At 32.5% G+C, this 72089-nt stretch overlaps 6 protein-coding genes across 8 annotated transcripts in view; 4 read left to right on the top strand and 2 right to left on the bottom strand.

Annotated features, from left to right (window-relative positions):
* LOC134692122 (PE-PGRS family protein PE_PGRS4-like) overlaps positions 1-4086 on the top strand; it is a 7227-nt gene extending 3141 nt beyond the window's left edge. The window contains exon 4 of the mRNA XM_063552542.1: positions 857-4086. Coding sequence (XP_063408612.1) covers positions 857-3576 — 2720 coding nt within the window. The 3' untranslated portion in view covers positions 3577-4086. The remainder of the gene's footprint in view (positions 1-856) is intronic.
* Positions 4087-9261: 5175 nt separating this feature from the next.
* LOC134693417 (N-alpha-acetyltransferase 38, NatC auxiliary subunit-like) lies at positions 9262-21212 on the bottom strand. The gene is made up of 4 exons (XM_063554230.1): positions 21168-21212; positions 13356-13467; positions 10756-10827; positions 9262-9648 (listed from the first exon to the last, which is right to left on the bottom strand). Exons 1-4 carry the CDS (start codon positions 21183-21185, stop codon positions 9536-9538), a joined length of 315 nt encoding a protein of 104 aa, XP_063410300.1. The 5' UTR covers positions 21186-21212; the 3' UTR covers positions 9262-9535.
* Positions 21213-21380: 168 nt separating this feature from the next.
* LOC134692121 (cytochrome b5 domain-containing protein 1-like) lies at positions 21381-26074 on the top strand. The gene is made up of 4 exons (XM_063552541.1): positions 21381-21561; positions 23936-24012; positions 24629-24847; positions 25497-26074. Exons 1-4 carry the CDS (start codon positions 21441-21443, stop codon positions 25725-25727), a joined length of 648 nt encoding a protein of 215 aa, XP_063408611.1. The 5' UTR covers positions 21381-21440; the 3' UTR covers positions 25728-26074.
* Positions 26075-35217: 9143 nt separating this feature from the next.
* LOC134692118 (uncharacterized protein C01G6.5-like) lies at positions 35218-62375 on the bottom strand. 3 transcript variants are annotated; one of them, XM_063552539.1, is made up of 9 exons: positions 62017-62375; positions 59716-59844; positions 59600-59657; positions 58375-58491; positions 56617-57245; positions 45172-45371; positions 43315-43671; positions 37753-37889; positions 35218-36651 (listed from the first exon to the last, which is right to left on the bottom strand). In XM_063552539.1, the coding sequence occupies exons 1-9, from the start codon at positions 62097-62099 to the stop codon at positions 36544-36546; spliced, it is 1818 nt and encodes a 605-aa protein (XP_063408609.1). In that variant the 5' UTR covers positions 62100-62375; the 3' UTR covers positions 35218-36543. The 3 variants fall into 3 exon arrangements, with proteins under 3 accessions (XP_063408609.1, XP_063408608.1, XP_063408610.1); XM_063552538.1 differs by lacking the exon at positions 59600-59657 and having other exon boundaries at positions 59658-59844; XM_063552540.1 differs by lacking the exons at positions 59600-59657; positions 59716-59844; positions 62017-62375 and adding an exon at positions 59246-59509.
* A 1005-nt stretch (positions 62376-63380) lies between these two features.
* LOC134692470 (uncharacterized) lies at positions 63381-65675 on the top strand. The gene has a single exon (XM_063552922.1). It carries the CDS (start codon positions 63381-63383, stop codon positions 65673-65675), a length of 2295 nt encoding a protein of 764 aa, XP_063408992.1.
* A 3732-nt stretch (positions 65676-69407) lies between these two features.
* LOC134692117 (ubiquitin-conjugating enzyme E2 J2-like) overlaps positions 69408-72089 on the top strand; it is an 18913-nt gene continuing 16231 nt past the window's right edge. Inside the window, exons 1-2 of the mRNA XM_063552537.1 lie at positions 69408-69600; positions 71253-71375. Of these exons, the coding sequence (XP_063408607.1) occupies positions 71254-71375 (122 nt within the window). The 5' untranslated portion in view covers positions 69408-69600; position 71253. The remainder of the gene's footprint in view (positions 69601-71252; positions 71376-72089) is intronic.

Genomic DNA, 72089 nt, shown 5'->3' with positions numbered 1-72089 from the left:
AAAAAACTACTGACGTGGAAATGAGTAGCTATATATATAATATAGATCGCTGTACAGTTTTCAACAATGAACAAAACTAAAACCGGGTGCAAGTTATAGCCATAAAATGCTCCAACATGGCATACTGTAAAAGAAATCAAACGAGAAAGCAAACAACTTAATTTATATATGCAAATAATCAGCTAGAAGGGTTTCACAGCACAAAGAAGATGCGTTAGGTACTGAAAGTTAAAAATATACGAAACTTCCCCGGTTTTAGTCTATAATTGAAATGTTCAAGATTGATCACCAAATTGGAACATCCTGAAACAGCATAACTGAGTGTCAACATTCTGTAAAGTAATATGATGTTGTACAATTTGAATTCAAATGGCGTTTTCTTTACGACTATCAGTATCAAAATGTTTGCCACTGGACGTAAAGCAACCCAAAATAAGCTTCACAACTACAAATACTGTTCTGCAGTTTCGATACTTCAAGGAGATAATGAAAATAGTTATTTTTTTTATGGTTTAATGTTGGGCTAGTAAGGAATCGACCATGGAATAATCATTTTCTGATTTCGTCGTTATATATAATATATGAAAAAATGAGCAATAGGTAAAAACGACCTCTATTAAAGTTTATGTTATTAATCAACCGATAACTGCCCAAGGCACTTATCTATCTTTTCACTGAATTTTCCCCTTTTAACCAAGGCTTAATATAACCTTTTCATATAATGGTATGTAAGGGGGAGAGGGGGGAATCTGAAACTAGTTTAACACATTTGTACTTATGTTACGTTATATATATATATTACCATCAACACAAAAAGACCTGTTTATAAACTTTGTTTGTCTTATTGTTCTTGTAGAAATGATTACCATAGTAACACCACCAGTAAACCCAAATCCTGCACCGGCAACTCAAAACAAGGAAAACGAGAAAAAAGACCTACTTGAATCTTTAGCAAAAGAAGTTGGAGCCGATAGCGCAAAAGAACTATTAGAAATATTGAGGCAAAAAGTAGATGAGAAAAACAACCCAGCGCCCTCACCTGCGTCAACAGCTGCTCCAACTAAAACAGCCGACCAAAAAATTGACGAATTGAAAAAAAATAATCCAGAGACAGCAAAAAAAATCGAAACGGCCGCAAAAAATCCCAGCATTTTGGATAAAGTTAAAAACTTATTTGGGGGTAAGTCGGAAGGGGAGAAAAAAAGTGGTGGATTCTTATCGAGTATGTTAGGAGGCGGAAGTGGAATGATGAGCATGCTCCCAATGTTACTGCCTATGTTGACAAAGGGCAAAGGAGGAGGAGGAGGAGGAATGGGAGGAATGTTGTCTTCATTAATGGGTGGAGGAGGAGGATCATCGAATCCTATGATGTCTATGATGTCAAGTATGATGGGAGGCGGCGGCGGAGGTGGAGCAGGGGGATTGATGTCCCTCCTTGGAGGCGGAGCACCAAAGAAATCAAGTAATCCGCTGGCAGCACTAATGGGTGGCGGAGGAGGTGGTGGTGGTTCATCCAATCCATTGGCAGCATTTATGGGAGGCGGTGGTGGCGGCGGAGGAGGCTCAAATCCATTGGCAGCATTGATGGGTAGTGGTGGTGGCGGCGGTAGTTCAAATCCATTGGCAGCAATGATGGGAGGTGGAGGAGGTGGTGGACAAAGACAAGGAGGAGGGGGTAACCCAATAAACGATTTAATGTCAAATCCTGCTATCTCGTCAATGTTGAAAAGTATGACCGGTGGAGGTCCTAGACCACCACCAACAGGAGGCGCTGGTGGACAAAATCTAGCTTCACTTCTTGGAGTTGACCCTAATGCCGGTGCACCAAGAGCTGAACTGGCAGAAAATACTTCTGGGACGAAAGCAAGACCTATAAATAACAATGCTTTTCCGCAAATGATTGGAAACACACAGAGACAGAATACAATGGGAGGATCCAACAATAGAAGGGGCGGATCAAGTAATGGAATGGGCGGATCCAACAATGCTATGGGCGGGTTTCAAGGTATGCAAGGAACACAAAACGGAAATGGACAATTTCAAGGAATGAACAGCCAAATGGGAGGATTTAATTCCCAACAGGGAAGATTCGGCGGGCAACAAAATATGGGACAGAATCAGTTTAATCGACCTCAAACATCAGGTCAAATGAATGGCGGCATGACAGGATCGTTTGGAAGCCAACAACAAGGTCAGAACAGATTTCAAAACCAAAATAACATGAATAATCAATTTAATCAAGGTATGAATTCTGGGCAGACAGGTCAAAATGGGTTTCAACAAACACAATCTCAGCAAAACCAGCAATCTACAGTGGTTGACATGAATAAAATTCATAGTATGATGAACGGTCCAAACGGAAATGCAGTTAAGAATGCAATGCAAGAAATGATGGCAGGTAGAAAAACAGCGGCAGAAGTTATGAGCTTGGTAAATTCTCATCCAAACGGTGGGTCGCATACAAATGGACAAACTGGATTGAATAATGGAAATGGTAATCCAGCTGGAAACAATGGATTCAATAATGGAATGTCAAATTCCAATGGACAAGGAGGATTCAATAATGGAAATCCATCCGGAAGCAACGGTTTCAATAGCGGAATGTCGAATTCCAATGGACAAGGAGGATTCAATAATGGGAATAGAAATCCTTCAGGAAACAACGGATTTAACAACGGACAGTCTAATTCCAATGGACAAGGAGGGTTCAATAATGGAAATCCGTCTGGAAACAATGGATTTAATAATAGAATGCCAAATTCCAATGGAGGACAAAACGGATTTAATAATGTAATAACTAATCAAGCTGGAAATGGTGGAAGCAACACTGGGATGGGAAATAATGGCGGACAAGGCGGATTCAGTAATGGTATGCCGGGTCAGAATGGAAATCAAAACAATCAACAATCTTTTAACCAAGGCGGAAATGGTCAAATGCCTCACAACGGTAACACAAATCATAATGGTGGAGGACACAGTGGTCAAGGTCCTAACCCAAATATAAACCCTCCACCAGATAATACACCTAACACCGGAAGTAGTAGTTTTATGGGGATGCCAGATTTCAGTCAAATGGCAGGTGGTCAGTCATCAAAACCCTCAAATTCTATGTCATCGTTTGATATGACAAGTTTTATGGGTGGTGCAGGAAAGGGTGGCTCCAGTGGAGCTAGTGGCGCTAGTGGACAGCCGGATTTAAGCAGTTTAATCAATGGTTTGAAAGAAAATCCAGAATCACCAGACATTTCAAAGTTATTGGACGGTGTTGACATGGATAAAATGGGAGGGATGCTTGGTATGCCTGGTATGAGTGGGGATGACTTAAAAGGGTCTTTAGGAGGACTATTGAATGGACCACAAGGCTCAAGCCTTCTAAGCGCAGCATCTGCATTGATGTCAGGAAGCAAAGTCGAAGATTCAAATCCACTAGCCGGTCTTCTAAACGGCCCAAATGGAGACAAGATTAAAAGCATGGCAGGTGATTTAATGAGTGGAAAGGGAGGTGGATTAGCCTCACTAATGGGTGGCGGGGGCGGCGGAGGTGGATTAGGCGGAATGATGGCAATGTTTGGATAAACCGTCTTTGTAGAAAGTGTGGAAGGATAGGGCATGACAAATTGTAGAAGAATGGGACATAACAAATTGTAAAAATGGAAATTTTCAAATTGACGAAATATAGAAAATTATTTATAAAAGTGTATGGTTTTAAGATACATTGTAAATTATCATTAATTTGGGAATTTTTGCTATAACTTTCGAGTAGCTTATCAATTTAAGTAAATGTAAGTTATTTGTTAGTATTTATGCAGTTAAATTATACATCGCACATTATTGTAATTATATAATGTAATGTGTTGTGCTGGACACGACTAGAAAGAGTAGGTGCACATCAGGAGTTAAAATCATTAAAGTAGGCCATAACTTTATGAAGAATACAATAAACTGTATGTACGTGTATGTGTGCATTGCTGGTCAATGTATTACAGATGTACAACAACAAATATAAAGGTTTTTTTTCAGTTTTGAGCAAACCAATGTGAAAATGAGATTTATATACATTGTTATTCAGGATGAATTATAAACTGCTATTTCTGATGGTAATATTTTGAATTAAAAAAAATATAAGTTATACTTATACCTATACTGTTGTCAAGTTATTAAAGATGGTATATTTTGGAATTTCAAAATGTTACTTAGTATATCGAGTCACTCATAGTGCACATCGGAGATAATAAAATTGAGAATGAAATCGGGAAGGTGTCAAAGAGACAACAACCCGACCATAGAACATAAAATAGCAGAAGGTCACCAACAGTCTTCAATGCAGCGAGAAATTCCCGCCCCCGGAGGCGTTCTCTAGCTGTCCCCTAAACAAATATATACTAGTTCAGTGATAATGAACGCCATATACTAAACTCCAAATTGTTTATTTTTAACAACAGTTATTTGCATGATACGGGTTATATTCTTCTATTATTTTTAATGAAGTCATAATCTTTCAATCAATCTACTTGGAGCCTGGAGCTGGCATGTCATGAACTGTTAGTAGTTCTTTGTAAATTTATGTATCATTGTCATTTTGCTTACTTTCTTTTGTTACCTATTCTGATATCGGATTCTGAATTCTTTAAAATTGAGTTTTACTGTACGTATTGCTGTGTGTTTGGTTTTTTTTTGTCTCCTTTGGCTTGTAGTGTAGGGAGAGGGTTTAGATCTCAAAAAACATATTTAACCCCGCCGCGTTTGTGCGCCTGTCCCAAGTCAGGAACCTCTAGCCTTTGTAAGTCTTGTATATATATATTTTTTTAATTTTAGTTCACTTAAATGTTTTGGAGGAGTTGAATGTCACATTAAATTTCAAAACATATAAATGAACTAAAATGCACTAAACGTGTACACTGTTTTGTTTATGGGCCAGCTGAAGCCCGGTCCCACTGAAGTGCGGGATTGGCTTGCTGTGTTGAAGAACCGTGTGTGGCCTGGCTTTGGCTGTTTCTCCTTTGTGTTCTGGTTGTTGTCGCTTTGAAACCTTCCCAATTTCCATTCTCAATTTTATTTCAATTGACTCAATAAAATTGAGAATGGAAATGGGGAATGTGTCAAAGAGACAACAACCCGGCCATAGAAAAAACAACAGCAGAAGGTCACTAACAGCTGTCTTCAATGTAGTGAGAAATTTCCGCACCCGGATGCGTCCTTCAGCTGGACCCTAAACAAATATATACTAGTTCAGTGATAATGAACGCCATACTAATTTCCAAATTAGGTCAATGTATATATATTATATATATATATATAACAAGAATGTGTCCCCAGTATACAAATGCCCCACTCGCACTATCATTTTCTATGTTCAATGGACCGTGAAATTGGAGTAAAAACTCTAATTTGTCATTAAAATTTGAAAGATCATATCATAGGGAACATGTGTACAAAGTTTGAAGTTGATTGGACTTCAACTTCATCAAAAAACTACCTTGACCAAAAACTTTAACCTGAAGCGGGACAGACGGACGAACAGACGCACAGACCAGAAAACATAATGCCCCTCTACTATCGTAGGTGGGACATAAAAAGCACAGTCATGCTAATGCTGTATTGATATTTTGGTTGTCAAAGTTGGCGAACTGTCATTATTTCGTAAATGTTGATGAAGTTGGCGAACTGTAATGATTTCGCAAATGTTGGCGAAGTTGGCGAGCAGTAATGATTTCATGAAGGTTGGCAAAGTTGGCAAACAGTATTGATTTCGTTAATGTTGGCGAAGTTGGCGATTAGAAATGATTTCATAAATGTTGACGAGTTGGCGAACAATTATTATTTCGTAAATATTGGCGACGTTGGCAAACAGTAATGATTTTGTAAATGTGGGCGACATTGGAGAACATTGCGAACTTTTTACACAATCCTGTACCAGAATGGCAATTTTAAAGGATTATTGTTTTGAATTATAAATACTCAGAGGAAGATTTTCTGGTTAAGTGGTGTGAAGGAGACCTTTGGTAATAATGCGGAACGAAACTAACCATGAAACATTAAGCTGATTGTTTTAAACCATGAAACATTAACATGATGTTAGGCTAAAAGTATCTGAGAAACCGAGTAAACTAAACTTTGAACACTTAAAACAATCAAATTGATGTCAAGGTCAAATCTACTCTGCATGCCAGACGGACATGTAATATTTGTAAACATTTTCTACACCACATAGAGCTATTATATTACTTATAGTACTTGTATATGAGAAATGAACTTGACTATGAAAATTGATTCTGACTTTTAACCACGAACATGAGGTCATTGTCAGATGAGCCTGCAAGAGAGACCTTCAATCTCCTCATTTCAAGTATACTTCGAACATGGCTGAACTAATCCTTTTAGTACACGAGAAACCGATCTGACCATTAAAACTTAAACGTCGTAACTACAATCCCCTTCCCTTTCATGAATTTGACCTACCGAATTAGACTATTTACCGGATTTGTAATCACATAAGCAACACGACGGGTGCCGCATGTGGAGCATGAACATTTTTGACCTCCTTTTTTAGGGGGGTTCGAGTGCCTGAAACGGGAGAAGCTTATTTCAGCATTACTATTTATAATAAAAATAAAAAATAACAGAAATGCTTTTTTTTTCATTCATAGCTAGCCTATTAAGTAAAAAAACCAAGTTTCATAATTAATGTTAATCTCTGTTGGTCAACCAAAACTTTCCGATTCTCCTGTGACCTGTACTATCGAAAAGCTTCAACACACGTTCTTATGTATATATATATATATACGACCTGTTAGTCAAATGCGTTTTGTTTAAATATACTTTTTCACTTTTTTGGTCTTTTGGAAAATGTTGTTTGTGCTGTTTTTAGACCCTTCTACAACGAAATTTGTTTTACATGCACACGTATAAAAATTGCAGTTTTTATCCAACGCAATCATAGGTTTGAACGTAGTTTTCAATTTAGACTCGTTTATATATATATATATATATATACATAAGTACGTCTGAGTCAGTGACAACCCTACAACAGATGTATCCATCGGATCTCCATCAATGATGGTGATACATGGCTGTGTACATAATGTATATACAACTCGTCTAAACATCAACCCAACAATGTTAGATCTGTAAATTTGCTTTCGCAAATTTTTGGTTCTTCCCTCGCCGGGATTCGAACCCATGCTACTGTGATATCGTGACACCAAATCGCCTGCACTGCAGCCGTCCCGCTAGACCACACGACCACCTGGGCCAGGTGGTCGTGTGGTCTAGCGGGACGGCTGCAGTGCAGGCGATTTGGTGTCACGATATCACAGTAGCATGGGTTCGAATCCGGCGAGGGAAGAACCAAAAATTTGCGAAAGCAAATTTACAGATCTAACATTGTTGGGTTGATGTTTAGACGAGTTGTATATATATATATATATATATATATAGGTATGTTCAACAGCAAGTTATAAGCTTCTAACAATCGAGAAAATGATATAAGCATCAATTAATATATATATTTATTTATTATACATAATCATTAAACGGTTAAACCATAAGAATGGGTACAGAGAAGACTAGACCAACATTGTTACTTAACCGGATTTTTTACGTTCTAATGTCACAAGTGATGACAAGTTATCTGTAAACATTCTGCTGGAAGACATGTCAACCTACTGGACACATCCAATTTTTAATTCATTGGTTTGACCTACCGGGGTTAGAACACACGACCTACCACTCTAGAATCCATGGAACACGTAGCATACAACCAAACAATGCTGATCATAATCAAAAAAAGAAACACGAAAGAAGAAAAAATCAATCTCAAAAATATATTTCATACTTTTATTTAAAAAGATAAATTAACATCATGAACTGCCTTATACATTAAAGACTTCCATAGAAAAGGCGCTTCATGATTTGGTTTAAATTAATTATAAATAATTATTTAAATTTTGGTCAATAAATTATTTTATCGATTAGCATTTAATGTTCAGTGAGTTGATAGTGTAAACATTGGTATAAACTATAGGCTAGCCTTCTGGGTTCAAAAATAAACCAAGGAAAGTAATAAGCCAGCATACTTATAGGGGTTTTTATAATCATGAGTTACCTTTTTCATATTTTTTTTCTCTTTAAAGAACCTGCCTTCAACCAGTTTTGGTACGACATTAAGATTTGTTTCAAATTTTTTATTTTGATTTGTATTCGGAACACTTATTTTGTTACCGTCACCGCTATGGCAAAGGCTGTAATCGCTGCTGCAGATTAAACACACTGTATGTAGTGTGCCAGTAGATAATTTGAAACTCGGAACTCGCATATTGATAATTGTGAAATACATGACTGAAAAAAATGACACTTCTAAAGTTTGGTAGTCGTTTCAAAAGTGAGGCATTTGCCTCATTTGCTTCCATTACGCTACGGCCCTGCTTAATCAATTGCATACCAATTACCATTGACACACACTGGTAGATTCCGTTTGACAGACTTAAAAACTACAATGTAATACATTGTTGATGCTTCCACAGCCAATCATAAAAGCACCCTAAGTCTTGCTTACCAGTATTCTACTTTGTCAATAAGTTACAAAAATGTTTTAAATTTGTTTTAAATTTACCATTCAAGGGTAATCATTCTAAAATAGATTGTCTGTTTATGTAAAAATTTCAAAGAGACGACCCTTATTTAACCCTGCAACATTTTATATGTGCTGGTCCCAAGTAAGGAGCAAGCACTACAATGGTTGTGGTATAACAAATTTGTTTAATGTTTTGTACATTAATCAGGCCATTATTTTTCTTGTTTGAATTGTTTTACATTTTTGGGCCTTTTTATGGCTTGCTTTATGGTATGAATTTTGATGTAAATATTGTTGAAGGCTGAAAGGTGATCTTTACTTGTTTACTTTTCAAACATTCATCTCTGGTGATGAGCTGTAACATAGGTGGATCCAGGGGGCCCCCTTTTTCGTAAGAAAAATTTGGTTGATTATATAGGGAATCACTGAAGTGTGACTAGAGCAGACCCACCCTTAGGTCAGTCAGCGCAATGAATCAACCCCTTTGATATAGTTTTTTATTTGATTCCCATATGAATATTAATGTAAAGTTTGGTTACATTTGACCTATTAGATTTAGAGAAAAATCCTTTCAAAATTTACATCGGAAGACTGGCCAGGAGATGAATACCATGTTATGGAAAAAACTCACAAAGTCTTTTAATTTAAGCCTGTTGAGCTAAAAAGAAAGGATTTGATAAACTATTGAACTGCATTTCTTAAATTTATTGAACAATAATATAAAAATATCACTAATCATAAATGTCTTCTAAAACTCTGTCATTTGGCCATGAGTAAGGCAACACATCTTCGAAGTCCATCCAGTTTCAAAGAAATAAGCATTGTGTTGTGATTATTCAACACCAACAATAAAAATCCAACACATTTCTTCTCTTTGTAGGATGGCTTGATATTCCAAACCATGTCATATTTAAAGTGTCAAGAATATCAATTAAGAAAAATATATATGACTATTTGTTTTCATCACAAAATTCCGTGATCATTATTATCATTTTCATCAATATGTACAGTGACTATCTGATGTCCTGGGATCATAGCAAGTCCTAATATTCTTGGATCTTCTCTGTCTTCTATATCTGAAAAACAATACAAATATTGAAGCTGATTCTAAATGACCTTCATCTCATTTCTAAAAATTATCAAGTAAAATAGAAATTTGAGATTGAAATATTTGTAGTAGATGAACAGAGGAATTAACAAGAATGTGTCCCATGGATGCCCCACTCCCACTATCATTTTCTTTGTTCTGTGGACCTTGACATTGGGGTCAGAATTCTAATCTGGCATTAAAATTAGAAAGATCATATCATAAAGAATATGTATACTAAGTTTCAGGTTGATTGGACTACAACTTCATCAAAAACTACCTCGACCAAAAACTTTAACCTGAAGCGGGACAGACAGACGGACGGACGAACGAACTAACGAACAAATAAACAGGCAGACGAACTGACGGACATAAAACATAACGCCCCTCTACTTTTTAGGTGGTGCTTAAAAACAAAGTGGTTCCAATATTGAAAGTAGCGGTATAAGAGTGTTGATGATCCACTTTTGGTGTTGTTGTTTTAATGTGAAAGGGGACATTCATTGCCTGTAATGCAAGGTGATAACTCTTATCACGTACACACAGTTCACATCATAATGCATGTGTTTATATTATATTCAGGTATTGGTTTTGCTCATTGTTGAAGACTGTATGGTGACCTTAAAGTTATCAATTTCTATGTCATTGGTCTCCTGTAGAGAGCTGTCTCATTGGCAATCATACCACATCTTCTTATTTTCATATCAAGGAATGGTCAGGATTTACAAGTGTCAACAATTTTCTTAAAATGTGTTGCGGTAGACATGAACATTTAGAATTAGTAGGAAACAAATTATTTGTTTGGCCTTATTAATTTCAAATACCATGGTATATAAAACGAAAAAAATACTGTATTACGAAGCTAGATTAAAACTGACGAGGAAAGGTTACACAGGGCCACCGAAAGCTTTATTATTGTGAAGCCAAGATGGTCGTGTGGTCTAGCAGGTGATTTGGTGTCACGATATCTCAGTAGCATGGGTTCGAAACTCGACGAGGGAAGAATGAAAAATTTGCATCTAACATTGTTGGGTTGATGTTTAGACGAGTTGTAAAACGAAAAAAATATATATACTTGTATATGGCTTTTACCAACCTGGAGATCTCAAATACTCTTCACACGAGCCTAATATTACATTTCTGTCTTTATCTGTACATAAAAATACTCCTAAAACAAAAATAAACAAAACATTTAAAAACATATGCTTCAGTCATATTATGAATAAATTAAAGAACCTTAGTGAGCACGCTCACATACAAAATTAATTTCCTGCCAATATGCACATCTAAATAGTATGTCCTTATTATCTACAAAATTTCATGAAATTTCATGAAATTCTGTTGTGTGGTTTCAGAGGAGTTGAGATGACAAATTGTTGCAGAAGTACATTGAAGCAAATAAATTTAAAGGGGTGTAACTCCTAGAAAAAAAATTGAATCGCAATTTCCCGTCGATATGCACAACTACATAGTATGTCCTTATTATCTGAAAAAGGTTTCGTGAAATTCTGTTGTGTGGTTTGAGAGGAGTTGCGATGACAAACTGTTGCAGTAGTACATTATAGTAAATAAGTTCAAAGGGGCGTAACTCCTAGAAAAAAAATTGAATCGCAATTTCCCGTCGATATGCACAACTACATAGTAGGTCCTTACTATCTGAAAAGGTTTTGTAAAATTCTGTTGTGTGGTTTGAGAGGAGTTGCGATGACAAACTGTTGCAGTATTACATTGAAGCAAATAAGTTCAAAGGGGCATAACTCCTAGAAAAAAAATTGAATCGCAATTTCCCGTCGATATGCACAACTAAATAGTATGTCCTTATTATCTGAAAAGGTTTCGTGAAATTCTGTTGTGTGGTTTGAGAGGAGTTGCGATGACAAACTGTTGCAGTAGTACATTATAGTAAATAAGTTCAAAGGGGCATAACTCCTAGAAAAAAAATTGAATCGCAATTTCCCGTCAATATGCACAACTACATAGTAGGTCCTTACTATCTGAAAAGGTTTCGTGAAATTCTGTTGTGTGGTTTGAGAGGACTTGCGATGACAAGAAACAGGACTGACGGACGGACAGACAGACGGACGGACGGACGGGTCAAAAACATTATACCCTCCGCAACTCGTTGCGTGGGGTATAATAATTTCTGCAAATAGTATGCATACTATTTTTCATATATTAAGAAAAAGTATTGACACACTAACTTCACAAAGTAAAATGAAATTTAAAGTTCTGCAAAAGTCTGCAAACAATTTGTTTTCTCTAACATTCCTGCACTATCCCAAAAACCTTATTATTTTCCAAGTTTTATAGCTGATTGTCAATTTTAACATGTTCTTATAAACTCAAAAGAAATACCTGAAGCATAATTAAATATTTTTTGCCTGTCAAAAGTCAGGCTCTTTGTAAGTTTTGTATGATTTTTAATCTTAGTTCATTTATATATTTCTTAATTTAGTATGATGTCCATTATCACTGAACTAGTATACATTTTTGTTTAGGGGCCAGCAGAAGCAGTCCTTCAGTGCAGGATTTTTCTTTCTGTGTTGGAGACCAATCGGTGGCCTTCGCTTGTTTTCTGCTCTTTGGACAAGTAATGGTCTCTTTGATGAGTTTATTTACAACCACTGCGTCGATGCCACTGCTGGTGGAGATTTATTTCCCCGAGGGTATCACCAGCCCAGTAGTCAGCACTACTGTGTTGACTTGAGTTATCATTGATATGTTCATAGTGACAGAATGATAAGTTACCTGAATTTTTTAAATACTTAGGCTTTTCTTCTTCAGGTAAAGACTACCTTAGCTGTATTTAGCAAAACTTCTAGGAATATTTGGTCTCCTCAATGCTCTTCAACTTGATACTTTATTTGGCCTTTTAATAAAATTGAGAATGGAAATGGGGAATGTGTCAAAGAGACAACAACCCCACCATAGAAAAAACAACAGCAGAAGGTCACCAACAGGTCTTCAATGTAGCAAGACATTGATTGGAGCGTCACTGATGAGTCTTTTGTAGTTGAAACACGCGTCTGGCTGAAGGTGGCTCTGGCCTATTCGAAGTTTCTATCAGAAGTGCCGTATTTTTGGTTACTTTATTCTTTAAAGAAAATGAATCAAATTGGTCGGAAAAAAATAGGGGGTCACAGACCATTAAAACTCAAAATTCTACTTTTAAACAAGCATGTATAAGGGACCATTTTTCAATGAAATGATAGGGAAAATAGAGGTGTTGACATATTTTTATCGGAATATCAAAAAAACGTTTAATAACAATTGGTCCAAAACTGTAATATGAAAAGCTTCAAAGAATAAAAAAACATAGGTCACTGATAAGGGAAAAAAAATATTTTGCCTAAAAACCCAAATTTTGGTGGGAAATGGTGAAATAGGTGAAATGTCATTTTGACCCTTTAACAAATACGGATAATAACGAAAATATTGTTTTAGTCACATAACTACAATGATTTAACTTTTCTAATCAATCAAAATATTTAAAAAAATTATATCAAATTAACGACAAATACTTTTGTAATTCACGTGTGAAATTATGCGCAGTGGAATAGTCCAGAGCCACCTTAATTGTAAAATTTTAGTCCTGGTATCTATGATAAGTTTATTGACGACATTCCCCATTTCCAATCTCAATTTTATACAATAAAATTTAGCGTTTGAACACAGCAAAACACACAGAAAAAATACCAATTAAAGTTCTCCCATCTGTCATCTTGATCTTCATACTTTTGTTCAACCATTTCTCTAACTTTATTTTTCCTGCAGACTTCTCACTATCTTCTTCTTTGGCATTTTCTTGCTGAAAAAACAAATAAGATAATTTCACATAACCAAAAAACACATTTAGCATTGACTTTCTACTATCAAGACACAATAAATGCAGATTTTCTTTCCTTTTCAGAATTCCAAGGGAGATAATTTTTATAACTTAATTGGGCAACAAGGATAAATATGTCGGTGATAGAATATAGATACAATATGCCAGTTCCAGGATATAATTTTATTAAAGAAATTGGTAATTTTTTTTCTCAAGTTAACCATTCATGTATGAGGGTTTTAATGGGGGTACTACATGAACATGATGAAGAATAAAGGTTAATTTTTTGCCAAATGATGTTAACAGTAATTATTGGTGCAAGACGATAAACTGAACTCTTTCTTTCAGACCAAATAAAAAGGGTCAATTTTAACAAATCACTTAGTTTTTTTCCCAAAAATAAAAGTAATAATAATTATTTGGGACCTTTAACATATAACGATACCGTTGATGAACCACTTTAGTATACATGCAGTCTGATTAAAATCAAACCTCTCAGCCCTCCCATTTCTGATATATGTCGCTGATTCAAGAACAGTGTTAACTATGAAAATAACCTAATTACTTTCATTTTAGTGAATCTATACAAAAACTTATTTAAAAATATTTATATGGTTTATAACATGATAAATTGGGAAAGATATATACAGGAATAGCATGTATATACATGATAAAATTATATGGGGATTAAGCCCCCAATTACGGTAGATAATTAAAAAAAAAGTTAGGGAAAATTTACCTTTGTCATTCTACTAATGAACTCAAAATCGTTAACTTTTTTCAGAATTTTTTTAATCCCTGAATTTGCGCAGAAATCGACTTCCTTTTTCTGGTCTTGTTTGAATGAGACTTTAAATAAAATAAATATGTATCAGTCTAGTAAAATATATGATTGGAACTCAATACTAATTCATTTTTAACATGTTTAATATGAAAAAACGTTACCTGCTGAAAACGTTTCTTTGTTTACATTGAATATGAAGTCATAACTTAAATAACGTCACAACTAAATCCCTTTACAACAGAACCAAAATCGGAAACGTTATGGTATTTCTGTTTCTTTTATTAGCATGTTTAAATTAAAAATAATAATTCATAAAGACTTCGTCCCCATTCACAGGTAAGGCCTGCCTCATATTATTGTTTTTTCAGGTAAGTAACTCATGACAATTTGATATACTACATATGAATAAAATATTAACTAGTGCCCCTTATTTTTAAAGAAATTGTTATCAATATATATCATGTATATATTAAAATGTAATTTTTTGTTTTTGGTGCAAATAAAAAAAAAAACTTGTTGCACGGATTTTGTAAAAAAAATGACAAAAATACTCTATATAAGACTATAACATGTAAAATCTCTATTACTTTTAAATTCAATAAACGGCTTTGACCTATCTGAATTTTATTAAAAGGGTTATTTTCGTACAATTAAAGATTGCTTATTTTGGCGTTAATATTGATTCACTTATAGGGTCTTTGCATCGGAACTTAACACATTTATCAAAAAAACAGTTGTTGGCATGACACGGGTTATGTTCTTCTCATATATGGACCATAATTTGGTATTCGGCCTTTGGTTTCTTTTTGTATCCTTTTTTATAACTTCTAAAATTTTAACTTTTATTTTGTGGGTTGTGTTGGTGTTAGAATAGTATGAATGGAACAATTGAGTTTTTCGAGAAAAAATTAATACATTTTGATTCACCGTTTACGCGACAGGAAACCAAACTTTATTTTCTTTATTTTGCACAATATAATTCAAAAGGCATAAATAAACACCATTACTAGTGTTACTTGCTTCATGTTAATATTTAAAATCTATTTTCAATGTTATATTAAAGTTTTTTTTTAACGTGACAGGAAACCATAAAAAACCAAAAGCATTTTTTTAGTTTTATTTTATTGCAAAATCTGCTTAAAATAATCTGAACAGTATACTTTTTCTTAAAATCCATCTTAAATGTAACAGTATTATAAAACTCCTAAATATGTGCTTGTTTGAAAACAATTAGTACAATTTATTCAGAATTTTCCATATTTTCTTCATTGATACAGGATACCATAATCGTTGTCTCTTGATGTTTTGGCCAAAAAAATATATTTATATTTGGTTTTGAAATTCCAGTTATATAAAATTTATTCCAAATCATTGGCAATGTAAAATTCTTTAAATCCAGTAAAGAAAAAAACTTTTAACTTGGAATTAAAATCTTTTAAAATAGGCACCATGTGATATTTGTGACCTGTACACCATCTACATGGTTTCCACATTTTAACCTATTTTAGTGGCCTAAAATCAATAAAGTACTTCCTTTCAAGTCATGCCTGGTAAAAGTTTACTTTTCCTTTGACAAGTTTATTGCGTTTCTGGAAAGTGTTTGCAGAACATGAATAAAAAAAAATAATTAAAAATTGTGACAAAGTTACCAACGGCGCAATCTCTTTGAAAATCGTATTTTCCTTTTTTAAACAAGTCGAAACAAGCCTACAGATTATGTTTGCTAACATCCCGTTGGAAACAAAAACAATGTTTAGAACTAGTATATTGTATGTCCGGAAATTTTTTCCCCTAATTTCGGTCATTTTCATACAACTTAAAAGTTGATACCGGTACCCCTTTTCAAAAGATGATTGCCAAAATCACATTACTGCATGAGACTCATTATGAGTATGCTCATACTCGATCGTCATGTTCGTAGCATCAACAAACTTGTTTCACAGTTGCATCACATTTACTTCATGATTTGTCCTACCATTTTCCAACCAGATGCTCCACAGGGCGTAGCTTTATACGACCGCAGAGGTTGAACCCTGAACGGTTGGGGCAAGTATGGACACAACATTCAAGCTGGATTCCGCTCTAAATTTGGATTGTGATTAAATAGTTGACACAGCATAGGTTTCTGACACAGAATGAATGTATTCAAATGAATTTAAATTTTTTGTTTTCTTTTAGAGCTATTCACTATGCTGTTGAATATTAATCCTCTCAAAAAAATGTTTGAAGAATTTTTTTTTTTATTTATGAAATTTCAAATGAGAAAAATTTAACCCAATTTTTTATTCACATCCCCGGCCCCTTTCCCTTATTCCAAAACTAATTTCAATTAAAATATTCTAATGGAGTTTGCAACAATTACTACTCATTTAAATACATGATGTAAAAAAACTGCTTGTTATCACTGAATGGTAAAGATTATTTAAATTAATCAGTTGGTAGTAAAAAGTGAATATACATTGTATATTGTATATAACAAAGATTTAAGTTGATTCTGGATAAAGAAAGATAACTCCAATTAAAAAAAATTCTTGCAAATATTTCTTGCTTACTATACTGGACAAAGAAAGATAACTCTTAATTAAAAAAAATTTTGCTATTTCACAATATTGTGAAATTAGATATTTCTTGCCATTGCACAATACTGTGCAATTGAAAAGACTTGCTATTGCACAATACTTAAAATAATAATTTTAGATCCTGATTTGGACCAACTTGAAAACTGGGCCCATAATCAAAAATCTAAGTACATGTTTAGATTCAGCATATCAAAGAGGCCCAAGAATTTAATTTTTGTTAAAATCAAACTTAGGGGACAACCATTTGATATTCTGGGGGGGGCCAGTAGGATTTGTTTTTGATCGGTTATTTATTTTTGTAAACTGAGAGGACAGATTATTCATTTTCTGCACCATTGAAGCAAGATTTTTCATTTTCATTAAAGCAAGGGACTGATTATTCATTTTCACAACTATATTTATGATATTTGAAAAACATACAATTTTTTAAATATTTGTTAATTATGAATAATACATGTATAGTCAAGTCATTATGTACAATTTAATCAGAAAAGATAATTATCCCCTGCAGAAATTTAAAGATTCAAGATTTCATTCATAACCTCAGACACATACTTTTGTACAAGAGGACAATATAATATACAAACATTTTAAGATAATACATAGCGATACAGGACAAACGAAACACAAATACATAGTAATAAGTATATTATAAAAGACAATTGGTATACTAGTAATTAGATTAAGTATTTCATAATTTTCTTCACGAAATGAATCATTTATATTCCCAAGTAATAATTTGGTTTGACCAAACCTAGCCTCTTTTATAAGTATTTTAAAACATATTTTGCCGAGCGGAGCGAGTCAAAATTTTTTTTTTTAGGGTTTTGGAATGCTGAAGGCCCAAGAAGCTATAGACCTGCTGAGTTATTTATTTTCAATACATTGCAAGTCAGGTTATTTATTTTCAAACTACCACAGAACAAACCATTTATTTTTGTGATTATCAAGGCTGAGTTATTTATTTTCAAAATCCTCCTGGCCCCCCCCAGAATATCAAATGGTCGTCCCCTTAGTTTAATTTTGGACCCTTTGCACTTTAATTTAGACCAATTGTAAAACTGGACCAAAAATTAAGAATCTACATACACAGTTAGATTTGGCATATCAAAGAACCCCAATTATTCAATTTTTGATGAAATCAAACAATGTTTAATTTTGGACCCCGATTTGGGCCAACTTGAAAACTGGGCCAAAAATCAAAAATCTAAGTACATTTTTAGATTCAGCATATCAAAGAACCCCAAAGTTTCAATTTTTGTTAAAATCAAACTAAGTTTAATTTTGGACCCTTTGGACCTTAATGTAGACCAATTTGAAAACGGGACCAAAAATTAAGAATCTACATACACAGTTAGATTCGGCATATTAAAGAACCCCAATTATTCAATTTTGATGAAATCAAACAAAGTTTAATTTTGGACCCTTTGGGCCCCTTTTTCCTTAACTGTTGGGACCAAAACTTCCAAAATCAATACCAACCTTCCTGTTATAGTCATAAACCTTGTGTTTAAATTTCATAGATTACTATTTACTTATACTAACGCTATGGTGCGAAAACCAAGAAAAATGCTTATTTGGGTCCCTTTTTGGCCCCTAATTCCTAAACTGTTGGGATCGAAACTCCCAAAATCAATACCAACCTTCCTTTTGTGGTCATAAACATTGTGTTTAAATTTCATTGATTTCTATTTACTTTAACTAAAGTTATTTTGCGAAAACCAAGAATAATGCTTATTTGGGCCCTTTTTTGGCCCCTAATTCCTAAACTGTTGAAAATAAAACTCCCAAAATCAATCCCAACCTTTATTTTGTGGTTATTAACCTTGTGTCAAAATTTCATAGATTTCTATTAACTTAAACTAAAGTTATAGTGCGAAAACCAAGAAAATGCTTATTTGGGCCCTTTTTGGCCCCTAATTCCTAAAATGTTGGGACCAAAACTCCCAAAATCAATACCAGCCTTCCTTTTCTGGTCATAAACCTTGTGTTAAAATTTCATAGATTTCTATTCACTTTTACTAAAGTTAGAGTGCGAAAACTAAAAGTATTCGGACGACGACGACGACGACGACGCCAACGTGATAGCAATATACGACGAAAATTTTTTCAAAATTTGCGGTCGTATAAAAATCGATCAAGGGCAATTAAGGGAAGGCAGCAGTCTAAAAATAATTGATTTTAATGACTCAAAACAATAATATTCCCAGTTATCGCTTACGTTTCTTTCGATTCTGAAGTCAAAATTCAAACCGGATGTACTGCGACAATACTAAAACGAACAATTCCGGACTCATTTCCGGGATTAGTTTTGTTTATCCAAATCACAGGAAATCATCGGCTTTTTAATATTTTATCTTTAATAGTGTAAGAATATTAATTAAAGTAGTTGCACTGGCTTTATTTAGGATGAAATTATTTAAAATTTACAATTTATTGTCTAAATCTTTGGAAGAGAATTTCAAGCATGCGTATTACATAGTAAACAAAACACGTGTGTTAGAAGTAAAAAAATATTTTTTTCTACAAAATTAAACCAAGTTTAATCATTAAATCATAATTGACAATTGTCTGACTTGTTGAGTAATTAAATATTGAAGCCAGTTGGTATGGAATTTTTATTTCTTTATAATAATAGTTTGGAGCTTGTGATTAATTGCCAGGTGTGAATTACAATGAATTAAAAACACAGGTAAAGAGATTAGCAATCATTAGCCAATAGCTCCCCGAGGCATTAATATAGTTATTAGGAAGGCCCTCAGGATTATAACACTTTATTGGAGTGGCAGTTTAATTACAGGAAATCGATAACTAAACAAAAATATGTTCAAAATGGCGATTTTGAAAGTCGATCTCAACGAAATGACCGAAATTATTAATGTAGAAAAATAAAATTTGACCAAAATCCCAATTAAAAGTTTAGGACATTATAATTTCAGTTTAGGACATGACTGGCAAATATGACCGTTTCCGGACCCTTGGTCCGGCGGTAAGGGCGTGATCACATGTTAGTCACATGTTTCACGTATGACCGGAAAATGATTAGAACTTAAGGACAAAAACAATTTTAATAAATAACTGGACTTCTGTTTCGTGTGAAATGTAACGCATAACAATAACATCATTTTTTTACTTAATTATTACGAAGATCAAAACAAGAATGTAAATCATCTCTGATTTACCTGTTTGAACATCTCGCGAGAGTTCATATTTGCATATTGTTTTTAAGAATTCTTTTACAACAAAGCAGATTACATCATCTACAATTTGCATTAAGAAATAGGACACAAAAGTCACGCCACTGTTCTTACAATGTACATCTGCTACGTAAATACTTATAGTTCTCGGCATTTTTTTCTGACTATTCTTATTGGTCGATGTTCTTTGTTATTTGAAAGCAAAAGTTACGAATTTGCTGGTGACAATTATCTATAAATCAGTCAGCGTTATGCTCTTCGGAAGCAAAAAGTAACGCGAGAAACAACACAAAAATACGGTTGTAGAATCTTTGAAATTTGTATATTTCAATTTTTTTTCTAGGGAAGAGTAGCATACACTTGTATGTTGATAAAAATAATGGCATCTTTAGATGTAGTTACAACTTTTCTTACAGTAATTCACAATTTTATCCCTTTTCTATAGTTATAGGAAACCAGCCCAATAGCAAATTATTTGGTCAGGTTGTTGTCACTTTGGCACATTCCCCATTTCTATTCTCAATTTTATAATATACATGTACTGTGTTTTGTGAAATTGATAAAAATATCAAACATTGTCAAAGGTGCAGGAAATTTTTAATTGGTTGTTCTGACATCATTAAATGGTAATCATAGGTGGATCCATGGGGCCCCAAGTCTCCCCTCCCCCTTTCGGAGGAAAACATTGGTTTATTATATAGGGAATCACTGAGGCATGACTGGAGCAGGACCCCTTATGAAAAGTTCTGGATCTGCCACTGGTAGTTTTATTTCGTGTTCTTCTGTGCATATAATATATACCCTCCCTTTACACCTTCTCAATTCTTTGACTGTCACAAATGAGTCATTTGTAGAGGTGGACAAATTATTCAGTCTGATTAACAATGAACTCAATCAGTTGGAACGAATTGACTATTGACATGGTACGATTTGTCTAAGACCAAATCTGGATGAACTGGTAACTTTAATTACTTTCAGCGTATTTTTGGTGAAAAGACACACATATGAGGAAAACTATTTCATAGATAGAAGAACACCTTTTTGTGCATAACTTATTTTTTGGGTGATTTATTTGTATAATATGGCTTGATTCGTTTGAATTGATATTTGGACGAAATTTACCATCACTTCGCCGGCCATTTTGGAAAATAGTGATTTCTACAAAACGACTGTGTTTTTCTTTATGAAAATTCGACGTAAAATTTTCACGAATTAGCAAAATTATTATAAATATTTATAATTTGAATTTTAGCATGATTTTTGAACTCAAATTATCCAGTGTACCGATACTTTGGCAAAAATGAATTTCTTTCGTTTTGTAAAAGCAGAAAAATAACTTCCGGTTTACTTGTTGACGTTAGCAACAACAGTTTCCTGAATCAATTTTGAGAGAAAATGGGACGGCCAAAGTATTTTACACCAAAAGAAGTTGCCGTTCATAACACTGTTGACGATTTATGGGTGTCATTCCTTGGAAAAGTGTACAATCTTACTCCACTTTGCGAAAAATACAAAGGTATTGAAATAAACCAGTGTCATTGTAAACAAAAAATGATAACAACACATACAAAATAAATAAATCAAAAGCCTCATACATGAAAGATAATATGGAAATCGTATTGCTCACCATTTCTTAATTACCTCCCTCTTATTAACTTATAAAACTCACATTTTGATGTCAGAAGTATAATAAATGAGGGTAGGAATTAATACACCTTATCGCTATTTGTCCGCCATTACTGGATATCACACAGGTTCTCGTAATATTTTGACGTCATAAAACAAAATATCTGACGCCACAATGGAAAAGTGATTGTTTTTTTTTTAAAGTTCAAGCGGCTGGGTCTGCGGGGATTAGCGATAAGGTGTATGCCCCTTTCTGTGAGGGTCTCATTGGGGTCTAAGCGTGACGCGGGATTGCCGCTTTTCTGTAAGCGTGACACGTGAAAGTCAAATTATTGTGGCATGAAAATGGGAAATGAGGTCTTGGGGGACCCGGGAAATGACAAAAGAAAATCATAATTGCTTACGTACATAGTGTAAGCGGGATACAGGAATCTGACAAAACAGTAAGCGGGATCCGGGATCAGAACCCCCGAATGAGAAACCCCTTCTGTCATACACAAATGGTCAAGTAATTGCTACTGTAAGCCTCAAATTGGATAGTGTGAGGTGTCATTTCGTTATCATAATACCTGTCACCAGAGAGCATGAATCTACTCTACAAATTTATATCGTCACCACTGCAATTCGAACCTGGTTGTCTGTGTGACAATCAGTGAGTTTAACCACTTGTAGTCGCACTATCTGGGCGTAAATAATAGTAGACTTATAAGGTTCTGGATAGTTTTATTACATTGACTGAAGCATCAAAAGAAACCCTTGTATGAGGTACAAAGGTTATGCCTCTACGTATATCTACATCATATGCAGAACTCTGTCAAATACCTGAAACAATCGTGGAATTCCTCCAATACAAATGATACAAAATCGGAAACAGCAAATAAAGTAAATGAAACGTCTGTTCGGTTTGAACATCAATCCACAATTGAATATAGACTTAATATAAATAAACCGCCAAAAGATATATAACCAATGAAATAGCAGACAGTGTGCGGTCAAATCAAGCGTAAAACACTGACCATCAGAATAGTAGAAGTGAGTAACAATCAAGGCCAAACTAGTCAATCGTCAAAGTCCGTAAATATAAAATACGAATAGTACCACTCATAATTAATTACAATCCGTAATTAATCTATCTGAAAACGAAAACACAAATATGCATTAGGAATAAAATCATCTTTATTTAAAGTAAATTCAAATAGGAAATAAAATATAAATTACAAAATCATATTAGTATTTATTCAATCATGAATAAATACACGCTAGCACATACTGATCCAAAGAATCGATTCCCTAGCTCAATTGATTAAGACTGGCTTTATATGTTTTATCTGTACTAAGGAGGGGAAGCAAACCCCCTACACTATTCCACCACAAGAGTCATCAAATCTTTATATATGACTCTAAACAACACAAACCCTGGGTGTATTCTAGATAACCATCGTAGATTTTTTAGTTGGGCGCCAAATGTAACCGGAGAGCATGAATCTACTCTACAAATTTATATCGTCACCACTGAGATTCGAACCCTGGTCGCCTATGTGACAGTCAACGTACATGTGTTAACCCACTGAGCAAAAGAATCAATTCCCTAGCTATAAAGTTGATTAAGACTAGCTTTATAATATGTTCTATCTGTACTAAGGAGGGGAAGCAACCCCGCTACACACCTCAGACGTCTCAAAATAATTTTTCATTACTATCATTTTTGTTAATGTGATTCTCCAAAATCACTCTATATTTTTTTCGTCTTAAAAAAGTATGCATTTTATGGTCATGCACCAAATCTTACTGTTAACGTCATTTGGCAATTATTTTTTTTCACCTTTATTGGTCATGAAGGTACCCTTTTAAATTTATATGATAACCAGATGGTACACTGTATGTTTTTGTGATTTAAAATGAGAAGTTTATACATTAATGTGTGGTGTGTATGTACAAATTAATCTTGCTGTTGTTGCAAAATCAGGACCAAAAGGAAAAAAAGACGAAACTTGCATAGGATGGGGCTTCATGAATCCTAAAAAAAAAGGGGGGAAGGGTTAAACTTGGGCGCATGGGAGAGCATTTTGAGCTTAGTTGTTTTATATATTTTTGTTATTGTACATATATAACTTGTTTATATTTTCTTTACCTGAATTAAATGTAGCTAGTGCCGTGTAATATTGCTAACTTTTTAACAACCATTATGATTTGCATTGAACTAATCTTTCTTAATATAATCCTTAATTCTTACCTTTTCATCATTCTATTCAATATTTTAATAGGAGATGTTTTACTGAAGCCCATTATTCAAGCAGCTGGTGGTGATATATCACATTGGTTTAATCCTAAGACAAAAGATGTAAGTTTCTTTGTTAACACCAGATATATAAAAAAGAAGATGTGGTATGATTGCCAATTAGACAACTTTCCACAAAAGACCAAAATGACACAAACATTTACAACTATAGGTCACTGTACGGCCTTCAACAATGAGCAAAGCCCATGCCGCATAGTCAGCTATAAAAGGCCCTGGTAAGACAATGTAAAACAATTCAAACGAGAAAACTAACGGCCTTATTTATGTAAAAAAATGAACAAAAAACAAATATGTAACACATAAACAAACGACAACCACTGAATTACAGGCTGTATGTTTACATATGATATCAGGATTGTATTGCCAATAAAACATAGAAAACATAGATAAGTTAAAACTTTTCACTCGCTTCAAAATCATATTCCCAAAAAATATTGATTTTCTTGAAATTAGAATTTTACATCTCTTAAATGAAAAATGTTGATACAATTATTTTAAAGTAATCCTTTCAATATGCATATTTGTTTTGATGCAAAATTACTGACCCTGTCTAGGTCTGGAGGGGTAAATTAATGGGATTTATATTACATGTAAAATATCGGTTTGCATTCAGTTTGGAAACCGCAATATATCATTTAACCCAATGTATACATTTCAGATCCGTACACATGTAGATCCACAGACAGGGTGTGAAATACCATACTGTCCTAATGGCAGATTTGTACATATACCACCACCTTATCCAGATTCATTTTGGGCCAATGACTTTGGAAGGCCTTGGTGGAAAGATGACAGTTATCTAGTAGGAATTCTGTCGCAGAAAACAAGAAAAGTCAAAATAATCAATACACTTACATCACAGGACCATGTTATTGAGGTAATTGTCAATCTTATTTTGTATTTTATATATTTTTTTCAATAACTAGGAGTTTTTGTACAGCCAAATGAAATAAAAAAGATTTTTTTAAAGAAGTTTAAAGTTCCTGTTGATTCAATCTTTGAACTCCACATGAACAGAGAAGTGAGAGAACAATAGATTTTTTTTTAATTAATCAATGGTATATTTCATTTTGCTAAAAATTGAATAGCCTGATGAACATGATTTTAATTCTGATAAGGTTTTATTTCCTTTTCAATAAAAGGAGATGTAAAACAGTTTAGTTAATTGTATTTTTGTCACTCATGCTCAGATCAGATTAGAAGTAATATATGATAGTTTCATTATTAGAGCTCAGCAGTATCTGCCAAACTTTCTGATGTACTCTATGTAACTGTATTTTTATGGTGTTTTTTTTTTTTTAAATTGTTCTTTCTAGTGTTTTGATTCAGTTGTTATCCCCTGTTTTTGTTATGTTGCTTCAGTCTTCATTTTCTATGAATTTTTATGTGAAATGTTTTGTCTTTTCATCGACTTTTGATTTTTGCCATGGTGCAACACCCTGCTGACAGTTTCTCTCAAATTTATCATTGCTTATGATTCCTTGGTTTATCAGCCTCTTTTTTTCATAATATCAATTTTTTTTCAGGTTTGTTCAGAGGAGATAATGACGGAAATTTTAGAACGGTACCTGAAATACAATGCACATGCTGCAAGTTATACATGGAAATATGACAGTCGAAATCTTGTAATGGGGAGTACGTTAGAAGAAAATGGTATCGAAGATGAAGATGAGGAATTTTATAAACTGAGCATGAACGATGATACATTCTTACAAGCAATCCATTTGTATTTCAATGATGATTTAACCGAGGCATAACTTTCTTACAGAAATTGTTGAATTATTATACTTTTCATAAGGTTCTTTACCTTTGGGGAAAACACAGGTTTCGTTGAATCCAGTGAAATTTTGACACTTTTGATAAAATTCCCTCTATGGAGAATATTAGCAATCAGATTGTTATGAAATTGAAAATATTTCAAAATTTACAAAAATGAACATCAGTTCTGCTCTTTATCAAAGAATTAAAGAATATGACAAGATTTGAGTGCTACATGTAATTATAATAAATATAAGGACTGCCTGTGAAAAGAGAAAAGATTATATGAAGTTTAGAGATTTGTAATATACTTTATTCATGTAAATAAACTATTATTTGTATTTTATTTAATTTTAATTGCATCAACATCTAGCTTAACAAAAGTGCCTTGCTGATCATATGTCTATTTAAAACTAGTCATGATTGAATTTATGATTAAAGTCTCTTAAGATTAAGGTTAATGGAAATATCATAAAATTAACATAATCAATGCAAACTAGTATTAAATGAGGTTCAGGTCCGATGACACCTTTCAGACAGACATGTTCACCTTACAATCATTCCATACACCAAATGTTATAATCAATTGCTTATTATATTATCAGACCTAAGTTTTGAGGCCTTTTGTTGCTGACTATGCAGCATGGGATTTACTTTGCTCATTGTTGAAGGCTGTACAGTTACCTATAACTGTTAATTTCTGTGTCTCTTTTGGAGTGTCTCATTGACAATCATACCACATCTTTTTTATACCAACCATCAAAACTTGCCTTGACCAATGTACTATGAAAATGAGGTCAACATCAGATGAACCCTGAGAAATGGGTACACAAACATTCCATACACTGGATTGAGTTGACTAATTGTTGATATACATGTAGTATCTGAGCTATGAAAAATAAACAAGGAACCATGAAAATGAGGCCATGATCATATATGAACCCTGTCAAAGTCATTTACTTCTTGCAATGATTCCATGCACCTAATCTAGATGACCAATCGCTTATAGTACCTGCAAAAGACTGTCAAAACTTTACACAATTGATATAGCAAGGCTCTCATATAAACTTATCCTATTACTCATAAGTGAGAAATTCAAATAACAAAATAATTACAATTATCATAAGCAGTCACTGATCCATGACAATGGACTAACATCAGAAATTTATAAAATATGGCATGTTATCCTACTACACTTTTTATAAAGACTGACATTACTGCCTACAAAATCAATACCATCATTTTCCCTACAATGACAGTCAACTTTGTCTGAGGAAGTTGAAACCTTAGTGTTTATATAATTGCTAATTGAAAGATTTTAGAAAGTTTTGTTATAAATGATGTCAGCACTAAAGTTATGGCTATTGAGGTGATGATAGCCTCTGGGACCCAGCAGTGGTACATATCAAAGGAAAAAACAACACTTTATAAATCTCATTTGTCTGAAGAGCTTTTTTGCATTTATTTCCAAAAGGAACACAAAAAGCTAAATATATGAAAGACAATGCAAGGATGCATCATAATTGTTTATCATTTATCCTTTATCAATCAAGGAATAGAACTGAAGAATTATACAAATAATCATGAATCCATGAAAGAAGGCAGAATAAAAATTTGAAATTGTTGACAACAAATTTATTTAAATATTGCATGAAACACATCTAGGAATTGACATGTTAGCATGTATTATACTGTAACAAATGCATTTGGTGTGTAAAATCTTCATCTAAAACATGTTTTACATGTCAACTAATAAAATATCTATGGTTTAAACACACAAATGACTAAACAAAGTACAACTATACAGAAATTCAAGGGAATAACTCTCCAGAATAAGGGGAGATAATTCATATAATCCCTTATGCTATCTACATTGTACAAGGAAGGAAGAAATTATGGTGTATACCATTAAAACATATAAAAACCCCAAGGCACATCCTAAATAGGGTAACCACTCATACAATTATTAAAATGTGTATGTAGTGAGAGGTTTTAATCAACCACAAATAACCAATTTCCCTTTCCTTTAGGACATTGAATGCATTAATTGAACAGCCTCATAAATGGAATCCACTGGTAGTTTTTTTGTGTGAAAAGTAGAATGACCTTTAAAGGAAAAAAAAGAGATACAATTCAAAACTAAAGAAAAAAAATCAACAGTTTTGATATGAATTTTAAATTCGATCTTAAAACAAACAAAATTGTCAACAACTTGAACAATAATTTGTGGTCCCTTTTGTGTTCAAACTGCAATGTTGTACTGTATAATAATAATATTTTTTATTAAATGTGATTGAAGTATAAACTTTACATATATAACAGGCTATTATTTGTACTTGGAATTATTTTTAATTATGGAATTTGCTTGATTTCTTGTGATTGAATTTTTTAATAAATTCCAAGTTTATTCTGTACTGAAATATTTTTCTATTACAAAGAAAATAGTGTATTTTCAAAAGAATGTACTGTGCCGCGCACAACACTATCTAACCAAAATACATCATATGGAAAGTGTTATTAACCACTCAAAAGATTAAAATACCAAATAAACAAGGAATTTATCAAAAAATTTTAAACACAAGAAATTATGCAAATTCCATAATTAAAAAAAAATTCAAGTTCAAATAGTAGCCTGTTATATATAGTTTTAGTTAAGTTAGCTAAAATAGATTATTGAAAAGGCAATAACTCCAACCAAATATTGTTAGACACAGTTTTAAAATAATTACAGAACAAGTTCCAATTTGTGTACTAGAAAACAACTTACATTGAGATAGACAAAAAAACTAACATGATTATAATAAAATGGTACTAAGGTAAAATAATAAATGAGAGTTTAGTTACAAATTAAGTTTAATACATTATGACTTTATGATATAGTGTATGCAATGGTCAAATTCATAAGCTAGGAACATCATGATGATATGAATGTCTTCAATTAATTGCCTTTGTAGATTAAAATTAACACAAAAACTTGAAATTATTATTGCATTTAAACTAAAGAATTCAGCTCTATCTTTCTTTCTTTAATAAACTAATACACTAGCTTACAAAATTTCTGGTAGAATAATACATAATTTAAAAGTATATAGTACCTAATTTTACTATAAAACATGAAATAATTTTAATCACTAAAAGAGGAAATTTTAACTTTTTTTCTATTACGTATCTATTAAAAAACACTTAACTTTATAAAAGCTTGACAAGAAAATAAAGCACACTAAATTGCCTTTTACAGGGCTTCACATTGCTATATATATAGAATTTAAATTTAAATTTGTGCAATGTAATTTTCAAATAAAGAAGCGTTAAAAAATCTAATGACAAAAATTAAACCAGTTGAGACTTAAAATCTTGTAATCAAGATGTATTTCAGGATGAACTTAGGTGAAGTTTAGGAATTACTGCAAAAGTTAAGACCCCTTTGGGTTTTTTTCCTACATTACAGACAGGGTAATATATTTTGCCCCATAACACCAATTTTTGTTTTCATATACATGTAAGACTTCAATAGCTCATTAAAAAGTGATTTAACCAAATTTAAGCAGATTCTAGGTTTCTTTACTTTTAACTTGAGACCCTAATAATTCCAATTCAAATAAAAGTCAGCGTAAGCCTTATAATCCCACTTTTTTTCTAAAAATAACATATCTTAAAAAAAGGAGCTCCTTAACCTTAATTTTTTTTACAAAAAAAGAAGATGTGGTATGATTGCCAATGAGACAACTATCAACAAAAGACCAAAATTAGCTTATTTTGTTCCTTAACTAATGCTCTTCAGACTTGTAGTATCCATTTTAAATTCTAGATTTTTAAAATTTCACCTAAGTAAATCCTTAAAATATATATCCTTTCTATGATATGTAGGTTTCTTAAAATCAACTGGCCAACCAATCTAAATAGTTTATTCTAGTTACTGCACTAGTGATATTTTGTCAAAACGTAATTTTCAAAAACATAAAATGTGAAGCCCTGCATTTTAACATGATTTCTAACATAATTACTATATAACATCAATTATATTTTTCACTTTTAAAATGACATTTTTTATGAATTTCTAATAACGTGATTTTCAAGTATTTATAAATGTATAAAACATAATACATGAGATCATTTAATGCAACATCTATCACATATATACAACATCAGAATTCTTTGAATTAAACAATACACTTTACAACTATGAAGTTATTGCAATATTGTGCAGTCAAACATGTAGATAAATTTGTAGCTATTCAAAGGACAATGTTTATCCAATATTTTTTTTTCAAAATCATAAATTTTTATGACTTGAACTTAAACCTAGAGGTCAATTGAATATTTTTTGCTAACTAACCTTTGAAAACAATCTATTCCAACCAAAACATTAAGTCTTTAAGGGTTCAGACCAGGAAGTTTTTAATGTTTGTAGATCAAATCATTTGTTATATACAAACTGAAAACATGCACCTTAACAGGGGTATTCCGTTATAATCTATTTTTGGAGGTTAGGAATCCCCAAAACAACTGACATACTTTCTTCCAGTAATTTTGAATACATTAAATGGACAAACAATCATTAACAACCATAAATATGAATATTATGAAATATATATCTTTCTTTTTAAAATGAAAAGCTAGTTATAAATGCAACAATTACTGAATTTGACAAAATTTGGTCAATGAAAATGCATATGAATTATTAATGTTGTGAGTTATGATTTGAGAATGTTAATTTTATTAATAACAATAAACAGTTTTCAATGGCAAGAATATCAATATTTAATAAATGTATAAACAATTTTGACTTTCAACGATTTTCAAATGCTCTTGAGTTTTTTTTTAGCTTTAGACTAAGCTTAGGGAGACTACATTTTTACAAGTAGAAAAAAATTATAGTATTTTCAAGTTGTTAAGAATTTATGTAATACAAAAAATAAAAATCTTCTAAAGATAACAAGAATCAATTTGGTATTGGAACAGAAAATGCATAGAAGGCTGCACAAAGCTTTCTTCACAATGATGTCAGCTGCCAAAACTTTTATAATGCTTGAAAAAGTATGTGTCTTTAAAAAAACATCTCCTCACTTATCATTTATACTTATTGTTTTCTTATAGTTTTCTGTTTTCCTACATGTAAATACTTTGTTTATGTGCAAAACCCATTATAAAATTCTTGCCACTTTGACGCATGTGTATTGTTTTAGCTTAAGATCCTTTCAAACAGTAAATGTGATAGATATATGATAAAACATTATTTTTCTCAAGGAAGGAACTGTTTGACTTTCAAAGTTGTATTCAAGTGATATTTATTAAGTACAGATTTTCTGTAAACTCTCATCATATTTTTTTTCATTTACAGAAATTCAGTATATTGGTTTATACAGAACAAAATTGGATGTGTCTAAAAAAGTGTGCATTTTACAAGAAGAAACAGTTTCTAATTCCACAAATAAAATGTAATAACTATTCAAAGGACTACAAAATTGAGGAGACAAAAAAACATGTATAAAAAAATATAACTGAATGTAATGACTAGGCTATTGTGATACTTGTTTTTTTAATCATTAATATATATATGTTTACTGATGAATATGACTTTCTGGATGGGGAAGGGGGACCTTCGTTTATGAATGCTATAAATTTCTTCAGCCATTTTTCAATTTTTAATCCAATTATCTAATCTTGTTACCCCGTTTTTCTCTAAACAAAATTCTTACAAATTAGTCTGTATGTTTTACTCATTATTTTCCATCCTGTAAACCCCATTCAGACACTTGAAAATGAGATATTTTTAAAATCACAACAAATAATCATAAATCTACTTTTCAATATCAGTTAAAATGCCTCTTATTTAAAACTGAAACAAAGCCTCACATTAAATTTTTTTTTGCAATATATCTATAGCAATTCTACAGCAGTTATATAAGTCAGCTAAAGAAAACCTTTCACATTAACTGTGGCTCAGCTCTTCTTATTATAAGATTTTTACAGTTTTTATTTGATTTTTTCCTATAACACAATAAGAAGATCAGTTATTCGTTATTGCAGGGTTCTCACTAAGGATTTTTGAAGGCGAGTCCAGGGACTTGTCATTTGTGGCCATGATGAGTCCAACAGCAAGAAGAAAATATCTTATTGCATTATAATGTAATATTTTAGTCTCCATGGCCTAACAGAGCAATGAAATGACATTAAATTCAGATCACTTTTAAACTTTTGCTATAAAATGATGATATGTGTGTTTAACTGTGTTCAGTTTATACAAAATATTTCAATCTTGATGCATCTGTGGACTCACCAGTTTTAAAAATGGTGAGTCCAGACAGATTTTGATGAGTCCAGGACTCATGGACTCGCCTTAGTGAGAACCCTGTTACTGAAACATTTTGAAATATGGTTAAAACTTAATACAATTATAAAAGATGAGTTCAATATTGGAATTTCTAACTAAGAATTTTCATGTATTGTTTTTCTAATTTTTATGAGAAAATTTGCCATTTCTAAAGTTAAACTTCAGAGCCACAGTATTTGTGAAAGTTCTAATTACATATACATATGTCATAAATAATATATACACAATTCTATAAACTCTGTATGTACATCAAACAGCGATATAGGAAACTTTTACATCAACAGTTAATATGACTGCAAAATTTGATTGAAAAATGTTTAATTCTGTGGGAAAAACTGGCCGTTCCATATTTTTGTTTACAGTAAAATTAAGGATCAATCTATAAAGATGTCTCGAATAGAAATGAAATTCAAATAAATGCTCTATTTGTTCTATTTGTTTTATTCATTATTTACTGACGTTTACATGGTTAGGGAAAATAGTTTCTTTTGAGATTTCTAATTGTATAGTCATTATTTCATCTATTTAAACAAAACGTTTTTTAAACGTGATAAAAAAGATGATTTAATGTTCAATTGAAATTTAGGAGAAATTTTAAATAATGAAAGTATTACTTGCAAATATTTCAAAACTTGGAAATTCAATTTTGAATAATCCATTTTAGCAATTAAGGGATTTTAATTTCAGAGTATGTACTGAATACACTAAGTTACTAGTAAGGTAACAAAAAGTTAAATCTTGTCTCCTTAAAATATTTTTAGGAAATGTTAAACCGTATGGCATACATATTTAATTTTCATAAAGGGTCAACATTTTTTATCTTCAAATACTAGCTACATACAAAGATTTCACATTTACAAGACATTCTGTGTCAAGGTCAACTATAATGAGATAATCGTAATCACAGAATTGACAACCTGAGAGATGTAAACAAGTATACAAATAAAATCTAAACTATTTATTTACAAAGAATTACCAAATATTAGAATATTTAAATGTGTGTCTAATTTGTGCTAAGTTGCATTTTACAGCAAAAATTGAATGTAAGCAAGCCTTTTTTGTTTACGAAAATAACAGAATATGAACTTTGTTTTGTAAGCTGAAGTGAAAAGTTTTCATTTATTTAACAATTTAAAATACTTGCTGATAATCAAATCAAAACTTTATTTTTCTTTACCATTACGACTTCAAATTTTTACAGGTTTACATTGACAAATTGTTTAATATTCTTTTTTGTTTCGTCTAGGACAGAGACTAACAAATTATAATTTTAACTCTTATTTATCGAATATTTATCGATTTAAACAGTATTCAACACTGATTGTAGCTATTCAACATTTCCTTTAAATTCATTGGTTTTAAGTGTTACATTATGATTTTATTTGCATCATCGTTAAAAAGCTCATAATCCTAATTGTTCTATTACAAATGTATTGAAAAACTTGACCATGCATGCCAAAAGTTCTGACATAAATAAATTTAGTAGAGTCAAAATACATTCATTTAAGGAGTACCAAAAAGAGTTTCAAAAACAACAAATAGAAGAACCCCCATAGCATTAGATTTCTACAATTTAAGTTCTGCCTGATTTCACCAAAGCATTTACATGTCAAAATAAAATATGTACATCAAGTTTACAAAACAATATACTGTTCACAATTTTACATTCTAACATACATAGCACTAGTGGCAGAAAGTAGTTTCTAATAAAACAATGATTGATTGTTTAAAAAATATTTAAAAAAATACTTGGTGTACTCTTCCAAATATAAAAATAAAACTTGGTTGAAAAATAGGAGATAAAAACATTTTTCCAATACTCCTATTGTTATTTTTTATGTTATTCGTTCACTATACCAAAATAACGTTACATTATTGGTTAAATTTCAATTGATTAGTAAGTTTTCATCCAGTAGCAAGTTTTGGTGTACGCTTCTGAAAATATTACCCAGAATGCATTAGATTCTAAAAGGAGATGTTCTTATGTCAATGAGACAGCAACTGAAGGTCATTATCGCTATTTTGTGTATTTTTCCTTTGATCTTTTTTTGTGATAACTTTCATATCATGCTTCTTGCTTGAGTTGGACAAATTATCGCTAGAAACTAAGGAGGCCATGTGGCGTTTCTAACGAAATTGACAACGTCGTCATAGGTAAAATAGCGATAAACAGATTATCATTGGTCATCTCAACTCGAATGCTTTTCTCACTTTCGCTGTACCAGCTCAAGCGAGAAAATCAATCTCGTTGAGATGATCAACGATAATCTATAATTATATTGTAACTTTACACACATGTCTATACAATACATCACACTCTAACATGTCTGGACTTTATTTGTGAATTATCAAAAATATTCATTAAATGTTTTATGATTAGCATGAAACACAACTATATTTCAATTGGCCTCACCAAAGCATTACAGTCTTAAACTTTGTGTCAGAAGAATTAAATAGCTTGTTAAAAAGGCCATACAAAATAAATTTTAGACTTTCAAGCTAATTAAGCATTTTTTTTTACAAGATGATGAGTCTTTTGCAATATCAAACATTTGAACAAAAATACATTCACATAAGCAAATATAAAGTACAAGTTATCCATTTGGTATGGGTTGAACAGTCTGCACTGTTAGCCACTAGTCCGAAGCCCCAGACTAGTAAAATTTCATTCAGACTAGTAAGTTTTTGCAAAACTTTGTTTGGCCCAATAAGAAAAATGTCAGAATATTGGTCTTCGGACTAGTAGTTGAAAAAGTTTTTGGTGCAGACTGGTTGAACATATGAATAAAATCTCCATTCTGAGGACAATTAGTGTGATACAAATACAATGGTTTTGTGTTTAGTTTAACAATATTATGCATGATGACTAAATGTACAAAATATAAACAGATCAATTTACTTCACCATTTAAAAGGGTCATCCAAGTTATAATATATATCACATGTATTCATGTACATATATGGTCCATGCTTATAATATAGAATACTTTAGTTCAATTGCATTAGTTAAAATGTAAAACAGCTGTCAGATAGTTTTGAATTCAAGAAAAAATCATGTCAATCAATAGACATTCCAATAGAAAATTGTGTTTAACTTTTTTATTCTTATGTAGATATAGGAAGATGTGGTGTGAGTGCCAATGAGACAACTCTTATGTGCACATGTTTGATGTAAATTTTATGAGTTTTCTTATGTCGCTTGCAGTAAGAAGTATTCTTCATGATATATGATGTATTATTTAAAAGTTTTGTAAAGAAATAACTGAAGCTGATTAAGGAGACAAAATCAACAAAAATGTTATTTACTAATTTTGTCAGTTTTATTTGTAAAAAGCAGTATAAATAAGTTTATAAATAGGCAAAAACTGTATGTTTTTTTTACTTCTATAGTTGTTTTGCTCTTTCATCTGTTTCCTGAGTGAATGCCATTTTCAATATCAAAACCTATTTACAGGAAGAAATTTAAAGTTTGAATACATATTTGATGTAGAAAGCTACTTATTATTACACAGTTTTGCTATTCCTTTTTGAAATTTTAGAAATTCAATTGGAATGCCTACAACCTTTATAGCTCTGAGCAGCATCAGATCATATTTGTCTAATATACTCTTTTTAACCTCAAATAATTACATTACATGTATGTTTCATTATAATTCATTATTATGATGGGATTACATCAATCCTGCATCATTCTGAAATCAACCTTCATTTCAAATTTAATGTAATTTTCATGATGACATAAGCTTCCACTATAAATTGAAAGTACACAGGTACATAAAAGTAAAACTTGATAGAAATCGTATGATCATGGTTCTAGCCAAAACAATGTATTTATAAGTATTGAATACTTCTTTTCATAAGGGCTATTCCAGAAAAAAATGTATGGGGGGTTGGAAGGCACATTGTATTAATAATACATGGGTGATGGATATCAGAGCAACTTTTCACACTATAATGCACTATAATTCTCAGTTACAATTGTCTGGGTGGCAGGTGCTGACAAAAACTGCCTTCCAACTCCCCCCCCCCCCCCCTACATTTTTTTCTGAAATAACCCTAATTTTACAGGGTTGTAAAAGTGTCAAGCACATTTTTAGAATCAATGCTTCAATGCTTCATGCAAAATGTTCTTCGGTCAACACTTTCACATCAAATAAATTTTCAATAAAAAGTATTCAATTCTTAAATAACAAAATAATTTATGTCCTGTATCGTAGATATCAAAATACATGTAATTCAAACTTTTCCAATTAACCATATTCAATACATGTATCTATAAACACCATGAAACAAGTATGACCCTTAAATGATAAAAATACCAAAGTTCTACTGCACTTTTAAATTCATTGTTTCTTTCGTGAAAGTCTAATCTTTCATTACTTTTCTCTTTCATCTTTAAACTATAGTCTTTCCTTTTATCTGTTTTCTGTTTTTTTCAATTTAAGAATCCACAAACGTCTTTTTAAAGCCTGAAAACACTGGTCAATTGCAATATCCACAACTAAATTCTATGTTTTGATCCTTAACTGATTCGTACTGACAGCCAACACATACAGTGTGGTACCATTCATCACAGAGATCGCATTGCACCTGAAATAAAATAGAATTTTTTAAACCATTTCATAAATAATTAGATTTACAAATGCATAAGATTAAATAGAATACAATTTCATTAAATATTGTGTGTTTATTCTGATGTGCACATGTTTGGTGTAAATTTTGTTATTTTCCATATGTTGCTTGCAATAAGAAGTATTCTTCTGAATTTTTTAAGGTATGATTTCATAAATAATTTTATAAAATTTAACTAAAAAAAACCAGTTTTATATTTCATACACAAAATGCATAAGATTAAATGTAATGCAATTTTATAAAAAAAAATGTCAGTAACAATTTCTTTTACTGACGCAAAAGATTAAATACAATACAATTCTATAAAACATTTCATAAAATAATTCTATTAACTAATGATTTAATTTTTGATGTAAGGCGTCTTCTGAATGGCTGACGTTATTTTGTTATGAGCCAATAGACATAATTTAGTCATGTGACCGTGACGTCATCAACGTTTTTTCATGGTTTTCTACGGTTTAAAATGGAATTTTGAATTAAATTATAAGAAATGACTGTAATATTTTTTCTGTCTATTCGAAATAACATAAAAAATGTGGTGCACACTGTTAAATAACCCGCTACACACGTTATTCAGTGTGCACCAAATTTTTTATGTTATTTCTTCATAGACAGAAAAAATATTAGTCATTCCTTTAATGCATAAGTTTCTCATTTTTTACATTGATTAGAACGTTGGTCTTCCTGTTTCAATGGTTTTACACTAGTAATTTTTTGGGGCACTTTATACATTTTTGTAGCTTTCTCTTCAGTGTGAACCAAGGCTCTATGTTGAAGGTCGTACTTTGACCTATAATGGTTTACTTTTACAGATTGTGACTTGGATAAAAGTTGTCTCATTGGCTCTCATACCACATCTTCTTATATCTATATAAATTTAAATCAAAGGGCCTTCTGACCCCTCCTTTTTACAATTAATTCTGAAAAGCCCTACATGCATAAAATTGAATATAATACAATTTCATAAAACATTTCATAAGCAATACTATTTACTCATTAAAACCAATACTATTTACTCATTAAAACCAATACTATTTACTCATTAAAACCAATACCTACCCATTTTACTCTTTTATTTTTTGGTCGTTTACATTTCTCTGCGGCACATTTTTCTTCTTCGTACCATTCAACACCATCTTCTAATTCAGAATAACCTTCCGCACCTGAAGGTTGTCTACCTTGTCTTTTCTTCCGGACTTAAAAATAGAAGAACAATTCATTTGAAGTTTTCTTCTTCACTATATAACATGTTATTTTAGGGTTTCTACTACTGCACTATATAACAAAAGAACAAGAAAACAAGAATGTGTCCAAAGTACATGAATGCCCCATCCACTCTATTATTTTCTATTAATTATAAGGGATAAACTTAGCTGTGATAACAAGGCTTAGTTATTAAAGGAATGTAACTTATTATATAAGACACTTGGGAATTACTAAGAAACTTGCACAGAACCTCATTACATGCTCTGGTCATTATTTCTTACAACATGTACAATAAATTAAACTACATTGTAATTAAGCATGATCTATGTCTGAGCAAATGATTTGAAGTGATATAGAGAAGCTGTAATAACACCCTTTAGTTATTACAGGCATATTTTTTCTGTAATATCATATAGGTGTACTGTGCAGGCAAACTATGAACTGTTATATCTTTAAATAGTTAAGTATACATATAGAAAAAAGTAATATCAATAGAACTCTTATTGATTTTAACTAAACTAATGCTGTATATTGTCCCTTGGAAACATGTAACATACATATATGTTATCACAGTTCTTTGATTTTTTAGTCCACAATAACAAATGTATATTACATATCCAACTATAGCAGTCATCATGTGACTTTTGTGACGTCACACATCACCCGTATCAAGCCCAAGTAAATTGTATAGAAATGCATAGGGACTTTCTGGAATCGATGAAGTACATTACTTTAAGTTCATGATACTAAAAGTGTGGGTCTTTGTAGTAATTCCTCATATATTTAGTAATATGAATATTCCTTTTGGAATAGTTTAAATTTTGATCTTCTCCCTTCCAAATTCTTTTAAAAATTTGTCTTGTTGTCTCGATAGTTCACACTGTTGAATCATACAACTACGATAAATATTGGCTTTTCTGTCGTCTTTAGCCTTAAATTGCGATTTAAACAAAACAGATGGAATAATTGTGGGTCTTTGTGCTTATTATTATATTCATAAATATTTGAAATATCGTATATAGAATAGTTTAATTTTCTAGTATGTCCCTTCCAAATTGATTTGAAAATAAGCTATTTTCAGAAAATCTGCTATTATTTTTCAAGATGGCGACCAGATTGACAGCGTGGGGCGACATGGTAAAAATATAATTTGTACGATTTTTACAATGAAAATTAAATAACTGTTGGATGCTCGCGTTTTCAGTCATTGTCTTACCTTAAAGCAGCATGTAATCGAACATTGGTTCCTTTTTATCAAGCTTAAACATGAGCCTGTTGTTATTTTTATAAAATTTTGAAAAAATGGCGAACAAATAATTTTCAAACATAGAGGATGTTCGACACTTATTTTGTTAATGCACATAATTCAATTTATTTTCACTGTTTATATTGCAATTAAATATGACACGTTATTGTAACTATTAGAATAGCCTTAGACATAGCTAGATTAATGAGATATTAATTAAGTCATAACATCAACGTGATCAAAGAAAACAAACATGGCACCTAATCACGATGAAAGTTTTGACAATACCCATGTAGATGCATGTTTTGACAATACCTATGCCGGTTAGTGTTGTCCGATTATCAATGAAATTCTTTGCAATATTATTTTATATTCACAAAAGAAGACATCGAATGGATATAAACCGAGGTGAACTAAATATATTTTTCAATTTTCTTTTAATAATTCATCAGGTAACCAGTAAAAAAATCCTAATTGAACCAGTCACATGCAGAGTTATCGAACATTAATAAGACTGTAATAGTTGCATATGTTTTCCTGTAATAACCATATAGAGTTAAATCCCCGACTGCATATGGAATATGTGTAATAAGTATCAAGTTGAGTGGACTTTATCAAAATACCTCGACCAAAAACTTTAACCTGAAGTGGGACATACAGACGGATGAACGAACAGACGAACAAATGGAGGAACAGACAAGAAAACATAATGCCCATAAATGGGGAACCAGATGCTCTGCAGGGCACAGCTTTATACGACATCAGAGGTCAAATCCTGAACAGTTGGGGCAAGTATGGACACAACATTTAAGCTTGATACAGCTCTGAATTTGGATTGTGATTAAAAAGTTGACACAACACAGGTTTCTGACACAGAATGAATGTGGTCTAAGAACTTAAACTTATAAACTTAAAAATTTTAAATTGGACATTTATCTATCCTGCTGGACATTTTATATCTGTTCCCGATTTTAATCCCTAAGAGCAAGTCACAAAAGGAAATTATGGTTGACATTAGATTAAATAAGAATGTGTCCTCAGTACATGAATACCCCACTCGCACTATCATTTTTTATGTTCAGTGGACCATGGAGTTGGGGTAAAATCTCTAATTTGGCATTATAATTAGAAAGATCATATCATAGGGATTATGTGTACCAAGTTTGAAGTCGATTGGACTTCAACTTCATCAAAAACTACCTTGACCAAAAACTTTAACCTGAACTTCGCACTATAATTTTCTATGTTCAGTGGACCATGAAATTGGGGTCAAAACTATAATTTGGCATTAAAAATTAGAACGATCATATCATTGGGAACATGTGTACTAAGTTTCAAGTTGATTGGACTTCAACTTCTTCAAAAACTACCTTGACCAAAAACTTTAACCTGAACGGACGAACAAATGAACAGATGCACAGACAGACGAACGGAGCCACAGACCAGAAAACATAATGCCCCTTTACTATCGTAGGTGGGGCATAAAAACAATATTAAGGTGGTATGGGTGTCTTCCTCCATCTTGGATTGTAAAAAACAGAGAACCAAAGGTCCAGATTTTCTATCGTTTTTGCAAAACTTGATGCAGAAATGCAGATATTTAATGTGAATTTTCATTTAAAAGAACCAATTTATAAGAATATAACTTATCGATATTAATAATTTTTCAAATGTTGATTATTTTTGGTTGTTTTAAAAAAATAATCAAATTGTCAATTTAAGGGGAGGTAAATCTTAAACAGTGCATTTTCTGAAGGATTCTACATGGAATTTTCCTATTTTACATTTTAGCTGGAAAAAACGTACTGTGACCCTATCTTTTATTTTGATATTCTCAAAGCATTGTCTGAAAGCTATCTTTTCCTTAAATATTTAACAATTCTATCATTTTGTTTAGTTTCTAATCACAAAATGGTGTTTTTTCCTGTATAATCCATACAAAATGTGTCATTTTGTCATTCCCTGTAGCTTGAGAAAATGCGCGGTGACCTATCATTTTTATTATATTTTTCAACATATATCAATAGATACTATATTTTGGCAAAGTATAAACAAATTCTATCATTTTTATTTTAGACTCCCATACCACCTTAAACTTTACTTTGATATGAATTTGATGTTCTGACGTAAACTGTTAAAATTGGCAGCCCATCATTCAAAGTGTGCACATCAGTGTGCTCATATCTGACCTAGACTCTTTATTTGTGCAAAATGAAGTTGTCAAAAATTTTACTTTTGTTTTTAAAGTGACATTTCCTAAACTGGATGTTGACTTGACAATGGTAAAACATTGACCATAAACGGATACGTAATATCTGTGTATGTTTACAAAGCACAACTGTCAGAGTGTAGAAACTCTTTTCACATTATTTCTTCACCAAAATACTTGAAATGAACATTAGATACAGGTATCAATGATAATTTTAGCATTTTTGAAGAAATGTAGGATGCATAATTAAATTTCCCACCTGTGCACATGCGCACAAGTGTTCTTGTTCATACAATGTAGTGCTGGCGATTTTTCATTTAAGACCTTTTTAAATGTTTCATCAAATCATGTTTAAAATGTATTTATTATAATTTTAATCTTTTGGACTAAATCAATTTGATACAAACCCCTATAATGTACGAAAATAATTTTGAATAGACCGATTAATTCATATGATGTGTGGTACTGAAAATAGTTAACTTGTCACCTGAACAGGTAGTTTTCAGCTGTCCAACAACTATTAAGCCTAGATTAAAATTAGAAAGTATTGAAGTAGGGGTTGTTTTGATAGTAATTAATCATCATGTCACTTTTATGACTGGAAATGTGTGGCTGTTAAAGGCAAAAGTTTGGGTCAAAAAGATTGTGAATTATGTTAAAATGACCAAAAAAGCCTTGAAAACTTAAACAGTGAAAAAAAGGTAGATGAACGTTTCATGCTTTGCCCAGCTGGACTTTTATCGAACATTATACAATTGAACAGAATATATGACTGTTTTGGTAGCCTTGCTTTAGACCTCAATGTGGACCAATTTTGATAACCTGGCCCAAATATAATATAATACAATACTGTGCATTTGAAGATTTCTTGCTATTGCACAATACTGTGCAATTGAAAATTTCTTCCTATTGCACAATACTGTGCAATTGAAGATTTCTTGCTATTGTGGAATACTGTGCAATTGAAAATTTCTTGCTATTGCACAATACTTAATATAATAACTTTGGACCCTGATTTGGACGAACTTGAAAACTGGGCCCATAATAAAAAATCTAAGTACATGTTTAGATTCAGCATATCAAAGAACCCCAAGAATTTAATTTTTGTTTAAATCAAGCTAAGTTTAATTTTGGACCCTTTGGACCTTAATGTACACCAATTTGAAAATCAGGACCAAATATTAGGAATCTGAATACACAGTTAGATCTGGCATATCAAAGAACCCCAATAATTTATTTTTTGATTAAATCAAACAAAGTTTAATTTTGGACCCATTTGGCCCCTAATTTCTAAACTGTTGGGACCAAAACTACTAAAATCAATCCCAACCTTCCTTTTGTGGTTATCAGTGGCGGATCCAGAACTTTTCCTAAGGGGGGCCGCCAGTCATGCTTCAATGATTGCCTATATAATCAACCAATATTTTCCCACGAAAGAGGGGGCACTGGCCCACAATGGTCCCCCTAGATCCGCCTATGGTCATAGACCTTATGTTAAAATTTCATAGATTTCTGTTTACCTCTACTAAAGTTATTGTGCGAAAAACCAAGAAAAATGCTCATATGGGCCCTTTTTGGCCCCTACTTCCTAAACTGTTGGGACCAAAACACCTTAAATCAATCCCAACCTTTCTTTTATGGTCATAAACCTTGTGTTTAAATTTCATAGATTTCTATTTACTTTTACTAATGTTAAAGTGCGAAAACCAAATGTCTTCGGACAACGACGACGACATCGCCGCCAACGTGATACCAAAATATGACCACAAAAATTTCAATTTTTGCGGTCTATAATAAAAAAAATGTTTTCTTCTGCACAAAGAAACAGAAAGACAGATAACTTTTAATTTTCCTTGAGCACAATGAAACAGAAATAAGAACAGATTATTTCAAGTTTTATTCTGCGTCATGAAACAGAAGAACATATTAAGTTTTCTTTTCTATTTTATGTTATATATACCTTTATCTGTTGATTTGGGAGGGGGTGGTGGTGGGGGTGAGGGCGAAGCTGGTGGTCTAGGAGGGGGTGATGGTGAGGCTGGAGGCTTTTTCCGGGGTGGGGGTGAAGCTGGTGGCTTTTTCCGTGATGGCGGTGAGATTGCTGTCTTCTTCCTTTTTTTTGCAGGTTTTTCATCCTCATCTGCAATGTCAAATTCAATCTTCGGTTCAATCTTCGGTTCAATCTTCGGTTCAATCTTTGGTTGAACAGTCTTGGCTTTTCGACCCCGTCCCCTTCCTGAACCTGATACTGGCCCTGGACCTGGCCCTTTACTTTTACTAGCTGGTGGTTTTCCTTTTGCTGCCTTTTTACCTTTCTCTACAAGCAAATACATGATTTTTAACATGAACATAAACTGATGATATCAAACATAATAGACAACTTTTGAATTTGATGGATTTTCATCAAAAACTTTGGATTTAGTGGCATCATCACTTCCTTTCCCATGTTGAGCGAGTGGTTGGAAAACTATGATGCTATATTGCACGAATTCATTGGCAAATTGAATTCTCATACTGTGAAAGTACTTTAGTTCGTGGGTATCAATTTTCGTGGTTTGAGCAACATTTCCATGTTTGTTAGTTTTTAAAATGTTGGATTTTAGTTTTCTTAAAAAAAAATAATCAAAAACTGAAGCCATTAGAAACGAAGGTTACAAATTGTCTGGATTAAAGGAAATTGTGAAGTAAACATTGACACATGAAAATCGTAGTGATCACACTAAATTACCAGAGATAGAGTGCTCAACACATGCAACAGATAAATACCATCAAAGGTGTTAATTATGCCATAAACATGTCACCTAAAGAAAACAGTTATTTAAACAAATGCTATAAACGTATCTTTAATTTAAAAATAATTCCTATTAAAAGCATGCACAGTGTGAATTTTTTATTTCCCATACTTACAAGAATTATGAGGATATAAAATGAACACTTTAGCATAGCATATCAATACTGGAATTCTGTCTTTCATGGATCAAAAATATTTGTTTATGAGAATTAAAAGATCATAAGTTGTATAGTTTAGGTTTTTAAAGATTGAATGCCATTGGGTATAATCCTGTCTGCAGTTGTAGTTCAAATGCGTTTTCCATGTGACTAATATCATAGTATTCTCAGATTTGGCAATATCAGAAGTCAAACCTACATGGGGATCTTTCCATGTCTTGATTTGGACAATGTTTTTTTTATTTCGTTGGGACACTTATATTCGTGGATAAAGTTATCCACGAAAACCATGAAAATTGGTTCCCCACAAATAAAAGTACTTTCACAGTACTTGGCATCCAGCACTGCTGTCATTAGAGAATTGTGAGTAAATACACAACAAACATACTTTCTAGTTAATCCTGCACACAATGTCGATCACTAAGCATGCTAAGACGTTTGATGAACGTTAAAAGTGCAGGGATACAGGCGATCCCCTCTAACATGTCTATATATGGTAAATGACATCATAAAGGTACACATAATTAACAAGTTCCATTCTAGGAAAAATGCTTTAAAAATCAGCTTTTACAGTTCACCCTGGTTTTAATGTGGTATGTGTTGCCCAGTCATTAGTTTTCTAATACACATGATACATGTAAGTGTTTTGTCATTTTTCTTTTTTTGACATGGCATTGTCAGTTTTTTTTTTACTTTTAATTAGGGTTTTGATTTTTTCCCCATGGAGGTGGTTTTGTCTAATAAGATATCTACTCTAACCTAATACAATTTGAAAGGCAAGATATTTCAATGAGCTTTTTTTGTAAACATTATCATTTTATTTCATTTGTTGCATTATGTTTTTGAGAAAAATAAAAATTAAACCTACTTTTGTTAGAATCACTGTCACTATCTGAAAAAGTAAATGGATCCTTGTCCATGCTGTCACGCCTGTCCATGCTGTCACACCTGTCCATGCTGTCACGCCTGTCATTGTGATCTTTATCACTATGGTGACCATCATCACTATGGTCACTATGGCGAGACATGCTACTGACACTTCCAGGAGAAGGTAACTCCACTTCAGGGCTGTTAAGTATACAATATATAATGAAATTTTGACAATCTTATCTTGCCTGAGTGATTATTGCATATATATTGTAAAGTACATTTTTTTACTTGGAGTTCCAAGTTTCACATTTTGTTTTAGTCAAACCTGTTCATGAGATTTGATTTGTGTGAACTATTTAGTAATAGGCTGCCTCCCTTTGAAAAATTTCATTTAAATAAAAAACTGTAAATTCAGAAATTATTGCAAGGTTTTAATTATTGCAAAAAATACGACAGAGTTGTAAACACATTAATATAAACTCGCATTTTGAAATATTTTATATGAATTAAACAAGATTTTCTCAAAAATCGTAAAAATCAAAAAAGCATTTAAATCTAAACTGACAAATTGGCAATAATAAATGCACACAATAATTTGGGAATTTACAGTTACCAGGTAACTAATAAATAAAGTTGTATAAATGATGTAAGATGATAATCTATATTGCTGAAAGAGTTATACTTAATGATTATAAAATTGAGAATGGAAATGGGGAATGTGTCAAAGAGACAACAACCCGACCAAAATAAAAAACAACAGCAGAAGGTCGCCAACAGGTCTTCAATGTAGCGAGAAATTCCCGCACCCGGAGGCGTCCTTCAGCTGGCCCCTAAACAAATATATACTAGTTCAGTGATAATGAACGCCATACTAATTTCCAAATTGTACACAAGAAACTAATATAAAAATAATACAAGACTAACAAAGGCCAGAGGCTCCTGACTTGGGACAGGCGCAAAAATGCGGCGGGGTTAAACATGTTTGTGAGATCTCAACCCTCCCCCTATACCTCTAACCAATGTAGAAAAATAAACGCATAACAATACGCACATTAAAATTCAGTTCAAGAGAAGTCCGAGTCTGATGTCAGAAGATGTAACCAAAGAAAATAAACAAAAAGACAATAATACATAAATTACAACAGACTACTAGCAGTTAACTGACATGCCAGCTCCAGACTTCAATTAAACTGACTGAAAGATTATGATTTCATCATATGAACCTCAGGCACTATTCTTCCCCTTAGGGGTTTAGTATTATACCATCATAACATATATGAGAAGAACATAACCCGTGTTATGCCAACAACTGTTATAAGAATAAATGTCTTTAGTTCCGACACAAAGACCTTATCAGTGACTCAATATTAACGCCAAAATATGCAATCTTTAATGACTTGACAACAGTATCGTAATTATATCCCTTCTCAATCAGTCTATTAAAAGGTTTTGTAAGTTTCTGAGGTGAATACTGACACCTTTGTGCTTTATAAAGAATATTTCCATAAAAAATTGGATGTGAAATACCTGAACGTATAAAAAGTCTGCATGTTGAGCTATATTTACGAATGATGTCTTTATACCGATGATAAAATTTAGTAAAAAATTTGACTAGTTTGTGATATCGAAAACCCTGGTGTAATAATTTTTCAGTAATACATAAATTTAATCTATATTTATTAACCAACTAAGTACATTATTGCCAAAAATGACTGTTTATTATAAACCTTAACTGGACTTATAATTAATACAAACAAACTGGGCATTACAGAAAAACAGGGCTATTACAGAAAAAACAGGGCTATTACAGAAAAACAGGGCTATTACAGAAAAACAGGGCTATTACAGAAAAAACAGGGCTATTACAGAAAAAACAGGGCTATTACAGAAAAAAAACAGGGCTATTACAGGGCTCACACTACTTCAGAATTATAGGGAGAAGTGACTTCTCTTTTTGAAACTGATAGGGAGAAGTGGTGAGATTTGAAAGAGAACTGCTCATTTGTGCGGTGCGTTACTATGTTTGGATTTTACTGTAGTATAAATGGTCATTTGTAAATAATGTTCTTTTTATATTGTTCAATTTTTATCTGAGTATTCAATTAAAGTAACATTTCAAATTAAAAGTTGTTTAAATTTTACTAAGGGCCTTGTGAGAAACTATCATTTTTATAATAAATACATGTTTCGACTTATTTAAGTCAAAATCAAATATTTCTAGTAACCGTAGTTTTTATGTCTAGTATTGTGCATGTGTTATGTTTACATGCATTGAGTCAGAAAATTATTGGTAAAAAAATTGAAGAAGTGAATCAATAAACAGTATATGTATACTGGAATATCATTTAAAAATAAATAAAACATGAATTATAACTTGAAGTGCTAAATATTCATCTAAATAATTATAGATATTAAATAATAATTAAAATTGACAACAACACTTCAAAAGATCTGCAATTTTATTATCTATGTCTACATGTTCGCCTGCAAGGCAGGCTTCATCAGGACAATTTTTATACAGAAATTGAGCCCCTGAAGTACTCAAAGTGGTGCATTGAATTTGACGTCGTCATGGTGAGAGAAACAATGAAAAGTGAAAGTAGCAATACAGAGTTATAAATAGATAAGATAAATATAGAAAATTAAAGTTTGTATACAATGTAACTTGAGTTCGTTTTACTATTATATGATACATGAAATTGTTCTAAAGGCTTGGCATCTAATAGGACGAACTTCCCATGGTTCCTACCACTTCGCAAGGCTTCTCTTCCAACCTGGCCATAGTTGGAGGTTACTACTTCCCGGCGCGTCGGCAACAATAGGAAGATTATGATCGCCGCTGTGGATAATAAAATTGTCAAAAACTGTTCCTTTGTTAATTATTTGGTGACTATATAATTTTTGGATCATCTGCAGTAGTTGGTCTGTATAATGGCATAGTTGTGAATTCCTAGTTCATTTAAGATCTGCGCCCCTGGTACGTTTCTTCTGCAATCATTTATATCTGCTATCATTTATAGATGTATAGGTGGTATCGGACATCTTGGTCATCTTGATTCAGTTGTTATTTCGTTGTAAGTATGGAATATTCCTTGGTCCATGTATATGCTGGTGGCCTGTAGATCGGCGCTGTTAGCTTGGCGGTTCCTTTCGGATGCAGGGGTTCAAGATTAAATAATAAATTAAATTCCGCGAGGTGAACCAACGCCTGTGAAATTGTTTTGGTAGAGTCCCTGAAGTGGATACCTTGGTATGCCGGGTTGTCAAATCATGCAAATGAATGCAATCCTTAAATAATAATTAAAATTGACAACAACACTTCAAAAGATCTGCAATTTTATTATCTATGTCTACATTTTTCGCCTGCAAGGCAGGCTTCATCAGGACAATTTTTATACAGAAATTGAGCCCCTGATGTACTCAAAGTGGTGCATTGAATTTGAGGTTGTCATGGTGAGAGAAACAATGAAAAGTGAAAGTAGCAATACAGAGTTATAAATAGATAAGATAAATATAGAAAATTATAGTTTGTATACAATGTAACTTGAGTTCGTTTTACTATTATATGATACATGAAATTGTTCTAAAGGCTTGGCATCTAATAGGACGAACTTCCCATGGTTCCTACCACTTGGCAAGGCTTCTCTTCCAACCTGGCCATAGTTGGAGGTTACTACTTCCCGGCGCGTCGGCAACAATAGGAAGATTATGATCGCCGCTGTGGATAATAAAATTGTCAAAAACTGTTCCTTTGTTAATTATTTGGTGACTATATAATTTTTGGATCGTCTGCAGTAGTTGGTCTGTATAATGGCATAGTTGTGAATTCCTAGTTCATTTAAGATCGGCGCCCGTGGTACGTTTCTTCTGCAATCATTTATATCTGCTATCATTTATAGATGTATAGGTGGTATCGGACATCTTGGTCATCTTGATTCAGTTGTTATTTCGTTGTAAGTATGGAATATTCCTTGGTCCATGTATCAGAGATGGGTCCGATTACTTTCAATGTAATTGATTAAATTACAATTACTTTGTCATTTGTACGATTAAATTAAATTAATGATTACATCATTTCTGAAAGTGTCTGATTAAATTAATGATTACATTGGCAAAGTAATCATGATTACATCTGATTACAATGAATTAAAAAAAAAAAAAAACATTTTGCATGATGTGAATGAATAAACCTTTAATATATAACTATAGCATTTTTTAGAAAGTATTGTGTTTGCTATATTATAAAATGATAACTTCAAACTTCATCTATTTAATAAACATCAAAAGTTCACTTCATAGATATATGAAGATGTGGTGTGAGTGCCAATGAGACAACTCTCCATCCAAATAACAATTTAAAAATTAAACCATTATAGGTTAAAGTACGGCCTTCAACACGGAGCCTTGGCTCACACCGAACAACAAGCTATAAAGGGCCCCAAAATTACTAGTGTAAAACCATTCAAACGGGAAAACCAACGGTCTAATCTATATAAACAAAACGAGAAACGAGAAACACGTATATATTACATAAACAAACGACAACTACTGTACATCAGATTCCTGACTTAGGACAGGTGCAAACATTTGCAGCGGGATTAAACGTTTTAATGGGCCCAAACCTTCTCCCTTTTTCTGAAACAATAGCATAACATCACAACATATAAAAACATACAATAAAATATCAATTAGCAGACTTAACTCAATCAAAAAACGTATGATTACACAAAGAACGAATAAATTTGATCTGCGATATCTGAATACAAATGCACAGTTAATTAAATATTAGAGACAAACAGTCATGACCAAAAGGCTATCAAACAAAATCATACATGAACATTGTGTCACTGGTTATGTCGACCCATTGAACTTTATCATCATTAATCTCTGAATTATTTTTACTTCAATTGAATATAGCTTTTTAAAAAGCGTTTGCTGTTTGTCTTCTGACATATTCTAAACTGTAATTTATATTTGTTTCAAGGTGCTGTTTATGGGAGTTAAAATATGGATGAAATAAAGTTACCGGTTTAATCAAATAGTAAACAATATACAAGTGCTAAAAATCATTGCATTTTGCATGTCCAGTCTAAATACATACAAAAATTTGTCTATTTTAAACAAGATATTTGTCCAATTTTAATACATTTTGTGCTAATTAGTATATGATCGCAAGTCTGATTTATCTTTTACCATATTTATTGTCCTACAGCTATACTGAGATTGCAATTGCAATAAAAACAAATCTTAATTGGTTTCCTACCTGTCAATTCAATGTTGACAAAAATCACATCATTAACAAAAGATTATAATTAAGGGTTAAAAGAAAGGTATTACTTGAATATAACAGTTATTATCAAATATATATGTACATCTTAAAATTGTGAATATATGTACAATATCTTTTACTAAGGCCAGAAACATATATAATTGTATTATATGTCTCTTTTTAGGCTATTGGTCCGAGAACACAATTAATTCGTAGTGCATTTCTTTTAGAACATAAATGAAAATTAAAAAAATCCCACCTGCGCTTTCTCAATGAAATTTTTACAGTGTGTTGTACTACTTTTGGGACAAATTATATCAAAATTATAGAAAACTTCATCGCCTCAAACTCAAAATATGGACAATTTTGTGTTTAGGGTGTCTTGAAATCTTTTGACAGCTTCCGAAGTGCTAATTTTTAACCTTTTTCAGCTGGACCGAATCACTACTTTCCTGTAAAATTCTGGACCCAAATTTTTGTACAGTGTAATTTCACCCCCCTACTTACAATTTGAGGCATTAAACATGGAGAAATAAATTTGGAAGGGGTATAAAAATTATTGGCAAGTAACCCACTGTTAACACTAGGGACTATATTCGTGAACAACGAAAATCAAGGGACGACAATTGTGGTCTCGGACCTAATAGGATAGAAAGAGTTGACAAATCTTAAAAAAACTTGGTATGACCAAAGCTTAATTAATTATAACACTGCTTGCAAAGTTTCATTACAATAGGATATATATTATAGACAATATATTAAATTCAATACTCATCTTTGCGTGTTAAATTTTGATGTTAAAATTGAATAATTTCAACTATCAACATTATGGGCTTTGAAAATTAAAATGTTGCAAAAAAATACATTTTAAATGCCCTAATACATCATTTATTATGTACTTAAAGCAATAGAGTACTCATTTGATTTATCAGACTTAGCATAATTATTCAAAAGTGAAATTTATATCAGCCTGGGCCTAAAAATTGAGGTTTTTCAATGAAAGGGGCCTTACATGAAAATGTAATATTTTCCAGCAATTTTAAATTTGTGAAGCTTTTTGGTTATAAATAATCCTTACATATGTATTGAATGTACTTTAAATGGAAAGAAAAGTCACAAATAACATATCATATTAGTTTAAAAGGGTCTTAAGCCAAGTAAGACTGGAAACAAATAAGGGTCAATTTAGGCCGTGCCACATATTTACATTTAAAAATGCATATTGAGGCTATAAGAAATATAAAATTGTGTCTTTTTTATCATTTCTATACTCATGTGACATGATACAACAAATCTGAGCACAAAAAGGCTCTTGCAATTAACTTTTCTTACAGAGAGTATGGTCTGATACAAAGATTTTTGCCTTTTTAATGAAATACTTGAATGTAATTTAAGTCTCAACAGGCTTATATTTAAACCACTTGCTATCCTACAGAAGAAACAAAAGATATTATGTGAGATGGAACAGGTACAATAGACATTGTAAAGTGCTTTGGATACAAATTTAGTGAGTTCTTAATTGTGGACTTCAAATTTTATATACCAAGAACCCCACTTTTGACTTCATCCAAACAGGGCGTTAGACAAGGGTCATTTATACAACACATTTTGTACATATTGTCTGAGATAATCTTCTTTTCTGTAGATTCTGAGTTCATAAACAAGTAAAAGAACTTGATAAAGGCATAGAAACACAAGTATTGACACATGAAAACCTGTCAGATAGAAAGTCAGGATGCCATGTATGCATCAATATTGAAAAAGCCTTAAAATGCCTATTTTGACCATAAAATGCCAAAATTGGTCATTTTTGCAGATATTCTATAAAATAAAAGTTTAAATCCTTTAGTTTCATGCTATTTGACAAATTGACACCACCAAATCATTTAGGGAAGTTGCAAAATTACAGATTCTATTTTTACAGACTTCACCTCTTAGGTCCGAGAACACAATTAATTCGTAGTGCATTTCTTTTAGAACATAAATGAAAATTAAAAAAATCCCACCTGCGCTTTCTCAATGAAATTTTTACAGTGTGTTGTACTACTTTTGGGACAAATTATATCAAAATTATAGAAAACTTCATCGCCTCAAACTCAAAATATGGACAATTTTGTGTTTAGGGTGTCTTGAAATCTTTTGACAGCTTCCGAAGTGCTAATTTTTAACCTTTTTCAGCTGGACCGAATCACTACTTTCCTGTAAAATTCTGGACCCAAATTTTTGTACAGTGTAATTTCACCCCCCTACTTACAATTTGAGGCATTAAACATGGAGAAATAAATTTGGAAGGGGTATAAAAATTATTGGCAAGTAACCCACTGTTAACACTAGGGACTATATTCGTGAACAACGAAAATCAAGGGACGACAATTGTGGTCTCGGACCTATTGATGACTTTTCAATACTGTAACAGTTTATTTTTTACTGAAGTATACATATATATCAACATGCTTTATAAAGTAAACCAAACTATCTTTCACATGTTCAATATAAATTGAATAAGAATAACAAAAAGTTTCCTTTATTGAACACAAACACAGTTTAAGATTTTTTTCATTGTAATCAGAATGTAATTATAAAGTAATCAGGATTACAGGGTATTTTGAAAAGTAATTGATTAAATTAAATTACATGTAATCAGATTTTTGGCTGATTAATGATTACAATGATTACTTGAAAAATTGTAATCAATTACAGCTGATTAACGATTACAATTACAATTACCCCAACTCTGCCATGTATATGCTGGTGGCCTGTAGATCGGCGCTGTTAGCTTAGACAAGCCTTTAGAACAATTTCATGTATCATATAATAGGAAAAGGAACTCAAGTTACATTGTATACAAACTTTAATTTTCTATATTTATCTTATCTATTTATAACTCTGTATTGCTACTTTCACTTTTCATTGTTTCTCTCACCATGACGACGTCAAATTCAATGCACCACTTTGAGTACTTCAGGGGCTCAATTTCTGTATAAAAATTGTCCTGATGAAGCCTGCCTTGCAGGCGAAACATGTAGACATAGATAATAAAATTGCAGATCTTTTGAAGTGTTGTTGTCAATTTTAATTATTATTTAAGGATTGCATTCATTTGCATGATTTGACAACCCGGCATACCAAGGTATCCACTTCAGGGACTCTACCAAAACGATTTCACAGGCGTTGGTTCACCTCGCGGAATTTAATTTATTATTTAATCGTGAACCCCTGCATCCGAAAGGAAGCGCCAAGCTAACAGCGCCGATCTACAGGCCACCAGCATATACATGGACCAAGGAATATTCCATACTTACAACGAAATAACAACTGAATCAAGATGACCAAGATGTCCGATACCACCTATACATCTATAAATGATAGCAGATATAAATGATTGCAGAAGAAACGTACCACGGGCGCCATTCTTAAATGAACTAGGAATTCACAACTATGCCATTATACAGACCAACTACTGCAGATGATCCAAAAATTATATAGTCACCAAATAATTAACAAAGGAACAGTTTTTGACAATTTTATTATCCACAGCGGCGATCATAATCTTCCTATTGTTGCCGACGCGCCGGGAAGTAGTAACCTCCAACTATGGCCAGGTTGGAAGAGAAGCCTTGCGAAGTGGTAGGAACCATGGGAAGTTCGTCCTATTAGATGCCAAGCCTTTAGAACAATTTCATGTATCATATAATAGTAAAACGAACTCAAGTTACATTGTATACAAACTTTAATTTTCTATATTTATCTTATCTATTTATAACTCTGTATTGCTACTTTCACTTTTCATTGTTTCTCTCACCATGACGACGTCAAATTCAATGCACCACTATGAGTACTTCAGGGGCTCAATTTCTGTATAAAAATTGTCCTGATGAAGCCTGCCTTGCAGGCGAAACATGTAGACATAGATAATAAAATTGCAGATCTTTTGAAGTGTTGTTGTCAATTTTAATTATTATTTAAGGATTGCATTCATTTGCATGATTCGACAACCTGGCATACCAAGGTATCCACTTCAAAGACTCTACCAAAACGATTTCACAGGCGTTGGTTCACCTTGCGGAATTTAATTTATTATTTAATCGTGAACCCCTGCATCCGAAAGGAACCGCCAAGCTAACAGCGCCGATCTACAGGCCACCAGCATATACATGGACCAAGGAATATTCCATACTTACAACGAAATAACAACTGAATCAAGATGACCAAGATGTCCGATACCACCTATACATCTATAAATGATAGCAGATATAAATGATTGCAGAAGAAACGTACCATGGGCGCCGATCTTAAATGAACTAGGAATTCACAACTATGCCATTATACAGACCAACTACTGCAGACGATCCAAAAATTATATAGTCACCAAATAATTAACAAAGGAACAGTTTTTGACAATTTTATTATCCACAGCGGCGATCATAATCTTCCTATTGTTGCCGACGCGCCGGGAAGTAGTAACCTCCAACTATGGCCAGGTTGGAAGAGAAGCCCGTGAAGTGGTAGGAACCATGGGAAGTTCGTCCTATTAGATGCCAAGCCTTTAGAACAATTTCATGTATCATATAATAGTAAAATGAACTCAAGTTACATTGTATACAAACTTTAATTTTCTATATTTATCTTATCTATTTATAACTCTGTATTGCTACTTTCACTTTTCATTGTTTCTCTCACCATGACGACGTCAAATTCAATGCACCACTTTGAGTACTTCAGGGGCTCAATTTCTGTATAAAAATTGTCCTGATGAAGCCTGCCTTGCAGGCGAAACATGTAGACATAGATAATAAAATTGCAGATCTTTTGATGTGTTGTTGTCAATTTTAATTATTATTTAAGGATTGCATTCATTTGCATGATTTGACAACCCGGCATACCAAGGTATCCACTTCAGGGACTCTACCAAAACGATTTCACAGGCGTTGGTTCACCTCGCGGAATTTAATAGATATTAAATGTTTTATAAAATCAATGATCAATAAAATTACAATGTATATCATTCATAATGGGAAAAAAATGTTCAATTTAAAAAACTTTCTAGATCTACATGGAAAATTGTTGTATATTTAGACAATATACGTATAGCATGTATAGTGTCTTGAAATCTGAAATTTATTTGTACGTGGCTTAGAAACGGGAAAATGCGAGGTTTTACCGAGCATTTTCCTGTTTCATGCCGAATACAAATAAATTTCATATTTCAAGACACTATACGTATATTGTCTTTATACTGAAATAATAAAAAAATGAAAAATGAAATAAATATGTAACAGAAATTGTTAAAAAAAAGTGTTTTGAATTTCCCTCTTGGGGTACCATTTTGGGGGATCTCCCTGTGAGCGTAGTCCAGGCGGTAAGACATTGACATATTAAGGAATAAGAAAGAGAAAATGAACTTAATTAATAACATTTGATAAACATGGTATATAAATAACCAATTTGAAGACATAAAAGTTTGATCATTGTAACTTTACGTTGTCATGGTCCTGATGTGACATTGTTGATGAAATACAGTAGTTCCCTTAAGGAGGCAGGGCTTATAGGTTAGTTGAGGTCATTGACGTATAAAGCTAACTTTTATATGTATAGCTTTATCTGTATAGCTTTATCTGTATAGTAAAATAGCTGATTGTAGTATAAGAAAGGATTCATGTCATAAGGAGATATAAAATTAACAAGAACTAATTAAATATATACTGTTTTATTATTTGAACCAGTTTTTATCTTAAATTTTAATAAAAAAAATAATTCCTAAACTTCTAATTTAAAAATTTGTCATAAACATGATAATTATAACAAAACAACATGAGGTAAATCAATTATGTGGTATAAACAATCTGGTTTGAACTGATCAATTTCAACTGGAATTTTATACCACTAAGAAATGCTTTATCAAGTCGTTAAACCTTTACTGATTTACGATTTTTTGACTGAAAAAATTAGAAAAACCGACAAAAATTATAGCATCGCAGTAAGACAGATAGTATCACCCTGAAAATCAAACTTATTGGAGCCCTCATTTAAGGGCCTGGGGAGAACACTGCTGTAAAACCTCCGACATAAATTATTTTGGAATAATGACATGTCTTAATTATGGTACCTTTCTTTTTGTTTTTACAATTTACTTTCATTTTTATGTACAAGCAAATATAGCATCAGCAGACTTACCTGCTATCTCTTGAAATAGGTCTTGTTGGGGAAATCATGACTTTTTTCTTTGTCGGTGGACTCCTAGACTTAGGAGCTCGAGCTTGTACAGGTGTAGTAGACTTTTTTCTCCCTCGTTTTCCTTTAGTTTTTATAGGGACACTTTTCGCTTCCATGGCAAAATATTCGTCTTCCGAATCTTCTGCATAATTGAAAATTTTTGATTCCCGTCCTTTTTTCTTTGTTTCAAAAATATCTGGCTTGACGTCTGCTGGTGACTCGTATTCCTCTTCTTCGCTCATGCTCATAACTAAGGTGGATAATTCTCTCGGTGCATTCTGCGGAATTAGTGGTGACATGCTTCGCTCAGAGTATTTTGCGTCCGGTGATGACATATCATGATCGAATGATCTATGGTCAGGTGACATGGAATTATGTGATGAGTCATGTGATTTGATTTCTAATTTTTCTGACTCTTTTGAATGTTTACTTAAATATGAATTAATATCACTTTGTCTTTTTAGTTTTGATGGGGATTTCGGTGATTTGGGAGATTTCTTGTGATCTGATTCTGGAGAACTGAGTCTTTTGTTGTCTCGTACTTCAGAGGTTGAATCAGCCTCTGCGAATCTGGCTGGTACTTTCTCAAACTACAAAGAAGAAATTATAATTTAAAATTTACAAAATTCCAAGCAAATGTGAACATACATTTACCTTTATTAGGTCAATTGAAAAATACTACGGTAGGTGGATAGAACTTATTTTCTCATTTTCCAAATATTTTATTTTATATACTCTTAAATAAAGATACATAGAAATGTTTCCAACTAATCAGTGCCAAACATAATTATCTGGACTTAAATTAAATGGTGCAATACCCAAAATGACTGAAACTTGTTTTAAGGTAGGCATTAAAATATTTTTAAAATATGTACACGTATATCGACAGACAGTGGAAATAATGATTTTTTTAATGCGGCATTATAATCGTGGCAATAAGAGAAAGATAAGAAGCTGCTATATCTTAACCTAAATATTGACCTTAGCAAACATGGTAAAAGCAATAAAATTATTATCTAATTGTAATAGTTGACTTTTGACACATTTTGTTACATGTAAAAAGATTTGTAAATTATTTCAAGGTGTGAAACTCTACTTTTATATATGTTATGACATCACGGTTTAAGAAAACATAATTAGTCTGTTGATTAATTTTCAAGTTTTTATAAACAGCTAGACATTTCAACACTAGTATTCAAATAAGTCATAAGGGCACATTTACATGTATACTCATTCAAACAATAAAGTAGAAGATAAAAAACACTTAACACAAAAAAAGAGCAGCATAAGTTCCTCTTGCGTCTAAATTCCACCATGAAAATTTTGTGGCAGGTATGGAGTGTGAAATACATTTTTGATACTGCTATGTTTTCCAAAATTATCTGAGTAGTGAGTACCATACAGTTTCATTTAAAGTTTTCATGTTTAATCCTGTTATATTCTGTATGTGCCTGTCCCAAGTCAGGAGCCTGTAATTCAGTGGTTGTCATTTGTACATAAACAAAATGATAAATCAGGCTTTTAGTTCTCTCATTTGAATTGTTTTTCATTTGTCATTTTGCTGCCATTTCTCATTGTTGAAGGCTGTGTGGTGACCTATGGTTGTTAATTTTTGTGTCATTTGATTTCTTGTGAAGAGTTGTATCATTGGCAATCATACCACATCTTCATTTTTCTTGCTTTCATAATCAATGTTAACATGGTTAATGAAAAACTTACCACAAACTCAAATTCAGAGTTTGGTTGATTGGCTCTCTGACCTGGTTCCAACTTAAATCCATTTGTATGACCAAATGTTATTTTATCTCCTTCTTGTAACAGAATAAACTGATTCATCTGAAATAAAATTATAATATTGTGGAGTTCAGAGAAACTCAATTTGGAAGTTGAAAAAAGTTGTATCACTTAACATGCAACATTTTGCTTGTAATGATGATTGAAGTTCTTCATGTTCTTAACAACCTTGACAGGCTATACAGCCCTTGCACGGTCTGTTCTACATATATACTTATCATTTAAATAAATTTTGTCTTAAATAAAAGGAGAATGTGTCTGAGGACACTTATGTCCCTACTGTTCATGCAGCTTGAGCTTGAAAATGGGACAGATGGGAGGATAGAAAGACAGAAATATTGAAGGACCCAGGGTCAAGGATAACACATAATTACCCTGTCATTGGTTTGCAGGTATTTAAAACTTGACCACACTCTTCTTTTTACCCTCCCTCAATGAAATGCCACCTTGAGGGTAAATCATCCATAATTTGATTTTCAGGCAGATAACTGTAATAACTAGGGACTATTTACCAGTACCACCCAACCCTGAACATAGAGTTGGTGTGAACTCTGGGTCATGAAACTTTGCTCAGTACTCAGAGCACAAAATTTATACTTAAAACACCAAATCCAGTATTTTTTGTTTGATTGAATACCAAAATCCTAAGCAAAATGTTTATGACAGCAACGTCAGGATTTTGTGAACAAACACATTTGTTTTCAGCTCTCAAAGTAAGTGAACAATAGAGATAGTTACCTAAATATCATTGATAAATGTACCATTAAGTCCTTTATTGTGAAGTACAAACACATACCTTGATATCATTGATAAATGTACCATTAAGTCCTTTATTGTGAAGTACAAACACATACCTTGATATCATTGATAAATGTACCCTAAAGTCCTTTATTGTGAAGTACAAACACATACCTTAATATCATTGATAAATGTACCATTTAGTCCTTTATAGTGAAGTACAAACACATACCTTGATATCATTGATAAATGTACCATTAAGTCCTTTATTGTGAAGTACAAACACATACCTTGATATCATTGATAAATGTACCATTAAGTCCTTTATTGTGAAGTACAAACACATACCTTGATATCATTGATAAATGTACCCTTAAGTCCTTTATTGTAAAGTACAAACACTGTCACATACCTTAATATCATTGATAAATGTACCATTTAGTCCTTTATTGTGAAGTACAAACACATACCTTGATATCATTGATAAATGTACCATTAAGTCCTTTATTGTGAAGTACAAACACATACTGGCCATCTTCACTTTTCTTGGCATGGATTTCAGCATGAGAACGAGAAATGAAATTCTTCAGTTTTGCAGAATCTAAATAATAATCGTTATCTGTGCTGCGTCCAAATCTTGTAATCCCCATCTTTAACCTGTAAATGCAATTTAAAAATAATTAGTTATTCTGGACAAGTGTTATAAAAGAGAAGCAAAAGATACCAAAGAGATATGAACTCATAAATTTAAAACAAACTGTACTGACAGTGTGGATATCACTATGTGATGGAAATACATTTTTTTGTAAACTCATCGAACCTTTAAACAAACTTATTCATATATTACATTTGTATAAATAAAGTTTATCAATGTTGTAATATTATAAGATGATCATTAACATTGTTTTCAGTGACACAAATATAGATTTTGTCATTAACAAATTAGAACTTAATATATAAATAGCTAATTATATATAAATTTGTTTTCTTTTCAAACGTTTTTTTTTATGTAATAATATTGTACAGATGAATTTTAACTAGCTTTCAGTAACTGTCATACTGTGAGGAAAAGTATTCTCAAATCATACTTTTGGATTAATTTGACTTTTTGACCCGTTGATACAATTTGTAATGCATTTTGATATTTTTAATGTTTATTTACCTTGTGTTATTTCTCGTCTCACCATTTCTAATACAATAAGTATTTAGTTTGACAGTAAATTGCACATCTGCTCTTGTCATGCTCGTTTCATAAACAACAAATTTATTTATTTTGTTAAAAGTAGTTTCCTACTCCAAGTAGTGTACTCCTTACACATGTTACAACAAATTACATTTATTTACCTGTGAACATTATTTCATTTAATGACATTTTGATCCAGGTCACTAGTTGTTTATCTGATATTGTTTAACATGTCACACCCTTTTTTTTATACTAATTTTGCATTTATCATACTGTGTATTCATTTATTTTCTTGGGTACCACTGTTCATGGATTAAGGAAATCTAACATTTTTGTGGATAATTTGTTTCATGGTTTTGCTGAAGTCTGCATACAAGCCTTAAGAAAATGTGTTATTTGTTGAAATGTTTAGAATGGTTTGGAATTGATTATGATTTGACATAACTAAAATTTGGACTATCAGGAGTTGAAATATATAAATATTTTTTTTAATTTGTTTGGAAGAAATTTGGAACTACTGAAAAATTTTGTTTCATTTGAAATTTTATTCAAACAAATTCTAGAAAACATACATGACATATGCTTTCTGCAGTTTAAGATTATGTCTATTCTTTATTTTTTATTCGACAGCTTTTATACGTTTTTTTAACCTGTCTGGCAGGTCCTTACAGTACTCATTTACTTTTTTGGAATCTGAAACACACGAACATCAATTTTCCTGCACTTGAACTATCAATTTTATTCAACTGTCCCTTTTGTATTCATGTTATGACAGACTTTTTTTCACAGGACGGGAATATTATACATGTTATATGGGTACTGCTGTGTTTGATCGCCCAAAATCATGTTCGTTCCCATTCTCATTCGCATCTTTTTACATGCCCTCTCCACACATTCCCACCCTTGATCTGTTGTACCTGTTTAAAAAGGCTTTGTAGACTGCTAGTAATGGCTGACATATTTATATATATAAATGACTTAGGTATATTGCAGACAAACTCAAAGTTGGTGTATGATTTTGCCAATGTATGTATGAATTTATGTATGTACGAAGATCCCTCTGTGAAGGGAGCACCCCTCGATTGCTGCAAGGGTACAGTGGAATCTGTGGTACACTCCCTATCAGGATTAATGTAGATGTGTCACTAACTTTATGTACAACCCACCACCAGGATAATCCCAAACCCAACTCAGAGAGTGTGTTAGGAGACACAGGGAATGCCTGTTATTATGGTGGAGGAAGCTGAAGAGCTCCAAGAAAACCAACCAACTTTTCGTCCAGTACAGACAAACCGAAGAGATAACTATAGATTGATCTCCAGGTCAATGTCAGGGACCACAGTGACCAACCACAGCCCCCAAAGTACCCATTCTAGTTTAATCTCCGGTGTGTGTGAGAGGGTGAAAATCACCCTTCTTATAGTACTGAAATTCCAGCGCCCCAAGTTGGGATCGACCGTGGATTGACCCCAGGAGCTAGCTCCTGTAGCCATTGGTTTTAATTCCACTAAACACGAACCCACATAACAATAAAAAAATTCATATTCATGACAAATTATAGGTATTTGGGACATAAACATAACACTGAAGGCTAATGAAGGTAGCATATATATTTTCTGTAGACTGAAATTCTGCCAGAAACTCACTTCATAACATCTTTGATATTGGGATATGACGCAGCTGCCCCTGTCCTCCTCAGCTGGTACACATAATCTTCATCCGAACCCATTTGTAGTTGAAAATGAGCTTTCCTTTACCAGATGAAGGTTAAGATCGATACACATTTGGCATTTGCGTTAGCACTGATGTCCTCACGCGCCAAAACAACAAGCGCTACATGCTTTATATTTTCCTCATTATCATTGCATATCCATTTTCCGATAATAGAATGTGTTTTCTAAATGTTTCGGACTTCAAAATAATCACAGGAAAAACGTGAGAAAATTCTTATCAAAACTTATCAAATTTCGATAAAATTACACCATCATAATAATGTTTTGCTGTGATCTAATTTTAGGGCGATTCTAAAACCCAAAACTTGGGTAAATGCCGGATTAATTTCCGTTTTTTTCTTCTCATTCCTAACCAGTTTGAGCAAGCCTGAATTTAATCCTAGAAAAAGCCAACTAGTTTAATCCAGTCACATATATTTGCTCTGCTCAGACAGAAGTTGTCTGATGTCATATTCAGTTTTAGTTAGAATACGAAAATTTTAAAAACAATTGTTGCCATGTTTCATATGAATGATTTCACATTTTTTAATATGTTGTATGATCTTATCACTATAATTGTTGCTGTTAAAATACTTTAAGTGATCGAACTTTATACATACATGTATTTTGTTATCTTAAGGTTCTAAATGAAAATAAGACAATATCACATTGAGGGAACAAGACTAAATTTGCAAATTAATCTGTCACTCAAACGAAGTATATGTCATTAGTGATAAATAGCATAAAAATATTAAAGGAGATGTAGAATTATTGCCAATGAGACAACTCTCTAGCGAACTGTTAAAATAAAGTTGATAAAGCTTACTTTCTAATTTATAACAAACTAATTTACAAAAACAAATATGATAGACGTGATCCAACGAATCATCGTATTACCAAAGGTTATCCAATGTGAAACACATGTCCTAATTATACCATTGTCACAAAATGACATGGAATATTTAAACATCAAGTTATGTAAGAAATTCAAAAATATGATTGTGTAAGCTATAACTTTTAAAGGTATAAAAGGCATTTAAATATATAAGATTACATATTTTATAATTAAATTTCAAATCTGCCAATCATTTTCTTCATTCCTGAAAAAGAGCCACATATATTCATTATTGTTGAGATTATCGCGGGAACATAACGTTCCAACTATTGTACGTTTATTGTCGACGTCGTATTGTCAGTGACGTCGCCTTGGGCGGAAATACGAACTTCTATATAAAATGTAATGGCTGAATAGTTGTTGTTATATCGTTATATCATCTATATTTATGGTGCCTTGACCAATGGATCTCGTAAAATTGAAATCAGTCCGATCGGGGAACAGAAGCGCTGTTACCAGATTATTCCGAAGATTAGATGAAGCAAAGGAGAATTCGAATTTCGACGAAGAAGAAGTTATTGCAACACTCGAAAAACTAGTGCAAAAACAAACATTGTTTGAGGACTTAAACGAACAAATTCTAAAGTTAACAGAACCGGAAGATGTGGAAAATGAGATAGTGGATTCAGATGAATATTCAGTGGATATGGAAACAAAGATTCGCCACATACGTAAGTGCATACAAAATGTCCAAACACCACAGTCCCGTCATATTGATTCACATACAACAACCCACACTTTAAATCCAGAAACTATACCGTTTGTACCAACGCACAACATAGCCAACCCACACAACGCACAGTCGTTTGAGAACCCATCTGTACAAGCCAGTCATACGTTCAACACACAGCAAAGTTCATTTTCGTCAGCTAGTAGTCACCGCCTACCCAAACTTTCGCTTCCAATATTCTCAGGGAACATCTTAGAATGGCAAACTTTCTGGGACTCATATGAGTCGGCCGTACACCTTAACTTGTCACTTACAAATGTACAAAAATTCAATTACTTGAAAGCACAGCTAGAATATGAAGCACTTGATTCTATAGCGGGGTTCGCACTTACAAATGTAAACTACGATGAAGCCGTAAATCTATTAAAAGAGAGGTTCGGTCAACAAGACAAAATCATAAATGCATACATGCAGGCATTATTAGAAATCCCTTCGCCTAGAAATCAACTTACAAGCTTACGAAGTTTTTATGATAAAATGGAAAGTTACGTCAGGGGATTAGAAGCTTTAGGTCAGACACAAGAAACATACGGCACTCTACTTGTTCCGATTATTATGAAGACATTACCCGGGGAAGTCAGACAACATCTCGCGCGAGAACATAGAATACAAACTTGGGTATTACGGGACCTCCGTAAAAGCCTTTTAGATGAGATCAATATAATGGACGCAGGACAAGAGATAGAGTCGACAAACTATTTGCCCACAACATCGTCTTTCTTTGCCGGAGCGAACTCGGCAAAGTCCAAATCTTTCAAGAATATTGAGACAAGACCTTGCGTTTTCTGTCATGAAATACACGCACCTACTTATTGCAGTAATATAACCGACACGGAATCCCGCATGGACGTAGTAAAACGAGATAAGTTATGCTTTAACTGCCTTGGTAACCACAAAATTAACGAATGTAAATCTGAGAATACATGTAGATATTGTAACAGAAAACACCATACAAGCTTATGTAATGCCCACAAATCAAACGCCATAAAACCAGGTAATGAAGAAAGCGATAGAAATGGAGGTAATACTTCAACGCATACGAATTTCCGCGCAAATGATAACCAGAGCAACAACCCGCTAAACCCGCTAAACCCGCTAAACCCGCAAAACCCATCATCTTTGAATTCGACAAACGTTCACCTCGTAAATGATAGTCATACAACGGAACAAGATACTACCATTTTGTTTTCAAAATCGAAAGAATCACGATCAAATGTACTGTTGAAAACCGCCGTAGCACAAGTTGGAGCGAACCAACACTTTATGGATACAAACATTCTCCTTGACGAAGGAGCGCAAAGATCGTTTTTAACGCAGGAAGTAGCGAATAAACTTCACTTACAGATAGAGGGAACAGAAATTATACAGTTATCGGCATTTGAAGGTAAAGAGAAAACCGCGAGACATTTAGAAAACACAACAGTCTACCTGAAAACCGACGCAGGACACGTATTGCCAATCAAAGTACTGATAGTACCGATGATCGCCACGCCTCTACAGAATCACATACGTAATATTGATACACAGAACGGTTATTTACGTGGTTTGAAGTTAGCACACACGATGACGCAGCAAGATTCGTTTGATATATCCTTGCTTGTAGGTGCAGATCACTACTGGGACATTGTAGAAGACCATATAGTACGAGGAAACGGTCCAACCGCTGTGAAATCCAAGATCGGATATTTGCTCTCGGGACCTACATACAGTAAGAAAACTAACACGTCGAAAACTAGCAATACGGAATATGGAAATATTACTCAAGACCAAGAACGATGGGACTTCCCAGAAAAGACGAATGAAACAACAGAACCTCCAAGAAAACTACGTTACAATCGTGATTTTCCAACACAGAAGGAACCCAGTATCACATCTAACAGAATTGTTTATGACTCTATAAAAAGGAAAAGATGGAAATACGGATATCTTACGCCGTTACTTGAATTTCATGGGACAAAAATTCAATAACAAATACAGGACTAACAGAACATTCCGTGACGAAATAGCCCGTGAGACCATACGGAATTGGATACAACAATGATGCTGAAGACGACCATTAGTGATGTTGTTGATAGACAATTACGCGTTTAGCGCAAAGTTGAATTTTACTTTATTTCATGTGAGACTTTAATTCAATTTAATCGCTAAATGTAATTTCCGTTTTTATATGATTTGCTCAGTATTACAAAGAAAAAACACAACGCGAGAGACAATTTCAAAGTATTATTATTTATTGATGGACAGTTATTTATCAGTGAAACGATTTATCAATGGACAATTGAGAATTTTAGAAAATTGTGATAATCTTTACTTTTTCGCGGCCCCAGTATGTTGAGATTATCGCGGGAACATAACGTTCCAACTATTGTACGTTTATTGTCGACGTCGTATTGTCAGTGACGTCGCCTTGGGCGGAAATACGAACTTCTATATAAAATGTAATGGCTGAATAGTTGTTGTTATATCGTTATATCATCTATAATTATATATATATGCTATCATAGTTTAATCATGCACTGTGGACATTGGTGTATGAACTACATGTACGAAATGAATTGGATCTTAAGCTATGTTCCTTATAAGAAAACAGAATCAACAATTAGATTCGAAAGATTTCACACCTTTTGAAAATTATTGAAGTGCAAAAAAATGTTGTTTAATTCCATTCAACAAACAGTATTAGCATATAAACAGATCGAGAGACCAACTGTCAAATTAATACAACAGATAAGAATGTTCGAAAGATAATAGTTTTGTAATGACTTAAGTCAGATGTTGATGGCGACGGTAATGATGGTGTGTGCACATTACACTTCATGAAGTACAATAAATCTAAAATTGAGAATGGAATTTGAGAATGTGTCAGAGAGACAACAACCCGACCTAGAAAAAAAAAAAACAACAACAGAAGGTCGCCAACAGGTCTTCAATGTAGCGAGAAATTCCCGCACCCGGAGGCGTCCTGCAGCTGGCCCCTAAACAGATTTATACTCGATAATGAACGCCATAATAATTTCCAAATTGTACACAAGAAACTAAAATAAAATAATACAACACTAACAAAGGTCAGAGGCTCCTGACTTGGGACAGGCGCAAATATGAGGCGGGGTTAAACATGTTTGTGAAATCTCAACCCTCCCCCTATACCTCTAGCCAATGCAGAAAAGTAAACGCATAACAATACGCACATTAAAATTCAGTTCAAGAGAAGTCCGAGTCTGATGTCAGAAGATGTAACCAAAGAAAATAAATAAAATGACAATAATACATAAATAACGTCAGACTACTAGCAGTTAACTGACATGCCAGCTCCAGACTTCAATTAAACTGACCGAACGATTATGATTTCATCATATGAAAATCAGGCACACTCCTTCTCGTTTAAGGGTTTAGTATCATATCATCATAACATATATGAGAAGAACATAACTCGTGTAATGCCAACAACTGCAGGTTTTTGAATAAGTGTGTTTAGTTCCGACGCAAAGACCCTATAAGTGAATCAATATTAACGCCAAAATATGCAATCTTTAATGACGTAACAACAGTATCGTAACTATATATCCCTTCTCAATAAGTCTATTCAAAGGTTTTGTTAGTTTCTGAGGTGAATACGGACTGTTTGACATGTTGATAAATCTTGCACATTTTGAAGAATTTTAAACATGTTGTGATGTTACACTATATTGTTTCAGGTACATTTTGTAAGAGTGAAGATTGGTACCTATTAAAACGTTTAAATCCGCTGCATTTGTTTGTACCTGTACTATCCTAAGTCTGGAACCTGATGTTCAGTGGTTGTCTAGTGTTGATGTGTTTTTTTGGGGAGAGGGGAGCTTTATAGCTTGCTGTTCGTTGCGAGCAAAGGCTCAGTGTTCATATGAAGACCGTACTTTGTCCTATATTGGTTAACTTTTAATAATTATGACTTGGCTGGAGATTTGTCTCATTGGCACCCATACAACATCTCCTTATATCTGATTATATTTATTATTGATAGACATCGATTTTTGCAATCAATTGATAGTATTAAAACAAGTTTGTTTTTTTCTACGGATAATATATATACTTGTAGTACATTCGAGACAAAACAGAAGAGCATTGAGTTATTCTAAATGTATGTCTTACACAAACAGGGATGATCCATAAAAATGTTATCTATAAATTGAATATTAAGAATGAAGGTAGAGCCAAAATTGTAGTCGAAGTTAATATTTATTTTTCTCGAACTGCACAAATTATATATTGCAACTATCTTTGTACATGTTGAACAATGACTATTTTTTCTTTTCTTTCCTAACTTTAGAGAATGTTTAGAGCATAAACACAAAACTATACATGTTTCTTGTAGTTCTTTTGTAAATATAGACCCGTCACGGAGTTTTGAAGTAATTGTACGGGTTCCATTCTAGAATTGTGGCAGTGATAAAAAGATTCAGTAGTTTTTTTTAACTGTAAGTGTATGATATAGTTGTTTATGTTTTGCTTAAGTTATAGTGTTCAGTTAATAAGTTGTGCATTATTTTATGCACTGTTTTATTTTGCTGTTCTTATTCAGGGGAACTAGCTGTCAATTTCATGTTCTCCGATTTGACTCAAATACTCATATTTGATTTATTACAATGTAAAACATTTATCCAATTATAAAAAAAATATAAAATAAACAATTTTAAAATCATGGGTTCGAGGATATGTAGCTTCGTTTTGTGTGAATTTTAGTCTAGACGCCATCTAATCAACTATCGAGTTGACTTCCGATGACCCCAGAAGACCTCCAAATGTTGTACAAGCGAAATAAACATCATTAGATATATAGGTCGATGTGGTATGAGTATGGCCAATGAGACAACTTTTCATCCAAGTCACAATTTATTAAAGTAATCCATTATAGGTCAATGTACTTTCAACGCGAAGCCTTAATTAGCTCACACCGAACTGCAAGCTACAAAGGGGCCCAACTGTGACATTACTGTTGAAAAACCTTTCAAACGGGAATAGTATGTATATAAAAAAAAAGATTAAATATGGAACTCGCAATGGGATTTCTAGGTCTGTTTAATTTCATATTATAGATTTAAAATATATGTTAATCATTAGTTTTACCTGTATAAGAATTGTATTTTGTGTATTGAATAAGTTAACTTCAAATGATTTACCTATGTTTCACTTTCAATGTTAACATTTTTTTCCTTTAAATAATCAAACACGCACAGTTCAGGCGTTATCAATCTCTAGCTAAGGGATTACATTGAAGTTCACTTGAATACGGATTCAATGAGGTCGGAATTATTCACTTGCAAGTGAATAATTCATCATCAATGTTTCTTAGCTTTTTTGCAAAATTCAACCATACTGCAGATAAAAGCGAATTATTATTTCACAATGTCACTTGAATTAATGGTTGAACAAAAAACAATCATATTTTAGATTTTTTTTATATATCTCGTATAAACTAGTTTTCCTTTATGCCGGCCTTTATTAAAGTGCTGACTTTTGTATTCATGCAAAATGAATTATGGTGTTAATATGATATTCTTTTTATTCAGATGATTTTGATTTATTGTAATGTAATTGTTTTCTCTAAGTCTTTTGACTGCTTATTGTTTATACGTAATTACAGGAATAATTTGAAGATAACATAAAATCTAACCTTTATTCTTTTGGTTAGAACGTAATCCTTCTTTTATCTAAAAATATTTTCGAGACACTTCGGAATTTTCCGTTCTAAATAGGGAAAGGGTCTTTTAGTAAAAAAATCCTGTAAAAATGACGTAAACAGAAACATTTCATTCATGATTTGTTCATTCAGAAAGTAAAAGTGAAAACAGTTACCATTATGTCTATCCAACATTGATATACTTTTACCATTTTTTATTATCACGTATTAATTCAGGTAAGCCTATCTGGCAGAAATCATATTGTCATGATTGTCAAATTATATTTGTACGCGACTGTCACTGTCACCGTCAGGGACACCTGTTTACATGATAAGGAAGTGGTTTGAAAATCATTTTCCCTCTGGCTTTGCTTGAAACCAAACCACTATATCACTAACCACACTTTTGCTTTGTAATTTTACAATTGTCAGTGAGCCAACATCCGAACAAGTTGATAATTTAGGTCAAATTGGTCTTGGATACTAAAACATAACCTGTATATAAAAGGTAATGTCTGTGCATACCTGCATGTGAGGATGCGTAGCCAAATTGGCCTGTATATGCTACGTGTACATGCAACCGATTTGATATTAATATATGAAATATATTATTAAACATGTTAAACTGTCATGATGTAATTTTACTATCAGGAATGAAACATGAAAGATACACGAAAATTATTTGTTATTTCCTGATTTTGTGAATTTCGGAACACTCCACAGTCAAACTGTTCTTCTGTGAATTCAATGAAAAGAATGGCAAATAATAGTTTTTAATTTGTACAATGTATATAACATGTTTATAAAAAAGAAGATGTGGTATGATTGCCAATGAGACAACTATTCACAAAAGACCAAAATGACACAAACATTAACAACTATAGGTCACCGTACGGTCTTCAACAATGAGCAAAGCCCATACCGCATAGTCAGCTATAAAAGGCCCCGATCAGACAATGTAAAACTTATCAAACGAGAAAACTGACGGCCTTTTACATGTTTAATGCCAATGAATGTAAATGTAAATAAGAAAAATATAAATTAAAAAATATAATGTAAATGCATGTAAATGACATGAAAGAATAGAATTATACCAAATTTGAATACATATGATATGTTAGACAACCTGATCAAAGAGAGGTTAACACTGCCAAAGGTCACCAATGTGCTTTTTAATACAGTACAGCAATAAAATCCTGCACTCCTGAGGCATGCTTCAGTAACCCCCTAAACAAAAAGTGTAAACTAGTTCAGTGATAATGGACATCAGACTAAGCTCTCAAATATACTAAAGAAACTAAAATTAAAAAATCATACAAGACTAACAAAGGCTAGAGGCTCCTATCATTTGGGACAGGCTGGGTTAAACATGTTTCTTGATATCTCCCCCTATATCTGTAGCCAATTAAATAAAACAGACACACAGCAAAAATATTTACCCATTAACCACAAGAAATGTTTTTGTCATATATATATATATATATATTCATAAGAATGTCTGAGTCAGTGACAACCCTACAACAGATGTATCCATCGGATCGCCATCATCGATGGTGATACATGGCTGTGTATATACGAGTCTAAATTGAAAACTACGTTATATATAAATAAGCTAAAAAAATAAATTTCACATGTGCAGATGTATATATATTCATTAAATAAAATAGTAAAATAAGTTAAAAAAGTTAACAGTCCTTAACGAGGTCGCCCATAACGACGCCATATCAGTTATCCTGAAGAGTCCCAATGGAAGGATGAAATCTATTGAATGGAACTGTTAACTTTTTAACTTATTTTACTTTTTTATTTAATGAATATATATATACATATAGCATTATCAATTTTATATATATGGATTTTGTAAAAATTATCATATCAATACTTTTTAGGATGAGCGGAAAACGTGTCAACAACACGGCAACAGCCAGACTAAAGCAGGATTTCATGCGTATAATGCGTGACCCAGTACCTTATGTCAAAGCTGCTCCACTACCATCTAATATATTGGAATGGTAATATTGATTATATATCACATTTAAAAAAAAACATTGAAAATTAAACAATGTCATATTAAATCATTAGCTGTAACAGATCAACATCGGATTGTTCATGTATCATATAAGAGTTCCTGATGTCTGCAGGTCTGTACTTTAATGGAAGATATTTAAACTATCTCAAGTTCACTTGGGTTGGCAGAAGATTTGTTCATCAGTAATATCAGTCATGTCAGTTAGGATTCAGTTTTCTTCTTTGTAAATTCAAATACATGTTATGATGTAGCACAATGGGATTTGGAAAATTGCTGTATCCCTAAATCATGTAAAATACTAGCACATCAAATTTATAATTGAATACTTTTATAACATGTATAAAAATCTATTCAGATAGAACATTGAAAGTAAACATGGTAAAATATAGAAATAGTTTTAAAGCCCTGGGGAAACTAGAACATAAATGAAATTGCATTGCTACATGTAACTTGTAAACTTAAACAACCCAATGAAAAACCTACTCAAACCATGAAAACTGATACATAAAGCATTTTTTGAATTTAAATTACTAATATAAAAAATACTCATTGTATAAATAATTATACCCAATAATTGTATTGCAATGTCCTTCTCTGTAAGATATTTAAGGGTTTAAGTTCATCTAATTATAGATTTAATCATGGGTAAAAATACTGTTGAAATCACCTTTGAACTATATATTCTAAATTACTAAAT

This window comes from Mytilus trossulus, chromosome 12 (genome assembly GCF_036588685.1).
Source record: "Mytilus trossulus isolate FHL-02 chromosome 12, PNRI_Mtr1.1.1.hap1, whole genome shotgun sequence".
Lineage (NCBI taxonomy): Eukaryota > Metazoa > Mollusca > Bivalvia > Mytilida > Mytilidae > Mytilus > Mytilus trossulus.
The sequence above is the reverse complement of the archived record's forward strand: the minus strand, read 5'-3'. Positions and strand labels throughout refer to the sequence as shown.

Excerpts from the sequence above, each read along its gene's own strand:
- LOC134692470 (XM_063552922.1), top strand. The coding sequence starts at position 63,381 with ATGGATCTCGTAAAATTGAAATCAGTCCGATCGGGGAACAGAAGCGCT.
- LOC134693417 (XM_063554230.1), bottom strand. Across the intron at positions 10,828-13,355 it reads AGATGGGAGAACTTTAATTG|GAGTATTTTTATGTACAGAT; the intron begins GTATTTTTTCTG and ends TTTTTGTTTTAG. Across the intron at positions 9,649-10,755 it reads AGAGTATTTGAGATCTCCAG|ATATAGAAGACAGAGAAGAT; the intron begins GTTGGTAAAAGC and ends ATTGTTTTTCAG.
- LOC134692118 (XM_063552538.1), bottom strand. The coding sequence starts at position 62,099 with ATGGGTTCGGATGAAGATTATGTGTACCAGCTGAGGAGGACAGGGGCA. Across the intron at positions 57,246-58,374 it reads ACTCTGAATTTGAGTTTGTG|TTTGAGAAAGTACCAGCCAG; the intron begins GTAAGTTTTTCA and ends TCTTCTTTGTAG. Across the intron at positions 43,672-45,171 it reads TGACAGTGATTCTAACAAAA|AGAAAGGTAAAAAGGCAGCA; the intron begins GTAGGTTTAATT and ends ATTTGCTTGTAG.
- LOC134692121 (XM_063552541.1), top strand. The coding sequence starts at position 21,441 with ATGGGACGGCCAAAGTATTTTACACCAAAAGAAGTTGCCGTTCATAAC. Across the intron at positions 21,562-23,935 it reads ACTTTGCGAAAAATACAAAG|GAGATGTTTTACTGAAGCCC; the intron begins GTATTGAAATAA and ends ATATTTTAATAG. Across the intron at positions 24,848-25,496 it reads CACAGGACCATGTTATTGAG|GTTTGTTCAGAGGAGATAAT; the intron begins GTAATTGTCAAT and ends ATTTTTTTTCAG.